Here is a 72,089-nt window from a genome sequence, read left to right as displayed (position 1 = left end):
TCCTTCAATGCGAATTCTAAAATCTCATTGAAGGATGAGACTCTTCGAATAACTTGTGCTGTTTCCTTCATAGACTAGTTTCCTTGAGTGGATTCCAATGCCGGTAAGTATTCAGAAGCTTAGGAGTTGTAGTTTTACGTCTTTAGCCTTCTCTGACAAAAAATGCTGATTCCTCACCTAAAGACAAATCACAAGATTCCGTAGAATGGAGTCATGGCAATTAAAGTGGTATTAAACTGTATTCAATCTACAGTGTAGATGTATTTGGGGCCCCTTCTACACAGCTGAATAAAATCCCACATTATCTGCTTTGAACTGGACTCGGATAACCCAGTTCAAAGCAGGGATTTTTTTTGCCTTGATATTCTGGGTTATATGGCTGTGTGGCAGGACCTTAAACATCCAACTATAAACAGATAATGTGAATTATCTGATTTGATAACCTGTATTATTTGGCAGTGTAGAAGGAGCCTGAGGGTCCTTCCACACAGCTATATAACCCAGAAAACCAAGGCAGAAAATCCCACAATATCTGCTTTGAACTGGGTTAACTGAGTCCACACTCAGATAATGTGGGACTTTCTGCCTTGATATTCTGGGATATAAGGTTGTATGGAAGGGCCCTGAGAAACACTGAACTAATATATATTTAGAGATATCAGAAGTTGTCAAGAGATCTGGAACAATGGATTGTTTGCTGCTAACACATTGCATTTTGAAAGCAACTAGTAAAGAAGAGAATGTATCAGTCTGGATAACCTGTGCCTTTTTTTCTTATAGTCTGATTTCTTTGGGTGGCTATTAGTAAGTATATAGAAGACATTTTATTCTCTGGTTGAGTTGTATGATCCCAGGGTTGACCACTGAACTTGAATTTTGACTGAATGGGGAAACAAGATTTCAGCCACTGGGTTGTAGTAATAGACTGGCAAACTTAGGCCTCTTCTACACTGCCATATAATCCAGATTATCAAAGAAGATAATCCATATTATCTGATTTGAACTGGATTATATGAGTCTACACTGCCATATAATCCAGTTCAAAGCAGATAATCTGGATTTTATATGGCAGTGTAGAAGGGGCCTCATACTACATTTCCCAGAAACTCAAGACAATAATCAAAATATCATGTTACTGGAGGTCCTTCCACACAGCCCTATATCCCAGAATATCAAAGCAGAAAATTCCACATTATCTGAGTGTGGACTCAGGGTCCTTCCACACAGCCATATAATCCAGAATATCAAGGTAAAGAATCCCACAATATCTCCTTTTAACTGGAATTTCTGTGTCTGTCTACAATGCCATATATTCCAGTTCAAAGCAGATAATGTCGGATTTTATTCAGCTGTGTGGAAGGGGCCTTAGACAACCCAGTTCATAGCAGATATTGTGGGATGTCTGCCTTGATATCCAGGGATATAGGACTGTGTGGAAGGGCCCTGAGGAACTGTGAAAATTGTAGCACAAGAAATTGACTTTTCCAACCTCCTCTCCTAAATTAGAACATTAGAAACATTACTAACATATTGCTTCCTCTGGGATACAATGATGCATAGCATCAGTTCACTACTCATTCAAGTATTCATTCACTAACTGTTTCGCAACCATTATCAACCAGATTTAAATTTGCAATGTCGATATTTCCAAAGAACTGGAATATTTTAAAATCAAAAACTAGGCAATGATTTGTTGAAGAGTTTTACCTTGCTAGTTAAATCCACCTTAGACAATTTGGGAATGTGGACATATTTGGAAACCAGAATTCTTTGGAAGAATTCCAACTCAAAGTATTCAAAATGTTTAAATTATGCATCTCATGATATTTGATATCTGAGTTGCTGAAATATATTAGTAGATAGCTTGAAATAGCGGTGTGAGCTCCTGCTTTTAGACCCAGCTTCTGCCAACCTAGAAGTTCAAAAACATGCAAATGTGAGTAGATCAATAGGTACCACTCCGGCGGGAAGGTAATGGCATCCATGCAGTCATGCTGGCCACATGACCTTGGAGGTGTCTATAGACAACACCAGCTCTTCAGTTTAGAAAGGGAGATGAGCACCACCCCACCAGAGTTGGACACGACTGGACTTAATGTCAGGGGAAAACCTTTTTTTATCTAGCTTGAGTGTCTATTTGTAATTGTGTAAATGTGAGTAATGTACTAAGTAATGCTTAGTAATCCTGAGAGGTAGTTTTGGGACTACTGAATGAACCCTAATTTTTTGCTCTTGATTTCTTATTTTTCAAAGGACTTTTTGGGTGTTGGAAATGAACGGGTAAGGATTGCTGGGGGAACAAAATATAACATTCACATAGCTTTCTCCGTTCTTATGGCAAACTTATTGGCGCCCTATGAAGTGGTTGGGTGTGTTTGTCTGCTTGGTTTTTCCCAGGTGTGAGAGTTATACTCCCCCTTTCTGGGCATACAGTATCAAGTATTTCTCACCATGAATATGCTTCTTAACGCTAGTGGAAAATGCAGTTCATTAGGATCAGGAGGAGAAATGTGATCCCCACTCTTGAAAATACTTTACTTACTTAGGTGATCCCTCGTAGCCCAACGATGATAGTCTTCCAAGTATAGTGTCATGGCAGTAGGTCCATAGGTGGCTGTGGAGCCCTATTCTTGATCCACATGTTCTCCTGCAGTGAAGATATCGGTTTCCAAGTGGAAGGCTTCCGGGACGGTCATGGTTGGCTTAATGCACCTTACTCTTGGCACTTTTCTCCCTCCACTTGAGCCTCTTTGAATTCCAAAGCAACCTTTTGGGATATGGCCGAAACTAAACAGTCAGCCCTCTACATTTTCTGAGGTTAATGGCAAAAGAACCCCATTGAAAGTGAAAAACAAAGAATTATAAAACCTATAAAAACATTTATCTAGGAATTTCTAGTTCTTCCAGGATGAATCTGTGGTCAACTTCCATTGAAAGCTGAGCACAAAGTCATACTGGAGAACCTAGACATTCTTAAGAGATGTTCTGTCTAGTCTTCTAGTATGCCTGGAAGAGGTTGACCACAGAGTCACACTGGAGGACCTATAGAAGCCTAATGTTTTAATCAAAAGTCAAAACCACAAATGTGGAGGGGCAACTGTATTATTTATTTACTCTATATATATCCCGTCTTTCCCTACCCTGAAGGGCACTCAAGGCAGCTTTACATATGGCAACTATTTGATGCCTTTAGACAATGGACAATTAAATACATTTAATTTACATTTTAAAATTAGAGTTAAAATGCACATTAAAGCACATAAACATTGTAATCACTATTAAAATCACTCCCTCCACAATCGTAATCCGGGGCTGTTCCAAGCATCATTGCACATATTTTACTGCATTGTAGTTACTCCCCAGAGCCATGTTTTCACTTTCCTTTTGAAGGCCAGGAGATTGGGAGCTGCCCTAATATCACTGGGAAGGGAGTTCCACAGCTGAGGGGCCACCACTGAGAAGGCTCTGTCTCTCGTTCCCACCAGATGCACCTGCAGGCCAGGGCCTCCCTGACAATCTTAAGGTCCTAGGTGTTTCATAGGAGGAGATACATTCGGACAGGAAAGCTGGGCCAGAACCCTTTAGGGCTTTACTAAAGCCAGCACTTTGAATTGTGCTTGTAAGCAAACTGGCAGCCAGTAGAGCTGGCGCAACAGGGGGGTTGTATGCTCCCTGTACGCCACTCCAATGATTAACCTGGATGCTGTCCATTGGACTATTTGAAGCTTCTGAATAGTCTTCAAAGGCAACCCCAAGTAGAGCACATTGCAGTAGTTGATTCGGGATATAACCGGAACGTAGACTACATGAATCCTGTCCACAAACAAGTGTTGTTGTAATAGGATAAAAAACCAAAAGTATCAGAGAAACTTGAAGAGTTGCATGCTTCATTTCCCATGACTTTTTAAAGGAAATAAAAAAATGTATACAAATAAGCAAGATCAATGACTTGATTTCCCTCTTCTTTTCTCTAGGGTAGACCTCGCGACTATCCTCCACCACCTCCTCCTCCTCCTAGATTTACTGGCTTTGGCTCTCCTGGCATCGTGAGTATGGTTGTATTTTATCTGCCATTTTGAATTATTTAAGCTGAACTGCCTGACCTCAGTGTTTTGAAGATGACAGAATATGTACATATCATGTTTAAAATTCACAAATGCCTTATTGTTATTGTCATCTTCATAATTGTCCTAGTCTTTTCCCAGTTTGCAACAAACACAATTGAAAAGCAATGGCAACATACAGGTGGCAATGAACACCCCGATTCCAACCACTTTTCCCATGTCCATCTTAAATAACATGGGGGGTAGAACCAGCACCCAAGGGATTTCACAGGCCAACAGCCAAAGAGTTGAATGGGAGTTGGGCAATACCTTTCCAGGAAGCCATGATACCTTACCATCTTAAAACCAAATCTTCTATGTCCCAACCTAGCAAGGTGCTCAGGAAAGATCCTGTGGTCAATGCTACTAAAAGCTGCTGAAAGGTCCAGCAGAAGCAACGAAGAGACCCTCCTTCATCCCCCATATATTTACATAAGAGCCCACTATTTATTATACTTGGGAAAAATATTCACTGTGATTTGTTTTTCTGTTTTAAAAAAAGATTTCCCAACACTTGGAAAAACTAATTCAGAAGGAATAACACAGAGATGGGAATTTAGCACAGTATTCACCCATACTTAGTGTTCTATAAAATCATTATGTAGCTCCCGGTGGCGCAATGGGTTAAATCCTTGTGCTGGCAGGACTGCTGACAGAAAGGTTGACGGTTCAAATCCAGGGAGCGGGGTAAGCTCCTGTCTGTTAGCTCCAGCTTCTCATGCGGGAACATGAGAAAAGCCTCCCACAGGATGGTAAAACATCCAGGTGTCCACAAGCAACATCCTTATAGATGGCCAATTCTTACACCAGAAGCGACTTGCATTTTCTCAAGTCGCTCCTGACATGAAATAAAACATTATGTACAGAAATACACAGTGTGAAGTTTATGCAAGACATGCCAATTTTGCAAAAACAATATTTTTCTGAATCTATTTTTACATGCATAAAAATGGGCCAGAACACATACACAAGCTTTCTGGTGTATATGGTCATTTTTTACAGAAAAAAATATGTGCGTTACCGGAAAGTGGGGGTATTTTGTGCACAGAAATTGTGTTCTTTGCAGAAAATGACCAATTTGAATGAAAAGGCCACTACAGAGACAAACCTTTCTATGCAAAAAACCCCAAAACAATGAGTTGTGTGTGAATACTCTGGTACTGTTCCATTATCCAGGTGGAGGCCAAAAGGGGTGCTAGACAGAGGGTAGTCAATTTTAGAGGAGGAAATTGAAGGAGGGAACCCCCCCCCCATTTTTGTGGGTTATTCCCCCTCTCCACTTTCCTTTTCATAAATGAGAGTTGTTTCCACAACGGTGACGTGGGTGGGGAGAATAACAGGAAAACAGGGGGAAATGGTTTTATTCCATCAACTCCCTTTCCCCCCATAAAATGGACTATCCTTCTCTGTCTAGTGCCTCCCTTGTGGCCTCTGCCCAGATAATGGAACAGTGCCAACACTCTCAACATTTTTGCACAAAACTCACACATGGTTCTGAAAATATTGGAGCTGTTTTGTGCATGAAAAACCCGGGCGGGGTTATAATTCCACAAACAAAATTCACACTTTTAAAAATATATACATTTATAAAATCATTATGTAGCTCCCGGTGGTGCAATGGGTTGAATCCTTGTGCTGGCATGACTGCTGACTGAAATTGTAACACAACAGTTTCAATTCCCACCAAAATAAGCAGGAGGATTATTTTCTTTCACATATTAATCTTTTTGGAGACAAGTCTTCTAGATTTACATACTACATAACATTTGTATTCTATTTCTTATGGCCTGATCTCTAGACTTATTCATAATATAATTCTTGACCTGGTTCCATCTTTTTTCAACTTCTTGCATCCTATTTTCATTACATTTTGAATCATTTAATTTTACATCCATAATTTCAAATTCCATTTGGTCCACCATATACTGATACCATTTATTTACTGTCACTTTGATTTGTGTTTCCATCCCAATACTATCACTGCTTGTGTGCACTCAATTATTGCTTCCTTTATTTCCTGTAATTTCCCATTCCCTCTCTTTGTACTAAGACCGCCATTTCTTTTGTTATAACCCAATCAGTCCCTAATATTTGGTTTGACACATTTTGTATTGTCTGCCAGAAATATTGTACAAGTACAAAAAATATTCACACTCAAATTTTTTTTCTTCCAAATCTTTTTGGAGGTCCAAATAGTGGGCAAAATGTGTGCATGGAAAAAGATCTACAGAAAAATATGTCTTGTTGCCTTATAAAGCACACTGGGAATGTTGTTATTAACAGAATATATCCAGACACAGGCTTGCCTTCAGTGGTGCTTCACTTGTTTTTAAATGGAAACTGAGGGCCCTTCCATACAGTCCTATATCCCAGAATATCAAGACAGAAAGTCCCACACTATCTGCTTTGAATTGGGTTATCTGAGTCCACACTGCCATATATCCCAGTTCAAAGCAGATAATGTGGGATTTTCTGCCTTGATATTCTGGGTTATATGGCTATGGAAGGGCCCTAAGAGGAACAATGTTTTTTTCTATCTTTCTGTAGATTGATCCTGGCTTTGCTCCCTACCCTCGCCCTGGTGGTTTCAATGGCCACGTGAGTATAGCAACTTTGATTTGTCTGCTTCCATCATCTCTATGCCTCTAATGATAGATATAGCTAAAGAAACTGGTTGTTGTATGCTGTCAAGTGGTTTCCGACTTATGATGACCATAGGAAGTGTCTTGGAAAGGTTTTTTGACAGGATATTTGCCTTTACTTTCCTCTGAGGCTGAGTCAATCTAAGGCACCTTCTACAATGCTCTATATCTCAGGATCTGATCCCAGACCATCTTCTTTAAACTGGATTATATGAGTCTCCACTTCCAGATAATCTGGGATCAGATTCTGGGATATAGGGGCAAGGTGGAAGGGACCTTAATTGTCTGAAGTCACCAGTGCATTTCTTGGATGAGTGACAATTTAAATCCTGGTCTCTTCCACACAGCTATATAACTCAGAATATCAAGGCAGAAAATCCCACAATATCTGCTTTGAAGTTAATTATCTGAGTCCACACTGCCATATATTCCAGTTCAAAGCAGAAAATGTGGGATTTTATTAAGCTGTGTGGAAGGGGCCAGAGTCGAACTCTCAAACCATGTTGGTTCCCAGCTAAGAGTGCTTCCAGACAGCTCTAAATCACGGGTTTTAAATGGGGGCAAAAAATCTCGGGACTTCAGAAGAGATTCACATACAGACATGTTGGTTCTGGGATTTCTGCCTCCATTGTACAGACTTGATGCTTTGTTGCAAGACTTAGAGGCTGCCAAGATAGATGTCACAGGACTTCGGCCACAAACGTTGGTTTTTTTAAAAACCCTCAAAATATGGATGTGCGAATATGCAGAGAATAACTGCAGCAAATCACTGCAAAAATTCAATTCTTTGTCCTGGCCAGATGTTTTATGATGTATCTGCCACACAAATAAAATTTTGCCTTCTACTTAAGTGTCACCTTTTTTTGAGGAACCAACCGATCAGGAACAGATGTCTAAAACCCAGGAACAAACCCAGTTTAAAAAATCCTGTGATTTCCGATAGAAGGGACATACAGACATGCAAAGATTTGCATATTTGGCTCAAAACTGCAATATTCCTGCAACCTGGAAATCTCGGTTTTTGCCTGTTGTAGCTATTGCTTCTGCATTTGCAGGGAATGGCATCTGGCCACCCTCTTGTTTGCTGGGATAAAGGTGCTGTCTGGACGGGTCCTAAGTGAACTACTATTGTGTTAAAAAAAACTTGTAAAGTGAAAAAATTTAATATAACTGATGCAACATTCCAGCCATATAGCCTTCCAACAATACCTGACTTCGCTCTTTAATGTCTTCAGGCAAAATCAGAAGACAAATCCCTGAAAGAGGGATTGCTTTATTTATTTATTTAATACTCTGTTGTTGTTTTTACCCCCCCAAAGAGGACTTAAATGTTCTTTTTGCATATACCTCTCCCTTATAATCTTGAAATATGCTTATCAGTTTCTGTTTCTTTTAGGGTTTTCCACAATATCCTAAATATGTGAGTATTCACTTTCTACTCAAAGAACTAGCCACTCGTATATCATTCTTTGAAAGGATTCCTTGTGTCTGATGCATCTCTCTACCTCATGACAAGATGATGGGATGCTCATATTCACTTTTTCTGGGGCCTTTCACACTGAACAATTACAACACTCTGATTCCACTTCAGCTGCCATTGTGGTATCTGATGGAATCCTGGGATTTGTAGTTTGACAAGCATCTAGATTTCTTTGATTGAAAACTCTAAATATCCCTCCTAAACTGCAAGGGCCCCTAGGAGGAGCAGCAAGTTAAACCACTGAGCTGCTGAATTTGTTGACTGAAAGGTTGGAGATTTGAATCCGGGGAGCGGGGTGAGCTCCCATTGTTAGGCCCAACTTCTGCCAACCTAACATGCAAATGTACTACTTATGTGGGAAGGTAATGGCACTTCATGCAGTCATGCTAGCCACTTGACCTAGGAGGCATCTATGGACAACGCCGGCTCTTTGGCTTATAAATGGAGATGAGCACCACCGCCCAGAGTCGGGCACGACTAGACAATGTCAAGAGGAAATCTTTACCTTTTTAAAACTGCAAATCCCAGGATTCCATATATTAATGCCTAGACAGTTGAAGTGAAATCAAAGCCCTGCCATTGTGTAGTGTGAAAGGGCCATCATGTAGTTTTGATTTTTCACTGAAACATGCCTTAATAAGCATTTTCTGATACGGAAGTAATTTCAGCCTTTTCTTTTGTAACTTCTGAAAGAATATAGTCAGGTGAATGTGAACTTCTTTCCCCAAAGCTTGGCAAATCCCATCTACCTTGAAATAAGATTAACCCACGTCTTCTGTTTTTTTAGCCATTTCCGGGATATCCTCCTCAGGTGAATTCAGAAAATGTATCCCCAGTAAGTATTTCTTTTACACAAACAGACTTATGCACTTCATACTGTAGTGAGCTTTGCCATTGTGGCCAAATTCTAATAGCTGTGTATTGTAGAGGAAGACTCCATTTGTCTCACTGACCTTGTTTGTATTAGCTCAGTAGACCGGGGTTGTACACCACTAGCTTTAGTTAACAAAAAGATATGAAGTCTGGGAAAATACTGGGTGAGTGCATTTTCCTACTAGCACTGGGAGTGGGTAGAAATGGGCCCCACTTGCGCAGTTTGATTTTTTTATTTGCTTTTGCACTACATAATCTTTGGGAGTCTATCTCCTATCAGCCTTGACTGTGGTGGTGCACATATTCAGGGGTGTCAAATTCATTTTAACCAAAGACCACATCCATTTGATGGTTGCCTCCAAAGAGCTGGTTGTAATTGTAAGATATATAAATGTTGCTCTGTCTTTGAAAACCTCAACACCAAATAAAATGATGTTGTGGGTTGGATTCATTATGTGGTCGGCCATGTAATCAGGCAATCAATTTTTATTATGGTTCAAACACCCAATTTGCTCATGGGAGAAAGTGCACAGCAGATTCATAAACTGATAAGACCACTTAAAAGCAGTACAAGTGCAATGCTAGATGCATATGAACAAGGGTAAAAATACTGCAAATATATACAAGGCAAATTTCAACTTAGGAAGTTGTCTTATCGTGGCTACTTCAGAGAGAAACTTAGCAACAGCCAAGGTCACATGGGGGAAACTGTCATCTAGTAAAAACTTTACATGGAAATGGGCTGATCTGATGGGTAGGTTGTTCAGCAGTGGGTTAATAATATGTAGCCGGGCCTGCTTGTAAAACAACAGGACAATAAGATGTGATATCTACATTCAACATCCTGGTTATTACATGGGCAAAGTCTTGCATTATATGGGACTCCCGCAAATCTACCTTGAAGCATTTTGGATGGGAACACATTGCACCTTGCCTTTGAGAATAGGCAGTGATATTTGGCCACAGTCAAGTTCTTAAAATAATTTGCTTCATGGAGAGGCTCAGCATAGTGTATACTCAGGGCGCTTGGGGAACAAGAAACATATGATCTAGAATGCAGCTTAGAGAAGGCAATGTCCCACAGTCTTGTTTAATAGATTTCAGTGCCATGTCGTAAACTAAATGAGATAAGAAGGATGAAGAAAGGCAAATAGAAGATGCTATTTAAGAATTAAACTTGAACTAGTTGCTAGTGTTATCATCCTGGTTGGCCATGTGTTTGACACATGTGACCTATAGGATCACTGTTTGGAATTCCTTTGCTGACTGAGGGATATTAATGCATATTAACTTTATTCTTGTATCCTGCCTCCATCTCCCCGAAGGGACTCAGGGCGACTTACATGTGGACCAAGCCCAAAATAAACAAAGGTTACAAAGTAACACAATTAAAAGCAGTAAAACCAATAAAATATAAACATCATAAACATGAACCACACAGCAAAAAACCAATAGCCGAAAAAGTGGGCATCGAATAATCTGGTAGAATTTGTTTAGGGGCTTAGGGCGCTTCCACGTGGGCACTATATACTGAAGCAGGTGAGATGTCTTAGAAAAAGTCAAGGAGATGCACGCAGAATCTGTGAAAGAATTTCAGGAGATCTTTGACACAGCAAAATCAGTTGTGGAGTCTGTGGGTGGAGAAGTTAGGATTCCTCGCATCTGTTCAAGGCAGGCATGTAAAACCAACTTCACCAACACCAATGGAATGTTATAGGCTAAATGTGTACACCCCATTTCTGGATTTTTTTTCTGTAGTCAGCTCCAAGAAAGGTTTACAAGGCACAGGGAAGTAGTCTCTCCACATTAATTGCGGCCATTTAAAAATCCAACTTGAACAAGTGCACAGAACTTTACAATGAATGCCTTCAAGATATTGACACATTGATGGAAGAGCTTGACCTGTGGTGTAGAAAATCGAAAAAGATTACACCTGCAAAAAATCCATCAAGTGCATATCTTGTTTGAGATAAACAGGTTTTTTTTCCAAATGTGAAGAAACTTCTTCAGCTTTCTGCGACATTGCCAATGTCAACAGCTACAAATGAAGTCATTTTCATCTCTGAAAGATTTGAAAACGTACATAAGAAGCACAGTGGGACAAGAGAGATTGGCTGGGTTTGCACTCTTGAGTGTCCACCGAAGTTTATCAATGGAGCCTGATTTCTGTTGAAGTGTATTGACACAGTTTTCAAGTGTCTCCATCAGGTGGTGTGGTATTCTCTAGTAACCACTAAATTATTAGTTAAAAGTTATTTTCAGGTTTTTTTAAAAAAAGACTTGGAACTTTGTAGCTAAAATAGAAATTTGATTTAACTAAGTCTATATAAAAATATAGGATGAATCATAGAATTTAATTCAGGTTAGTGTTTGGCAGCAAAAGTACTCGTACTCTGTTCTGACACAGAACACTTGCTATGATATGAATAATTCTTTTTTTCTCCTGTAGCCCCCTCCAGAAAATCCAGGAAATGCTACCGCAGTGAGTATTCCTTTCACACAAACTGATTTGCATGTTTCATATGATCCTGGGATAGGGCTCATTCTTTTGCTTGTTTTCATTGTAGCTTCCTCCGGGAAATCCAGGAAACGAAACTCTAGTGAGTGCTCCTTTTATATAAGAGACTTGCATAGTTTTTAAGGACGTTGTAATATGAATAATTCATTGTTTTCCCCTCTGTAGTCTTCCCAGATAGAACCTACCCCTCAACCCTAAGAAGTAAGTAGTCATTTTGAGATCACTTCTATTGTCCAATGGCATCGAGAACCTCAATCTTTGCATTGTTTTGCACTTTCTCTGAACTGGTTGATTACTTTTTGTTTTTCCAGACATCACAAAGCTGAACATCTCATCCAGGAAAACACAGGTGAGTAAAGAAGAGGGTTGTTACCTCTGCATTAGCTGAGAATGCACATATCTGTCAAGGTCACCTCACACTTTCAGTATTTTAAAATAAAATTTAATTTCTTTCCATTTCAAATATGAAGAAATTTTAATTTTCTGCAACTGCTTATAAATGGAACCAAACCAAAAAATCTATTAATCTGACACATTCAGAAGATAAAGCTGTCCTACCTAGACTGGATCTGCTTCTTTCTATCTGGCATGGAAGCGACCTCTGCAGTGAGTTCTAGGATCTCATCACATAGAGGTCCTTTATGCGAGGAATCTGGAGGGCAATGAGGGGAATTCGTTGCCCGGCTCCCATCATTGGCCCCAGCACCTGCCTACCATCACATGGCAGAAAGGTACCTTTCCACCAAGGTCCTGCACTCTCCCGGAAGTAGCTGTACATCATGTGATTAGATTTGTCTGACTCTGTGCTGGCTGAGTCGCTGAAGTGTTCTATGAATGAGAAATTTCCAAATGTGATGAGGTCACAAGTCAGTTATCTGCCTCTAGATAAAGATTCCCCCTTTTTAAAACATCATAGCAGCACCCATGCTATTCATCCAATAAAAAATCAATTTGCACATGACAATAATATCATGGTATGTTGAGACATATATTCTTTACATTAGAATCACAATCCCTGTCAGGCAATACCATGTTGTATAATTCTGGGCTAAACTGGCATAATCATTCTATGCCTATATACTTAGAATAAAACTACACCATGTTTAGTGAGACTTATTCTCTAATTAAATATATGTATGAAGCAGTCAAGCAGTTTATCTTTTCCTTAATATCCATGTGGGGATATGACCTGATGCTTTTACAAGTACTATTAATCAGCCGCTGTGTTGAAATGTGGCATGAAAGCAAATAAATCTCGTCAATATTTTTGTACATTTTCGTTTTTCTAGATTTGCAACCTGAAGATGCTGAAAAATAATGACAACACCAGCTTCTATGATTTCCAGCCAGACATCACACATTTTTCTTACTAATCTAAACAATGGAGAGTCTGATGTAGTTCTTATTTTGATTTTGGGTGCCTTTACTGAATCTTATGGTAGAGGATTCCAGGGAGATATAAATTTTGAAGAAATAAAAATAAAAATACAGCAAAACATTGTCTCTTTCATTGTTTTCCAGTCCTAATTTCTTTCCACGCTGGACTGATGCATAGTGGTGGCCTTTCCATCAGGTCCAAAGTTGGCTGCAGCCACACAAATCATGCATGCTCTACAATAGTTTCAGACATTAGACATAGGTTCCTACTCAAGGCCAGCAAGTGATTAGTAATTTAATTTACAATCTTATCATAAAGTCCCATGGATTCACCCCACATTGCTGCAAATCCATGGGCTCCTGGTGGGGTGTGTGGAGAACCCGTTGCCCCAAGCCCGACATCACGCAAATTGGCTTACCCCTCATTCCATGTGGGGAAGTGTTGCTACCCGCCTTCCCTCCACTGCTAGTAAGGCAACACGGGAAGGCTCATATGTTGCCATGGTGGCAGCGTGCACTGCTTCCTCTCTTCTTTTGGAATGAAGCCTGGCCGAAAGTGCCTGTCCATCATCTAATAGGCTCCGTGCCGAAAGTGGAGTGGAAGTAGCATATGACAGGCAAATCGGCACATCTGATGAAGTGATTAATCTTACTATACCCTGAACCAAATATAATGACTTACTTGGGATACTAAAGACCTTGTGGAGTAGGGGAGAGAATCCTTTGCTGCTCTATCCTAGCTCGCAAAATGTCTTGGGTTAGTCTTAAAATGAGTGATATATTTCTTGAATTGGAAGGTAAAGATGCAGACCTAAGTATTTGAAGGCACCAGATCTTATCTCAGAAGCGGAATACCTTGCTAGCTGCAGGATGAGGGACTATCAAGGAATACCAGAAGTCCAAAAAAAGTACTGTAAATGAAATTTAAGAAGCTTGAACCCGTTTCATAGCTAAAAACACAGCAAAAGATCTTAAATATTTATTTTAAATTTTCAAACAAAAGCAAGGAAAGATTTTGGAGTCTTTGAGTTCTGGAGTTCCAGATAAGGGATGCTCAGCCTTTACAAAAAGGTCAGTCCTGGAGTTGGAGAAAGCCATTGTTGTGACTCCAAAGGCCCCTGTATATCCACTTAATTTTTTTTATTTTTTGACACCAATAAGGGCAAATTGTTTTCCACTTGTAACAAGACTATTATAGTTGTGAGTCAGAAGTTGTTAAACATCTGCTGCATCATTTACCACCAAAAACATTATCTTATAGCAACGATTTCAGTGCTCAATCTTGGGAAGGCCTACAACTATACCCGAATATGGAACATAATGCCACATCGACTGCCTAGCTGGTGGCAGGCAAAGAAACATGTAGCTCTGTTCCTGTTGCCAGATACACAGTAATCATGTCACCTTCAGTGCTCTGTGTCTGAGATCTAAAAATAAAAAAATGCCAGGTGCTCCTCTGTACATATCTGCTCTTCAAAATTGTGGTAATAGCTGTGTGGAGAGGAGACTGCTATGGCTGAAAGGGATTTGGAAGAGGAAGTAAGACAGATACTTTATATCATCCAACATTTAACAGATGAAATCTGGGACACGTGGCCAGACAATATCACAGTGTGGTCTAAATGGCAAACATGATTAATTTGGCTGGAACAGTTGGGTTTTCCCCTAAGACTCCTGAGAAGGTCAAGTTTCTGCCTGTTCTCTTATCTCCCCTGAGTTAAATTAGTGCAAATTATTTTTGCACTTTGAACTCTGCAGCAATTGGAGGAAGTTGGACAAGCCTTAACTATTAAATGCACCCCTGGTCAACACTGAAAAATAAGTTCAAGGAATGAATCCAGGAGCACACCCATGTTGTGGACCTGCATCATCAGAGATATTGTAATCCCATCTAGTACACGTTGATCTGCCTTTTGACACAACAGTAGCATACCTGTTATATGGATTAAATATCATTTTTCACTCCCATTCAGTCCATTACTGAATGTGAGGAAGAAACATCTTATTTTGTAATGGATGTTATACATGTACTACTAGAACCAGGCTCTAGGAATATTTTTTTTCAGAAATTTAATATATTTGTTAAATAACATAAGGGACAAAACTGAACCTGAGGGGCTCTAAAGGCCAATGGCTGAGTAGGATACCTTGAGCAGGGGCGGCTCAACCCATTACGCAAAGTAAGCATTTGCAGTATAGTTGATTTTTCCCAGGGGCACTCTTTAGGGGCTCTTGGGGGAAAATAGACCTTGACATATGCGAGTTGTAGATACTGAGATGTATAGTTCATCTACAATCAAAGAGCATTCTGAACTCCACCAATGAGGGAATTGAACCAAATATGGCACACAGAACTCCCACGATGAACAGAAAATATATATCAGTGATTGGTGGGGGGGGGGGGGCGCCAAAATACTGTTTGCTTACCATTGAAAATTACCTAGGACCGCCTCTGACCTTGAGCACCACCTTCTATACAGTAGAATCTCCATGTTGCAAACCAGAAAAGCAGCCCAGAAGGATACCATGGTTGATGGCATTGAAAGCCACTGAAGCTGGATCTACACTGCCCTATATCCCAAGATCTGATCCCAGATTATCTGCTTTGAACTGGATTATATGAGTCTATACTGACAGATAATCTGGGAAAAGAAGATAATCTGGGATCAGATCTTAGGATATATAAGGCAGTGTATATTCAGCCTGAGAGATCCAGTAGACCCAACAATCCTTTGTTCAGTTCCTGGTTAAAATCATTCACCAAAGTAACCAAAGCTGCCTCTCTCTCTGATAGCTAGGCTTGAAAACAAGACTAAAATAGGTCTAGCTAATTGATTAAAAAATTTAAAGCATACAGCTCTGCATCAGTATAGTATACCATTCAATCAAAGTGAAAAGGTTTGTGTTTTCCTTCTTCATAGCAAAATGGAGCAGTATTCTTTTTCTAGACTACAACTCTCATTTGTTAACAATGTGTTTTCAAATGTGCTGAAAACAAGTTTAGGAATGCCTATGGTGTATATATTCAGTACAGAGCTTGGGAAACTATTCTAAACACAGTCCAATCTGCTTAATATATCACTGGGTTCTAGTTCCTGTGATATCACTAAGAGCTATTCCTGGTCTCTGGTTGATCCTGAAGTAACAGCGATTGAGATGCTGCAAACTTAGCACCTCTGGTGTTCCTCTTTATTGTGATGTTGGCCTCAATTTATGATCACTCTATGAATTAAATAACTCCAGAGGTTGAGATCATCTTCTGCTCTGCTCAGGTTTTGCAAACTCACAATTATGGAGTCTTTGATTAAGTGCATCCACCTGTTTTGTTTACGACCTTCCTTTTTTGTCAAGCATTGTGTTTTTCAATAAATCATATTGTCTCACAATATCTCCCAAAATATGACAAACTCATGTTAGTCAATTTGCTTTCTAATGGGAGTTCAGTTTTGGTAATAATAATAATAATAATAATAATAATACATGTTATTTATATTCCGCCCTTCTCCCCTAGGGGATTCAGAGCGGATTACTGCATTTTACATAAATAGGCAAACATTCAGTGCTTTTACAGTTATATACAATGAGACACACAGACAGAGGCAGAGGCTTCTCCTTTTCATTTCCGACTTCTGGAGGTGATGCTCATCTCGGACTCTGCGAAATGCTTTCCTCCATTTTCAAGCTGAGGAGCCTGCATTCTCATCTCCTGATTGTGTGGCAAGCAAAATTGCTTGGAGCATCTCTTTGCCTTATACTATTGAAGTGGTATCTATTTACCTACTCACACATTACATGTTTTGAACTGCTAGGTTGGCAGGAACTGGAGCTGACAAACAGGAGCTCACCCCTTGTGGGTCGAACTGCAGTTCAGTCAACCTTCAGGTCAGCAGTTTGGCCCACAAGGGTTTAACCCATCATGCCGCCATGGCTCTTTGCTCCACCATGGTCATAATTTTTAGAAATTGGGTTCAGCACAATTCAACCTCCTTCAAGATACCTGAAGCTTGAAGGACAGAGCCTGAAACCTTGGATAGTTCCTTCTATTGGTTTCTGTGGAGTACAAATGTAGATTGGCAGTGCTGTTGCACTAATATTTTTTTTGTGGAGTTCCAATAAGTCACTCGTTGAAGAACAAACTATGTTGAAACAGAATGGTGGGTTGGAGTGGATAGGTCTTTGGCATGGTCTGGCTAGGCACTTCTCATGCTCAGAAAATGGCATAACCTGAGTACACAGAAGAAAAACATTTTTATCAGATTTAAATTTGATTTAGAAAGCAAAGCTAAGAGGAAACAAAAATGAGATATGATATGAGATAACATAAATGAATGAAAACAAATATCTGTAACAAAATAGTAGAGTTGCATAAACTGCTTGTGTAAAAGGTGACATGTTATCTTAAATAAATGACAATCTGTTGCCAAAGTGGAAAGATAAACAGAAATGAAAGACATTAAATAAACAAGATAGAATAATGCTACTTATTTAGTTTTAACAGCTTTTTGGAACATCAAAATCAGGGGTCTGTGCCAAATTGATTGCATCTAAGGAAACAAAACGTAGTGTATATGATCTTTAAAAAGTGACCTTTAAGGTAATTTAATTGTCAAAAATATTCCCCACCATATTGTATGCGCCAGATCACTTTAATAGCAGTGCTAACAACTTTGAAAATAATTACCCAATATTGACTTATGTTGTCAAACTTAAAATTAGTAGATGTGTTACCAAATGTACCACTTAAAACATAATGTCATAGCTGTTCTAGGAGATCACTAGTTAGCCTGAAAACCACTGGCAAGTATGGAGAAAATGTCATGCTAGATAATGCTTACCTGAAGTTTTAATGCAATGTTTGAAATGTTGATTCAATGTGTCTATGCTAATTGGAATAAACAATAAGACTTTCTGTATATATCTCAGATTTCAACATTAATGTCAAAAATACATAGCATGATCCCACATAGGATCTGCGCTACACCAGAACAGCAAAGACAAACATCACCCAAGTAAAATAAACATCAAATATTAAATAACCAGAAAAATAAAATAAGTGGTAAACACTAAACAAATCTGGGAATCTGCTATTGCAATATTCTTATCACGAAATAGGCCTAAAAGTTTAATTCCTTCCCACTCTTACTGCACTAGATCTTCTTTTTCTTCTTTTTTGACATTGATTTTGTCCTATGGTGAAATCTGGTTAGTGAATTTGAGCCAGCATGGTGTAGTGGTCTCGGTGTTGAAGACTTAGGACCCTCTAAACTAGATAAATATAGTGCGATGACTCCACATTATCCACCATGGCAGCATCCTATGGCATTCAGGGTTTTGTAGCTTGATAGGTGCTAGAACTTTCTGGCTAAAAAAAAATCTAAATAGCTCTCCTAAACTTTCAAATTCCAAGACTCCTTAGGATGAAACTATGACAATGAAACTGGAATTATTGCATTATAATTCTTCAGTGTGGAAGGGGCTTAGGGTTTCGATCGCTGCTTGTCACGGAGGCCCACTAGATGACTTTAGGCGAATCGACTCTAAGGTAATAGCAAACTTTATCTGAAAAAAATTTGTCAGGTAAACCCACAAAGAAGATTGCCACAGATTTTAGGTGAATTGAAAGCACACAACAACTTGAAGAGGAGTAATTGATTGACCACTGAACAGTTTGGTCTCAGAATTTGCATATCTGGCACCCCTCTGCACAGAATCACTATCTACACAAGGACTTCAGAAACCCTTTGGATTGAACTCTATATGGCTAAAGATGTATGCTTTTGAGGTCACATCTGGTAATTAACAACCATAAACCTGAGTCCCCCAAATTATGAAAATTGTAGGTTTGCCTTATGACCTTATGCCAGTCAATGCAGCTCCTTCTGAGAGGTTCTTTCCACCCAATTTAACCAATGATCTCAAAAGAAGTGACACTTGGATCAATTTGAAAGCATCATCTTCTTAGATAATGCCCAATATCAAAGAAGGAAATGCATTAAAAATGGTTCAGGTGTCAGGTGATAAGGTCCACTCATAGTGCCAGGTGATAATCGACATCATGTCCTGACATTAAGATCTGAATTGACTAGATAATTTGCTCCTGTTTACAAAAAATGGAAGATAACTTTTGCCAGGATCAGGAGGACAGATCAAAGGTCTGTTATCAGTTTATAAACAATGAAAAGTCAATTATTTACAGGGAAGAACAAAGGAGTCCATTAGCTTAGCAAGTTTATGGAAAGATAGTTCCAGCATATGGAAATGTCAAGAAAATATGATGATTCAGGCCATGGACGGTGTCAAGATTCTTCACATGCCCTTTGCTGTGTTGGCAGAGTCATGTGAACGCATGCAAATAGGCCAACAAAGGACAAGCATGGTGGATGGCTTGTGGGTTAGAGGTAAGGAACAAAAGATGTCCAAAATGGCCATCCTCCTTTTGCCACGTTTGCATTCATTGTGGCCCTATCAACAGAGTTAGTAGTAACTGGAAATGAAACTTTGAATAATCAGAAGTAATGGCCAGTCACTAACAAACACTACATTTTGATTTTGAGGGATTTGTGGTTGGATTGGGAAGAAAGAGAATTTATGCCCCAAAACAAACTCACATGAGATATTTTGGATTTTAAAAAGCATTTATACCTTATAGATGTTTAGTGTAGAGTAATTTTTGAACAGCTTTTAAAAAGCACTCTACAACCATATGCACATTTCACATTTCCTCATGGCATATGGTTGGCCAACAACTTACATAATCCTCAAAAAGTATTAAAATCTTCATTCACTATGCCAGCTTGGAGAAGTCCTCCATCTCAGAATAGCATACACACAAAATGTTGATAACTCACAGGCCAAGTTAATTTTTTTGTGATATTTTAACACTGCATTCAAGCACACACATGCATTCTTAAATCACTGTACAAAAGGTACTACCTAGTTAAAATACTACACATTATCATATGTGCATCAATGTAGCACCAGTGCTTACATGTCTCCATTAAGACAAAAGAAATAGATTGAAATGTTGTTTGTACTATAGCAGTGGTTCCCAACCTTTTTTTGACCAGGGACCACTTTGACCAGGGACTACTCTCCAACATTAGTACCAAAATGGTTATGAATCAGTTTTGGTCAACTTTAGATTTGGTTTGGTTCTTTGAGGTGCTGATTTAGAAAATTGCATTGGATAGACCACATAAACTCTAGTTTCTGATACAGAGCATATGCCATCCAGTAGTCACCATCTGCTCACCCATAGAAAACCATATTTGATAAGCCTTGGCACTATAAGAGGGTTTGTGAGACCGGTTGCTCTAGTTGCAATGGTGTAGTGATAGTGAGGCCACTGATAATATTTTAGTGTGGACCACTGGTGGTTCACGGATCACAGGTTGGGAACCACTGTACTATAGATACGGAATTTGTGTACACATCAGATCTTAAGCATTTTTGATTAATCAAAGCTATTCCTCACTCCTTTATTGTCAGTCCCATGGGGCCTGAAGAAGTGAATTGGAATGTGCAGACTGACCTCTCAGTAATCCCAGGAGTAACTGGGGGTCAGTCCCCACAGTGCCCATACTCCATTAGACCCAGATCTTTCAGGAAAACCCAGGAGTATTACATTAATTCAGAACAAATCAGGGTTTTCCTGCTTTGTCTGAAATTAATTCAGTTGTACCGGAGATGTTGTTTGGACACCTCCAGTAAAATCACAGGAGCTCCTGCGTTATGGGCCTTGTCTGGATGGGTCCTCTGACTTTAAATCCAGCACCAGGGAAGAGAGTGTTGTATTTAATCGAGCAGAATTCAGACATTTCACATTTTAAAAAATAATTTGAAGGGGTGAAGACAAACACCAATTTCAGTCATCCTTTTATAAAAAAGGACCATTCTAACAATTTGGAGTAAACATAAAGTTTATTTATTTATTTATCTACAGTATTTGTATACCACTTTTCTCACCCCGAGGGGGACTCAAAGCGGTTTATATTATAAGCTATATTAGGTTCTAAAGTTAAGTTATATTAGGTTCTAAAATTCCATAGTGGATTTCACCTCAAAAGGCACTTCACAAAGCAGACAAAAGAAAGTAAAAAGTGGGATAATATACAAACTCTTCACATTGTTTCAAAATGAACAACATAGATTTAAAACATAAATATTGTCAAATATTGAGTAGGAGGAATGGAGGAAATGTGATCTAAAAGAGTTTTGACCTTAAACAGTACAAATGGTACTTAACTCTGATTAAACTACCTAAGATGTACAATGAGCCTAAAAATATATCATTTATATTTTTCTTTTCTTTTATAAGTGGGTAAAGATGGTAAGAAATAGTTTACTTTTTCTTTCTTAGGGGAGAAAAAGTGGGTAGAGGCAATAAAATATGCCTAGAACATATTACGGGGCATCTAAACTGTAGAATGAATGCAGTTTGACATCACTTTAATTGCCATGGCTCATGGAATACTGAGAGTTGTAGTTTGGAAAGCCGCCACCACTATTGGGGGAAAATAGCTAAAGAGCTTATAAAAGTACAACTCAAGATGGTATAGCATTAAGCCATGGCAGTTCAAGTGGTGTCAAACTACATTCATTCTACAGTGTAGATCAGTGGTTTCCAACCTTTTTTTGACCAGGGACGACTTGACCAAGGACCACTTGAGCAGTGACCACTTTGATTAGGGACCACTCTCCAACATTAGTACCAAAAGAGTTATGAATCAATTTTTGGTCAATTTTAAATTCAGTTTGGTTATTTGGGGTGCTGATTCAGAAAATTGCATTTTTTTTGTCGTGTCAGGAGCAAGTCGCTTCTGGTGTGAGAGAACTGGCCGTCTGCAAGGACATTGCCCAGGGGACGCCTGGATGATTTGATGTTTTTATCATCCTTGTGGGAGGCTTCTCTCATGTCCCCACATGAGGAACTGGTAGAGGGAGCTCATCCGCCTCTCCTCGGATTCGAACCTTCAGTCCTGCCAGCACACGGGTTTAACCCACTGCGCCACCGGGAGCTCCTAGAAAATTGCATTGAATAGACCAAATCAGCTCTAGTTTCTGATACAGAACGTATGCCATCCAGTAGTTGCCATCTGCTTGCTCACAGAAAACCATATTTAATAATCTAGTGCTGATGTGGTAGTAGTAATTTTTCATGGGTAGTCAGTCTTTCCCCTCCCAACATCCCTATTACCTTGGCACTATAAGAGGGTTTTGCAAAACCATTCGCTCTGGTCGCTGTGTGGTTTTGAGGCAACGATTAAATAAAAAATAAAATAAAAATATAACTTTATTTATATACCACTCTATCTCCCCGAGGGGGACTCAGGGCGGTTTCCAAGTAACATCACCGAAACATAAAAAGTAAACAGCATAACATAAAATTAACAAAACAATATAAGCATACAATTATCACAATAACACATGTATATTAAAAATAATCCTGTAATAATGTAGTAATGGTGAGGTCGCGGATCATTTTTTCATTCTTGCGGACCACTGTTGGTCCATGAACTACAGAGTGAGACCCACTGGTTTACTATCCTTTAAAATCTGTACATATCTCTTGGCACATACCTAATGATGCCACGTTAACACGCAATTTAGGGAAACAAATGGCCTTTATTATTTAGCATCTTGGTGATTCTTGGCTTTGGGTATTGATGACAGCTTCCCATGTGTATGTTTATGATAAGTTGACCTTTGCTTACTGACGACAACGTGTTTGGTCCTCTTGACAAAGGAAGCATTGCATGTGGCCAATGAAGCTTGAAAATCCGAGATAGCTATACTATATAAATATAGCAACTGCAGTCTTCAATCTTCACCTCACTTCAGTGACTTTTCTCCTGGAAGCCACTGAAAGAGAGTCAAGATGAAGCTTCAGATCGTATCCACGGTTCTTCTCGTCTTTCTCCTTTGCCCAAGGGAAAGTGTGTCGGTAAGTCCAATTTCATTCTGTGGGAACCATATAGTATCTCGCCTAAATACTGAGCTAGATGCTTATGAGTTATAGAACTGTGTGTTTTTATGGCAGTCAAAACTTTCTTTGTGTGTTGTTAATAATTATTTTATACAAGCAACAAGAAATTAGGAATTACACTGAGGATACTTCCACACAGCTGAATAAAACCCCACATTTTCTGCTTTGAACTGGAATATATGGCAGTGTGGACTCAAATAACCCAGTTCACAGCAGGTATTGTGGGATTTTCTGCCTTGATATTCTGGTTTACATGGCTGTGTGGAAGGGTCTAGAGAAGATCACCTGATCTATGTATGCTTTTAACTATCTGCTTTCTACGTTATGATAAAAAAGATGGTGCAGACAGACAAATGTGGTCAGATACAGTCCACTGAGAAGTTAGTCCAATTAAATTGACAGGGACTGAGGCTAGATCAATATAATGCAGTTTCAGCATGCAGATTAATTGCATCAGACTGGATTATATGAATCTATACTGCCATATAATTCGATCTGATTATGCTGAAACTGCATTATACAGCAGTGTAGATCTAGCCTAACTCTTGAATCTGCAGGACTTGAGAGGGCCCTTCCAGACAAACCCTATATCCCAAGACCTGATCCCATCTTTTTTGCTTCAAACAGGATTATATGAGTCTGCACTGTCAGATAATCTGGGATAAACAGAAAACCTGGGATCAGATCCTAGAATATAGGGCCACTCTGGAAGGGCCCCAGACAGAGCCACTTGGTACACTTTCACAGACTGTCAGGCTTGCAAGCTTGCTGTCCTGGGAAAAACCAGATTATATGAGTCTATACTGCCATATAATCTGGATTTTATGTGGCCTGAGGCCCCTTATCAAGCAGTGCTCTGACTGAAAGCCTTCTATAGTCAGTGTAAACTCATATAATGCGGACTGAACTGGATTATACAGTATGAGCGTACACTGACATATAAGATGATTCAATGCAGTTAACCTGCATTCTGAAACTGGATTATATGGCAGTGTAGACTCCTATAGAATCATAGAATCATAGATCTGGAAGAGACCTCATGGGCCATCCAACCCCCTGCCAAGAAGCAGGAATATTGCATTCAAAGCACCCTGGACAGATGGCCACCCAGCCTCTGTTTAAAAGCCTTCAAAGAAGGAGCCTCCACCACACTCCGGGGCAGAGAGTTCCACTGCTGAACAGCTCTCACAGTCAGGAAGTTCTTCCTAATGTTCAGATGGAATCTCCTTTCTTGTAGTTTGAAGCCATTGCTCCATTGCATCCTAGTCTCCAAGGCAGCAGAAAATAAGCTCGCTCCCTCTTCCTTATGACTTCCTCTCACATATTTATTAAGCTTGGTTGATCATGTTCATTAGTTTCTAAAGTCATTAAGAATTCGTATTTAAATTAGCTTCGAACCAATATCGAGCCATTCAGGAATAGTGTGAGGAGTAATTAAGAATTGAAACAATTTACCCATTTTTTGTAATTATTTTTGAAAAATAATTACGAAAGATTTTTTTTTTACATGTTTTACAATCTCGCAGTTTCTCTTCCCTCCCCTCCCCCAGTAACAAGCTGCGCGTTTACCCCACTTCCGGTCCCTGGCCTCAGCTTAAGCCGATGAAATTCTTCTCTCTCTTCCCTCCTGCCGGCCACCTTTGCTCTGCTGCTTCCCTCCTCTTTCCTCATGCTTCTTCTTGCCTCATTCTGGGCTGCACTGGGCTTCCTTCCTTCCTTCCTTCCTTCCTTCTTTCCTTCCTTCCTTCCAGCTGGCAAATCTCACATTCCCCCCTCCCTCCTCTTTCTCCTGGCATCTTTCTTGCCCAAAATTTCTCATTACTTTATTTTTCATACCATCACTCTATGCCACAGCAATGCGTTGCCAGGTACAGCTAGTATAATATATAATAATATATATAATATAATATAATAACATTATAATAATATAATATATTATATTATAGTATTGTATATTATATTATATATTATATATTATATTACTATATTATATTATATTATATTATATTATTATTGTATATTATATAATATATTATAATATATTATATTATATATACTATATTATATTATTATAATATTATATTATTGTATATTATATTATATTATTATATTATTATCATAACAACAAAAATAGCTAGAAGTACTTAATTCAGTGTATCTATTGAGAACTTAAAGTCTGTAGCAAATTGCTGTACAAAAAACGTAATTTAGCAAATAATCCGGATTATCCTGAACGTTCAAGCAAACTGCTTCAAAATCACAGGGTTAGAAAACACAAGGAAACAAGGTTGAAGCAAGGAAAAGCGTTATCAAAAAACTGTCCCAAGCCCATAGCACGTCCAAAAGCAGAAGATTAAGTCAGAATGAGATGTCATTCCAAAAACAATCTGAAGTCAGAATGGAGTCAGCACTTACAGGAATCCAGTCTTTAAAACGCTTTAAAAAAGCTTGTCTTAACCCAGCTAATCATCTTCCTGGCCCAGAAGCTTAAAACTATTATTATTATATATTATATATTATATTATATATGTTATGTTATATTATATTATTATAATATTATTATATTATATTATTGTATATTATATTATATTATTATATATTATAATATAATATAATATATATAATATATTATAATATAATATCAATGTAATATAATATATTATAATATATTGTATTATAATATTATAATATTATAATTATAACAACAAAAATTGCTAGAAGCACTTAATTCAGTGTATCTATCAAGAACTCAGTGTAGAATTCAGTGTATCTATCAAGTGTATCTATCAAGAATTCAGTGTATCTATCAAGAAGTCTGTAGCAAGAAGTCTGAAGTCTGCTGTACAAGAAACGTAATTTAGCAAATAATCCGGATTATCCTGGTATATAATCTGGGATAACAGAACGTTCAAGCAAACTGCTTCAAAATCACTGGGTTAGAAAACACAAGGAAACAAGGTGGAAGCAAGGAAAAGCGTTATCAGTAAACTGTCCCAAGCCCATAGCATGTCCAGAAGCAGAAGATTAAGTCAGAATGAGATGTCCATCCAAAAACAATCCAAAGTCAGAATGGAGTCAGCACTTACAGGAATCCAGATTTTAAAACACTTTAAAATGGCTTGTGTTAACCCAGTTAATTGTCTTCCTGGCCCAGCAGCTTAAAACTATTATCATATGAGTCTACACTGACCATAGATGGGGCCTTGAGTCAGAGCACTGCTTGATAATAAAGAGTAAAGCTTTCCGCCATCTTGTCTTTACGGCCCCTTCCTGAATAAAATTCCACATTTTCTGCTTTGAACTGGAATATATGGCAGTGTGATCCCAGATAGCCCTGTTTAAAGCAGATACTGGGCCCTTCCACAAAGCCCTATATCCTAGAATATAAAGGCAGAAAATCCCACAATATCTGCTTTGAACTGTGTTATCTGAGTCCACACTCAGATAATATGGGATTTCCTGCCTTGATATTCTGGGATATAGGACTGTGTGGAAGGACCCATTGTGTGATTTTCTGCCTTGATATTATGGGTTATATGGCTGTGTGGCCCCAAAATACATTTCTCCTCAGAATGGTAAGAACAGCCCAATTTCTATATGTTTACAGAGGAAAAATGTCTCACTGAAAGGGAAAAGGGGATAATTTGGGATCTAGGATATAGCGGGAATAGGATGAAGAAATAACGTTTGCTTTTGTTGTTGTTTTTTAGGCACCTGCTCCATTAATTGTGAGTATTATAGCTGTTCGGGATATTGAGATAATTGTGAATTTTATTTTTTTCTCCAATCCAAAAGTGACAAGAAGGTTTGCTTCTGTAGTTACAGGCAATTCCCAATTTACAGACATTGAATTTACATATGATTGATTGTCATATACTCCAGAAAACCTACATTGTGTATAATCTATACTGGATATGTGTAACCCATGTTATTGGAGTAGCTACTCCAGATGATCTACTTGGAACTGGGTTATATAAATCGACATTGCCATATAATCCAGTTCAAATCAGATAATCTGGATTTTATATGGCAATGTAGAAGGGGCCAAAGTTAAGAATTGGGAAAAGACAGCAGGAAGTGAGGGCCCATTTACACTGTCTTATAAAATCGAAGTTTGTCCGTGCCTGATCTATGTTCCACTTACAGCCTACAACATGGCAAAGAATATTGTTGTGAATAAGATACCTTGAAGCTTGAAATTATAAAATCATTTATTGAAATCAATCAAATAAACATTTGCATTACACATAAAAATAAAAAATAACCAAAAATTCTAGTAAAATAAAAAAGATAATATCATTTAAAATACTCCTAAATGAGAAGGATGCACCTGGCATGCTGCTATCAATTTATTAATGCTCAGATATATTAATGTCAGCAGCATGAATTAATTTTTTAAGATACTTTAATACTTATTTCACTTGCACTATTATTAACTACTTGTTACACAATTCCGAAACAATCTAAATTAGCTTTCATACAAAGTGCTTATATATTCCCGTCGACGCATGCTGGACTTCCCAACAATGCGCAAAACGCTTTCCTGCCCACATTTGCTTACTAAGATCTGTTGGCAGACTTGACCACTGATTGCTTGCAATTAGTTGTTTATTTGAAAAATAATCGCTACAATTTTATTCTATGTTATGCAACAGATGAAACATGTGTGAACAGTGAAAATGTATTCTCTTCTTTAAGTTTCCATCACCCGCTTATTTTCAGTCAATGTCCCTGAACTGCACCTGGGGCTCCTACTGCCCCCCTCCCACAGATCGTTCTAGTCACACACTCCTCCTCCCAGGGACAATAGCACACACTTTGGGAATCAATGCACCGGAGTCTGGAGCTCTCTTGCCAAGAAGGGAAAAAAACCTTCTCTGACATCTTTGCATAGACAGGCAAAGAACTCTGGTCCTTTATACACTGTCCCTATATTCCAGGATCTAATCCCAGATTATCTGCTTATCCCAGATTATCTGGCAGTGAAGAGTCATATAATTCAGTTTAAAGCAGATCATCTGGGGCCAGATTCTGGGATATAGGTTAGTGTAGAAGGTGTATGTATCCTGTCATTCTTTCAAAACAGAACGTTTCAGCTAACAGTCTGATTGAGCCATTTTAATGGCTTTTTATTTTGTATGTGGAATAGTTTTAATAGTTTTTCAATAGCTTTTAATTTTTATTGTGTTTTCCCCTCTATTGTTCTTTTAATTTTTTTGGGAAAAACATGGGGTGTTAATGATCATCATCCTATTTCAAAAATGTTTTGCTTCTGCATGCAACAAAGAAATAAGCAATGATTTATATTCCTATCTGACACATTGATTTCCCGTTTTCTATTTCAGGAGGGCCTGGGTGTAAGTATTGCCATTCAGTTTTGTTTGTAAAGTTCTGAACATAGCCTCTTATATCAGATATTGTTAGCTCACAGTCATATCACTTGCAAGGGTTTTCAAATGTAGTTTTGTACCATATCATTTTAATATTATGAATAGTTCAATAGCTTTTCCTTCTTTTGAGGTTCCATTTCAGAATCAATCTTAAATGTTTTTGAGGAACACTAAGATTTTTTTCAATATCCCAATAATTCAGCACTACAACAAAAAACATTTCAGAGCTGTTACTGTAAGTTTTTCCAGTGCTGCTGTATTAGATATAGTGGAGGAAATGAGTCTCAAAATAAATCTATACTTCTAGAGCAGAGCTTTCCAAACATTTAATGTTGGTGACACAATTTTTAGACATTCATCATTTTGCAACTTAGTCGTTCAGTTTTATTAGCAAACTGGACATTAAACCGATCTGTTCTAAAAGATACGGACACATACATAAAATGTAATGGCAAAATGTATGGGATGCAGACTGACTGGTCCTTTTGGATGCTCTGCCTCTAACTCACATCACCCAACACAGTAATTTCTTCCTAGAATTGGTTCCCAAGCAAGACCACTGAGGAGAAGCACAGGCTAAGAGGGAAATATGTGCCAGCAGGTCCCAGTGCAGAACAAAACTGTGCAAGTGCCTATTTCAATAAAAGGTACTTGCTCATAGCAGTGGAGCTAATTTGGAAGTTGCTGGCACGTGGAGGGAAGGAAGGTTTCACCATAAAGAAGTAGCCACTGTTGTCCTCCCTGAGAGGGCGATGTTTCTCCTGTGTGATGGGGAAAGTGTTGTGTCTAGAGGGAGCTGCACATGGGGCAATAGATTTGCCCCACTGCCTCTCTCCTTTCACCGTGATGCCAAGCAAAAGTTTTTCCAGTGCTGCTGTATTAGATATAGTGGAGGAAAAGAGTTTCAAAATAAATCCATACTTCTAGAGCAGAGCTTTCCAACCATTTAATGTTAATGACACAATGTTTAGACATTCATCATTTCACTCCATAGTCATTCAGTTTTATTAGAAAACTGGACATTAAGCCAATCAGTACTAAAAGATACGGACACATACATAAAATGTAATAGAAAATGTATGGGATGCAGATTAACTGGTCCTTTTGGATGCTCTGCCTCTCGCTCACATTCACTCAACACAGTAATTTCTTCCTAGAATTGGTTTCCAAGCAAGACCTCTGAGGAGAAGCACAGGCTAAGAGGGAGTTATGTGCTAGCAGGCCCCAGAGTGGAACAAAAATGTACAAATGCCTATTATAATAAAACTTACTTGTTCATAGCTGTGGAGCTAATTTGGAAGTTGCTTGCACGTGGAGGGTAGGAAGGTTTCACCATAAAGGAGTAGCCACTGTTGTCCTCTCTGGGAGGGCAATCTTTTCTCTGGGTCATGGGGAAAGTGTTGCCTAGAGGGAGCTGCACATGGGGTGATAGATTTGCCCCACTGCCCTTCTCCTTTCGCTGTGATGCCAAGCAAAACGGAACATTTCACCTTGACTTTATTATGTGGCCCTAAGAGGCACTCCTCCGAAGCCACATGGAATTCAGTGAGGCTTTAGCCTCATTGAAAGCACAAATAATGCAGCTTAAGAATGCATCCATACTCTCCAATTAATCTAGTTTGATGCCAAATTATCTGCTATGGCTCAATTCTTCAGCATTGTGGGAGATATACTCTGTCCCTATATTCCAGGATCTGACCCCGGATTATCTGCTTATCCCAGATTATCTGGCAGTGGAGGGTCATATAATTTATTTATTTTATTTATTTATTTAACTTGTATACTGCTACTCCCAATTTGGCTCGGAGTGGTTTACAGAAGCAGATTAAAACAATACAATTTGCTTTAAAATAACAATATTCAATTCAGTTTAAAGCAGATTATTTGGGGCCAGATCCTTAGATATAGGGCAGTGTAGAAGGTGTATGTATTTTGTCCGTCTTTCAAAACAGAGAGTTTCAGCTAACAGTCCGATTGAGCCATTTTAATAGTTTTTTATGGTATAAGTGGAATTGTTTTAATAGCTTTTCAATAGCTTTTAATTTTTATTGTGTTTTCCCCTCTATTGTTCTTTTAAAATTTTTGGCAAAAACATGGGGTGTTAATGATCATCATCATATTTCAAAGATGTTTTGCTTCTGCAAGCAACAAAGAAATAAGCAATGATTTATATTCCTATCTGACACAATGATTTCCCGTTTTCTATTTTAGGGTACCCTGGGTGTAAGTATTGCCATTCAGTTTTGTTTGTAAAATTCTGAACATAGCCTCTTATATCAGATATTGTTAGCTCACAGTCATATCACTTGCAAGAGTTTTCAAATGTAGTTTTGTACCTTATCATTTTAATATTATGAATAGTTGAATAGTCGTTCAGTTTTATTAGCAAACTGGACATTAAACCGATCTGTTCTAAAAGATACGGACACATACATAAAATGTAATGGCAAAATGTATGGGATGCAGACTGACTGGTCCTTTTGGATGCTCTGCCTCTAACTCACATTCACCCAACATAGTAATTTCTTCCTAGAATTGGTTCCTAAGCAAGACCACTGAGGAGAAGCACAGGCTAAGAGGGAAATATGTGCCAGCAGGTCCCAGAGCAGAACAAAACTGTGCAAGTGCCTATTTCAATAAAAGTTACTTGCTCAAAGCAGTGGAGCTAATTTGGAAGTTGCTGGCACGTGGAGGGAAGGAAGGTTTCACCATAAAGAAGTAGCCACTGTTGTCCTCTCTCGAGGGCGATGTTTCTCCTGTCTGATGGGGAAAGTGTTGTGTCTAGAGGGAGCTGCACATGGGCTGATAGATTTGCCCCACTGCCTCTCTCCTTTCACCGTGATGCCAAGCAAAATGAGACGTTTCACTTTTCCTTTATCATGTGTCCCTAAGAGGCACTCCTCAGAAGCCACATGGAATACAATGAGGCTTTAGCCTCAATAAAAACACAAAAATGCAGTTTAAAGATGCATGTACACTCTCCAGTTATTGAAGTTTGATGCCAGATTATCTGCTGTGGCTCCGTGCTTCAGCATTGTGGGAGTTGTAGTTTTACAAAGTCTTCACCTTGCTTTGCTAAACAAAGAAAACTGATTTTCTCCTCGTTTTTTAAAATAAGGCTTTTTAAAATAAGGCTTTCTCTCACATTTCCAGAGAGAGGAAATTAGGATGAGACAGGAAGAGAAGAAGGAAAATGCCTTCTATTTATTTTCAGAGTTTGAGCTTTTTACAAAGAGAAAAAAAAGGGGGAAGTGGGGAGTGAGAAAGAGGCTCAAATCTCAAGTCAACCTGCTTCAATTCAATCAAATGCCATCCAAGAGATGGGTGAATGGGAGAAAAGGAGTAGAAGAAGGCGTCTTCTACACTGCCATATAAAATCCAGATTATCTGCTTTGAACTGGATTATATGGCAGTTTGAGAGTACTCTATCCCCAAGAAGGGAAATTCACTCCTGGAAGAGTTATCATGAGGAAAAAGGTGTCTCCACTGAAGCTTTATCACCAATTCTTGGTTTCACAACAAGGCACAAGGCCAAGTTTTAAAAATCCAATTATCATAGAGACGGAAAGTGAAATTAAATTTTCTGGCCCAGACAGCAAAACAAACACCACAGGGGTGTTAACAGGCTTCCCTATACTATCCAAAGATATATGTGTGTGTGTGTGTTTGGTTGGAGTTACACTTAAGAAATGTACCTGTTCCGACTGACAAAGAAATTCAATTTACAACCTCATCACACTTTAAATACAGTTTTTGCCTCCTGAAGAATCCAGTTCCAATTAGATAATCTGGATTATCCACTTTGATAATCTGGATTATATATCTCCAGTATAGATTATATTATGGGGTTTGTAGTTTAGTGAGGCCCAGGACCAGTCTGGCTAAACAGTTTAAAGGTCCCTTCCTGAACTACAAGCCCCAGAATTCTGCAGGAGGCAGAAACTGGATTTAAAGTAGATCCATGCTTGTGTGATGAGAGCCAATGTAATACTAAAATGTAGATCCAGCCAGGGGAGTTTCTTGCATGTTTAAGAAAATGTGATCTTCCACATGTGTCAACATCATGAGAAAATAACAAAGTTTATCTTTCTTTCTCTTCCTTTCTTCCTTTTCTTCTTATTTTCTACATTTAGGGTTTAATGGTAAGTACCGGAATTCCTTTATGTATGTATATATTTAGAGCCTGAGTCAATAGCAGAACATTTACAACAAAATACTATTTTTGACATGTGTCAGACATTATGAAAAAAAAAATAACAGGTTTCTTTTTTTTTCTCAGAAAAAAATATGCTCAAACTCTGTTTTCTTTAAGTGAAAAAACAGGAGGATGCAGTGGCAACTTTGCGTTCTTCTATGTATCTACATCAGGTATGAACAAACTTTGGCCCTCCACGTGTTTTGGACTTCAACTCCCACAATTCCGAACAGCCTACCAGCTGTTAGAAATTGTGGAACTTGATCCAAAACACCTGGAGGGTCAAAGTTTGCCCATACCTGATCTATATTCCACTTACAGCCTACAACATGGAAAAGAATGTTGTTGTGAATAAGATACCTTGACGCTTGAAATTATAAAATCATTTATTGAAATCAACCAAAGGAACATTTGCATTACACATATAATAAAAATAACCAAAAATTCTAGTAAAATAAAAATGACAAGAACATTGAACATACTCCTAAATGAGAAGGATGCACCTGGCACGCTGCTATAAATTTATTAATGTTCAGATCTATTTTTGTCAGCAGCATGAATTAATTTTTTGAGATACTTTAATACTTATTGCACTTGCACTATTATTAATTACTTGTCACACAATTCAGAAACAATCTGAATTAGATTTCATACAAAGTGCTTATATATATTCCTGTTGATGCATGCTGGACTTCCCAACAATGCACAAAAATGCTTTCCTGCCCACATTTGCTTGTTAAGATCTGTTGGCAGACTTGACCACTGATGTTATTCTATGTTATGCAACAGATGAAACATATGTGTACAGTAAAAAATTTATTCTATTCTTTAAGTTTCTATCACCCCCTTTTTTTCAGTCAATGCCCCTGAACTGCACCTGAGGTTCTTACTGCCCCTCTCCCACAGATCTTTCCAGTCACACACACCCCCTCCCGGGGGGGGGGGGGGGGGTTGTCACAAACTTTGGGAAACAATGCATAGTGTCTGGAGCTCTCTTGCCAAGGAGGGCAAAAAACACCTTCTCTGACGTCTTTCCATAGACAGGCAAAGAAGTCTGGTTCCTTATACACTGTCCCTATATTCCAGGATCTGATCCCAGATGATCTGGCAGTGGAGAGTCATATAATTCATTTTAAAGCAGATCATCTGGGACCAGATCCTGGGATATAGGGCAGTGTAGAAGGTGTATGTATTCTGTCAGTCTTTCAAAACAGAGCATTTCAGCTGACAGTCTGATTGAGCTATTGTAATAGCTTTTTATGTTTTAAGTGGAATTGTTTTAATAGCTTTTCAATAGCTTTTAATTTTTAATTGTGTTTTCCCCTCCATTGTTCTTTTAAAAATGTTGGCAAAAACATGGGGTGTTAATGATCATCATCATATTTCAAAAATGTTTTGCTTTTGCATGCAGCAAAGAAATAAGCAATGATTTATATTCCTATCTGACACAATGATTTCCCGTTTTCTATTTTAGGGGAGCATACCTCTAGTGGGTGTAAGTACTGCCATTCAGTTTTGTTTGTAAAACTCTGAACATAGCCTTTTATAATAGATATTGTCAGCTCACAGTCCAGAGAGTAGCAGCACTTTGCATATCACTTGCAAGGGTTTTCAAATTTAGTTTTGTACCATATCCGGGCCCAATTCAAGGTGCTGGTGTTGGCCTACAAAGCCCTAAACGGTTCCGGCCCAAAATACCTGTCTGACCGCATCTCGGCCTATGAGCCCACGAGGACTTTGAGATTGTCCGGGGAGGCCCTTCTCTCGATCCCGCCTGCCTCACAGGCACGCCTGGCGGGGACCAGGGACAGGGCCTTCTTGGTGGTGGCCCCCCGGCTGTGGAACACCCTCCCTGTGGACATCAGACTGGCGCCCTCCCTCATGACATTCCGCAAGAGACTAAAGACGTGGTTGTTTGAGAAGGCGTTTGAGTAAGTGCTGCAACAATTGGCAATGACGATTGGAATGGAACATGGATAACGAGATTTGGATTGTGATTCAATGATGAGACGTTGCGAATGATTTAGTGTAACTGTATTATTGATAGTGTCGTTGTTTACTGTTGATGTGATATTGCTTATGTTGTAAATTGTACCTGGTTTTATATGTTGTACACCGCTGTGAGTCGCCCTAGGGCTGAGAACGGTGGTCTACAAGTGCAGTAAATAAATAAATAAATAAATATCATTTTAATATTGTGAATAGTTCAATAGCTTTTCCTTCTTTTGAGGTTCCGTTTCAGAATCTATCTTAAATGTTTTTGAGGTACACTAAGATTTTTTGCAATATCCCAATAATTCAGCACTACAACAAAAAATGTTTGAGGGTTGTTACTGTAAGTTTTTCCAGTGCTGCTGTATTAGATATAGTGGAGGAAAAGAGTTTCAAAATAAATCCATACTTCTAGAGCAGAGCTTTCCAACCATTTAATGTTAATGACACAATGTTTAGACATTCATCATTTCACTCCATAGTCATTCAGTTTTATTAGAAAACTGGACATTAAGCCAATCAGTACTAAAAGATACGGACACATACATAAAATGTAATAGAAAATGTATGGGATGCAGATTAACTGGTCCTTTTGGATGCTCTGCCTCTCGCTCACATTCACTCAACACAGTAATTTCTTCCTAGAATTGGTTTCCAAGCAAGACCTCTGAGGAGAAGCACAGGCTAAGAGGGAGTTATGTGCTAGCAGGCCCCAGAGTGGAACAAAAATGTACAAATGCCTATTATAATAAAACTTACTTGTTCATAGCTGTGGAGCTAATTTGGAAGTTGCTTGCACGTGGAGGGTAGGAAGGTTTCACCATAAAGGAGTAGCCACTGTTGTCCTCTCTGGGAGGGCAATCTTTCCTCTGGGTCATGGGGAAAGTGTTGCCTAGAGGGAGCTGCACATGGGGTGATAGATTTGCCCCACTGCCCTTCTCCTTTCGCTGTGATGCCAAGCAAAACGGAACATTTCACCTTGACTTTATTATGTGGCCCTAAGAGGCACTCCTCCGAAGCCACATGGAATTCAGTGAGGCTTTAGCCTCATTGAAAGCACAAATAATGCAGCTTAAGAATGCATCCATACTCTCCAATTAATCTAGTTTGATGCCAAATTATCTGCTATGGCTCAATTCTTCAGCATTGTGGGAGTTATACTCTGTCCCTATATTCCAGGATCTGACCCCGGATTATCTGCTTATCCCAGATTATCTGGCAGTGGAGGATCATATAATTTATTTATTTTATTTATTTATTTAACTTGTATACCGCTACTCCCAATTTGGCTCGGAGTGGTTTACAGAAGCAGATTAAAACAATACAATTTGCTTTAAAATAACAATATTCAATTCAGTTTAAAGCAGATTATTTGGGGCCAGATCCTTAGATATAGGGCAGTGTAGAAGGTGTATGTATTTTGTCCATCTTTCAAAACAGAGAGTTTCAGCTAACAGTCCGATTGAGCCATTTTAATAGTTTTTTATGGTATAAGTGGAATTGTTTTAATAGCTTTTCAATAGCTTTTAATTTTCATTGTGTTTTCCCCTCTATTGTTCTTTTAAATTTTTTGGCAAAAACATGAGGTGTTAATGATCATCATCCTATTTCAAAAATGTTTTGCTTCTGCAAGCAACAAAGAAATAAGCAATGATTTATATTCCTATCTGACACAATGATTTCCCGTTTTCTATTTTAGGGTACCCTGAGTGTAAGTATTGCCATTCAGTTTTGTTTGTAAGGTTCTGAACATAGCCTCTTATATCAGATATTGTTAGCTCACAGTCATATCACTTGCAAGAGTTTTCAAATGTAGTTTTGTACCATATCATTTTAATATTATGAATAGTTGAATAGTCGTTCAGTTTTATTAGCAAACTGGACATTAAACCGATCTGTTCTAAAAGATACGGACACATACATAAAATGTAATAGAAAAATGTATGGGATGCAGACTGACTGGTCCTTTTGGATGCTCTGCCTCTAACTCACATTCACCCAACACAGTAATTTCTTCCTAGAATTGGTTCCCAAGCAAGACCACTGAGGAGAAGCACAGGCTAAGAGGGAAATATGTGCCAGCAGGTCCCAGAGCAGAACAAAACTGTGCAAGTGCCTATTTCAATAAAAGGTACTTGCTCAAAGCAGTGGAGCTAATTTGGAAGTTGCTGGCACGTGGAGGGAAGGAAGGTTTCACCATAAAGAAGTAGCCACTGTTGTCCTCTCTCGAGGGCGATGTTTCTCCTGTCTGATGGGGAAAGTGTTGTGTCTAGAGGGAGCTGCACATGGGCTGATAGATTTGCCCCACTGCCTCTCTCCTTTCACCGTGATGTCAAGCAAAATGAGACGTTTCACTTTTCCTTTATCATGTGTCCCTAAGAGGCACTCCTCAGAAGCCACATGGAATACAATGAGGTTTTAGCCTCAATAAAAGCACAAAAATGCAGTTTAAAGATGCATGTACACTTATTGAAGTTTGATGCCAGATTATCTGCTGTGGCTCCGTGCTTCAGCATTGTGGGAGTTGTAGTTTTACAAAGTCTTCACCTTGCTTTGCTAAACAAAGAAAACTGATTTTCTCCTCGTTTTTTAAAATAAGGCTTTTTAAAATAAGGCTTTCTCTCACATTTCCAGAGAGAGGAAATTAGGATGAGACAGGAAGAGAAGAAGGAAAATGCCTTCTATTTATTTTCAGAGTTTGAGCTTTTTACAAAGAGAAAAAAAGGGGGAAGTGGGGAGTGAGAAAGAGGCTCAAATCTCAAGTCAACCTGCCTCAATTCAATCAAATGCCATCCAAGAGATGGGTGAATGGGAGAAAAGGAGTAGAAGAAGGCGTCTTCTACACTGCCATATAAAATCCAGATTATCTGCTTTGAACTGGATTATATGGCAGTTTGAGAGTACTCTATCCCCAAGAAGGGAAATTCACTCCTGGAAGAGTTATCATGAGGAAAAAGGTGTCTCCACTGAAGCTTTATCACCAATTCTTGGTTTCACAACAAGGCACAAGGCCAAGTTTTAAAAATCCAATTATCATAGAGATGGAAAGTGAAATTAAATTTTCTGGCCCAGACAGCAAAACAAACACCACAGGGGTGTTAACAGGCTTCCCTATACTATCCAAAGATATGTGTGTGTGTGTGTGTTTGGTTGGAGTTACACTTAAGAAATGTACCTGTTCCGACTGACAAAGAAATTCAATTTACAACCTCATCACACTTTAAATACAGTTTTTGCCTCCTGAAGAATCCAGTTCCAATTAGATAATCTGGATTATCCACTTTGATAATCTGGATTATATATCTCCAGTATAGATTATATTATGGGGTTTGTAGTTTAGTGAGGCCCAGGACCAGTCTGGCTAAACAGTTTAAAGGTCCCTTCCTGAACTACAAGCCCCAGAATTCTGCAGGAGGCAGAAACTGGATTTAAAGTAGATCCATGCTTGTGTGATGAGAGCCAATGTAATACTAAAATGTAGATCCAGCCAGGGGAGTTTCTTGCATGTTTAAGAAAATGTGATCTTCCACATGTGTCAACATCATGAGAAAATAACAAAGTTTATCTTTCTTTCTCTTCCTTTCTTCCTTTTCTTCTTATTTTCTACATTTAGGGTTTAATGGTAAGTACCGGAATTCCTTTATGTATGTATATATTTAGAGCCTGAGTCAATAGCAGAACATTTACAACAAAATACTATTTTTGACATGTGTCAGACATTATGAAAAAAAAAATAACAGGTTTCTTTTTTTTTCTCAGAAAAAAATATGCTCAAACTCTGTTTTCTTTAAGTGAAAAAACAGGAGGATGCAGTGGCAACTTTGCGTTCTTTTATGTATCTACATCAGGTATGAACAAACTTTGGCCCTCCACGTGTTTTGGACTTCAACTCCCACAATTCCGAACAGCCTACCAGCTGTTAGAAATTGTGGAACTTGATCCAAAACACCTGGAGGGTCAAAGTTTGCCCATACCTGATCTATATTCCACTTACAGTCTACAACATGGTAAAAAAATGTTGTTGTGAATAAGATACCTTGATGCTTGAAATTATAAAATCATTTATTGAAATCAACCAAAGGAACATTTGCATTACACATATAATAAAAATAACCAAAAATTCTAGTAAAATAAAAATGACAAGAACATTGAACATACTCCTAAATGAGAAGGATGCACCTGGCACGCTGCTATAAATTTATTAATGTTCAGATCTATTTTTGTCAGCAGCATGAATTAATTTTTTTAAGATACTTTAATACTTATTGCACTTGCACTATTATTAATTACTTTGTCACACAATTCAGAAACAATCTGAATTAGATTTCATACAAAGTGCTTATATATATTCCTGTTGATGCATGCTGGACTTCCCAACAATGCACAAAAATGCTTTCCTGCCCACATTTGCTTGTTAAGATCTGTTGGCAGACTTGACCACTGATGTTATTCTATGTTATGCAACAGATGAAACATATGTGTACAGTAAAAATGTTATTCTATTCTTTAAGTTTCTATCACCCCCTTTTTTTCAGTCAATGCCCCTGAACTGCACCTGAGGTTCTTACTGCCCCTCTCCCACAGATCTTTCCAGTCACACACACCCCCTCCGGGGGGGGGGGGGGGGTTGTCACAAACTTTGGGAAACAATGCATAGTGTCTGGAGCTCTCTTGCCAAGGAGGGCAAAAAACACCTTCTCTGACGTCTTTCCATAGACAGGCAAAGAAGTCTGGTTCCTTATACACTGTCCCTATATTCCAGGATCTGATCCCAGATGATCTGGCAGTGGAGAGTCATATAATTCATTTTAAAGCAGATCATCTGGGACCAGATCCTGGGATATAGGGCAGTGTAGAAGGTGTATGTATTCTGTCAGTCTTTCAAAACAGAGCATTTCAGCTGACAGTCTGATTGAGCCATTTTAATAGCTGTTTATAATTTAAGTGGAATTGTTTTAATAGCTTTTCAATAGCTTTTAATTTTTAATTGTGTTTTCCCCTCTATTCTTTAAAATTTTTGGCAAAAACATGGGGTGTTAATGATCATCATCATATTTCAAAAATGTTTTGCTTCTGCATGCAACAAATAAATAATCAATGATTTATATTTCTATCTGACACAATGGTTTCCTGTTTTCTATTTTAGAAGGGCCTACCTATAGTGGGTGTAAGTACTGCCATTCGGTTTTGTTTGTAAAATTCTGAACATAGCCTCTTATATCAGATATTATCAGCTCACAGTCCAGAGAGTAGTAGTCTCTTTGCATATCACTTGCAAGGGTTTTCAAATGTAGTTTTGTGCCATATTATTTTAATATTATGAATAGTTCAGTAGCTTTTATTTCTTTTAAGGTTCCTTTTCAGAATCTATCTTAAATGTTTTGAGGAACACTAAGATTTTTTTCAATATTCCAATAATTCAGCACTACAACAAAAATATTTGAGAGTTGTTACTGTAAGTTTTTCCAGTGCTGCTGTATTAGATATAGTGGAGGAAATCAGTCTAAAAATAAATCCATACTTCTAGAGCAGAGCATTTAATGTTGGTGACACAATTTTTAGACATTCATCATTTTGCAACTTAGTCGTTCAGTTTTATTAGCAAACTGGATATTAAACAAATCTGTTCTAAAAGATATGGACACATACATAAAATGTAATAGGAAAATGTATGGGATGCAGACTGGCTGGTCCTTTTGGATGCTCTGCCTCTCACTCACATTCACCCAACACAGTAATTTCTTCCTAGTGGAGCTAATTTGGAAGCTGCTGCCACATGGAGGGAAGAAAGGTTTTACTATAAAGGAGTAGCTAGCTACTGTTGTCCTCTGTGGGAGGGCGATGTTTCCTCTGTGTGATGCGGAAAGTGTTGCTAGAGGGAGCTGCACATGGGACGATAGATTTGCCCCGCTGCCCCTCTCCTTTCGCCATGATGCCAAGCAAAATGGGACATTTCGCCTTGTCTTTATTATGTGGCCCTAAGAGGCACCTCCTCAAAAGCCACATGGAATTCAATGAACCTTAGCTTTTATGTAAGAAAGCACAAAAATGCAGCTTAAGGATGCATCTACAGTTAATGAAATTTGAGGCCAGATTATCCGCTATGGCTCAGTGCTTCAGCATTATTGGAGTTGTAGTTTTACAAAGTCTTCACCTTTATTTGCTAAACAAAGAAAACTGATTTTCGCCTCCTTGCTTTTTAAAATAAGGCTTTCTCTCACATTTCCAGAGAGAAGAAATTAGGAGGAGGCAGGAAGAGAAGAAAGAAAATGCCTTCTATTTATTTTCAGGGTTTGAGGAAAAAAGGGAAAAGTGGAGAGTGAGAAAGAGGCTCAAATCTCAAATCAACCTGCCTCAATTCAATCAAGTGCCATCCAGGAGATGGGTGAATGGGAAAAAAGAATAAAAGAAGGCCTCTTCTGCACTGCCATATAAAATCCAGATTATCTGCTTTGAACTAGATTATATGCCAGTGTAGACTCAGACAATCCAGTTCAAAACAGATAAAGAGGATTATATGGCTTAATAATATGGATTACATGGCAGTGTAGAAGGGGTCTTACTGACAACAAGGTAGAGTTTCTTGCATCTCTCTCTCTCTCTCTAAATACACATAGTAGAGCCTCACTTATCCAACCTTCGCTTATCCAACGTTCTGTATTATTCAACACAGTCCAGGATGGGAGAAAGAAAGAATCCTTGTTTGTTTTGGTGCTAAATTCGTAAATACAGTAATTACTACATAACGTTACCGTTATTGAACTGCTTTACTTAATTTGTAAAATCATAACGTAATCATAAGGAAATGCCTATGTTTAATAGGCATTTCCTTAAACCTTTCTTATTATCCAACAATTTCACTTATCCAATGTTCTGCCAGCCCGTTTATGTTGGATAAGAGAGACTCTACTGTATAAATATATACCAGAAGCAAATTGAGAATATACTGCCAGTCACTTCTGGTGTGAGAGAATCGGCCATCTACAGAGACATTGCCCAGGGGACATATGGATATGTTACCATCCTGTGGGAGGTTTCTCTCATGTCCCCGCATGGGAAACTGGGGATGACAGACAGGAGCTCACCCTGTCTCGGATTCAAACTGTTGACCTTCAGAGCTTCAGGTCAGTAGTTAGGCTGGCACAAGGGTTTAACCCATTGCACCAAAGTGCAAATATATGATATGTTACATGTGTCGAATCTCACAGAAAATGATATTTCCCGTTTAGCATTTTATTCAGCAGAATGCAATCTTTGACATATTTCAAACATTATGTGAAAATAACAGGTTTCCTCTAATTTGTTTTTTTTAATTAAAAAAACCCAAAACATTTAGGGTCTGATGGGAGGCGGCCAACCTGTGAGTACTAATTTATGTATTTCCTGGATTATCTTCCCCATAGTCTGGTAATTAGGTGTAACAGCTCTAGGTCTCTCCAGCTCTGGAATTCACACATCTATATATAAAAAATGCTCATGTCGTAATGAGTGGCTTAAAAACAAAAGAACCGCTGGGCCAATACCCACCAAATTTGGCAACAAAACTCCTCACCATACAAGGTGTGACCATCAATAATAAAAAACAAAAAAAACCTTACAAATCCTAAGGGCGGTGGGTGGGGTGCGTGTGCGCTCGCACACACAGGAGAGCTCCACGTGACGGAGCCTGTGCCGGCAACGGCCTGGAGTCAGCCTTGGCTCTCTCCATCCTCCTTCTCTCCCTTCCTTCTCTCTTCCCCCATTTTCTCCCTTTATGCCTTCCCTGCCTCCTCTCCTCCCTCCCTCTTTCCCTCATCCTTCCCCTCTTTCCTTCTCTCTTTCCTCTTTCCTTTCCTCCCTCCCTTCTATCATTCCCCCTTCCCTTCTTCCTCCATCTTCAGCTCTCCCCTTGGGTGCCACCATCAAGGGGCTCCGGTAAGCCCCGCCTCTAATAGAGCAGAGTGTGCTGGGGATGACAGAAGGAAGGAAGGAAGGAAGGAAGGAAGAAAGGAAGGAAGGAAGGAAGAAAGGAAGGAAGGAAGGGGTGAGCCCAGTTCAGTTCCAGGTGAGCTGGACATCCAAGCAGCTCCCAAGATAAAATTTTCCCCAATTTCCACCAGAATTCACCTTTGGGCATATTGAGGATTCCTCCCAAGTTTGGTCCCGATCCATCTTTGTTTGGGTTCACAGTGCTCTCCGGATGAACAATTTCTCCTCCTCCTCATTTTCTCATCCACACCAACGCCCCCTTCCCTCCCTCCACCCTTTCCTTCTTTTCTGTACTTCCTTTCCTTCTCCTTTAATTCTTTCCCTTCCCTCCCTCCCTTCCCTCCTTCCTCCCTCCCTTTCCTTTTCTCCATTACTCCTTCCTCCCTTTCTCCCTTCCCTTCCTCCTTTTCTTTCCTTCCCTTTTCTCCTCCACCCCCCTCACCAGCTTCATCCTTCTTTATTAAATCTACATCTTAGATGCACTCAAAGTCACCCCTTCCACGCTGCCATGTAAAATACAGATTATCTACTTAGGACTGGATTCTATGGCAGTGTAGACACACACACATACAGAGATATGGATGGATACATGATCACTGGTTGGTGGTATATATCTATATTCTGTCTGTCTATCTCTCTATCTCTATGTATATACATATATATAATTACAATACTATATATATTACTATTATATATACTGCTATATAATACATAAATATTATATATATTACTGTTATATCTATTACTATATAATATGTTACTACTATATGTTAGTATATTAAATAGACTCCTAGAATAGAGTTAGAAGGGACTCTACCAGACAGAAGAGAAGTAGGGAGGGAAGGAAGGAGAGAAGGAAGGAAAGAAAGAGGTACCTAAGGAAGGAAGGAAGGAAGGAAGGAAGGAAGGAAGGAGATAAAGTAGAAAGGAAAGGAAAGGCAGGAAAGAGGCAAAGAAGGAAGGAAGGGAAAAGGAAATAAAAAGTGAAAGAAGCAAGAAAACAGTGAAGGAAGACATGAGACAAAGGAAGAAGTAGAGAAAGGGGGAGGGAAGGAAGAAAAGAGAGGAGGAAGGATGAAACCAAAGAGTGAAATAAGGAATGAAAGAAAGAGGTAGAGAAGGAAGAAAGGAGAGAAAGGGGAAGGGGAAGAAAAAGGGGGGAAGGAATAGGTAGGTACCTCTCTTTCATAATAGTCCAGATATCTACCTCTGCTTCGAAAATTCTTACTATAGGCCACAGCAACGCGTGGCAGGGTACAGCTAGTACAGTATATTGCTTCTTGGCTTCAAAGATCACTTTTAGGTATAGTGGGCAAAAAAGAATAGAAATATTTCTTCCATAGGCTGACAAAGAACATATTGCGGCAGGCTTTTAAAAATTATTTTATTATTATTTATTTATTTATTTCTATCTTGCTTTTCTCCCAGATTGGGACTCAAAGCAACAAACAACATGTAAAGAAAAACATTACATAGCATAATCATCAAACCACAACATATCTGATAAAAATTATAAAACCCGCAACACATGTAATAAATAACTAGCAAAGGCATAGTTTAAATATTTGAAAGGTTTCAACCCCATCTAATATCCATTCCTTTAGGCTGTGGTCAAAATCCATTGCTGGAGGTCAGCTATATAATTCTCACATTGCACACATAGCTCTGGTGTTTGCCATGCTACTATTCTCCTTCAGGGAAGGCCTGCTTACACAGGAAGGTTTTAACTTGGTTCCTACATGAAAGCAAGGGGGGGGGGGGAGGTCTGTTGTAACCTCCTTAGGAATGGCAAGCACCAAAAAGGTCCTCTCTTTCATTCCCACCAATCACACTTGAGATGATGTCGGGACATAGAGCAGGGTGTCTCCTTAAGACCTCAGGACTTGTGCGGGTTCATAGGAGGAGAATCAGTCAGCTAAGGAGGTGGGGCCCAAACAGTTTAGGGTTTTATAGGCTAACACATTTGCACAATTAAAACTTGTGCGCCAGCTGCGCCCGTACCTTGGGAAGTCTGACTTGGCCACGGTAGTCCATGCTCTGGTTACATCCCATATAGATTACTGCAATGTGCTCTATGTGGGGTTGCCTTTGAAGATGGCCCGGAAGCTTCAAATGGTCCAGCGTGAGGCAGCCAGGTTCCTAACAGGAGCGGCGCTCAGGGAGCACACAACTCCTCTGCTGCATCAGCTCCACTGGCTGCCAGTTTGCTACTGGGCTCAATTCAAAGTGCTGGCTTTAGCCTATAAAGCCCTAAACGGTTCCGGCCCAGCCTATCTATCTGAACGCATCTCTTCCTACGAACCCTCCAGGAACTTAAGATCGTCTGAGGAGGCCCTGCTATCGAGTCCGCCTGCTTCGCAAGCATGTCTGGCGGGGACGAGAGACAGGACCTTCTCTGTGGTGGCCCTTCGGCTGTGGAACTCCCTACCTAGGGATATTAGATCAGCCCCCTCCCTCCTGACTTTCTGAAAACGAGTAAAATTTGGCTCTTTGAGCAAGCATTCGGAAACCTGGAATAAATAGACAAACTAGAGCTGGAAAATGACCCGGGAACGACCAAGACAATGGAATGGATGAGGATTGAACGAGAGGACATAGTTCTTTTTAAATTGTTATTATGCACTGTCTTTATGTTTAAATGCACTTTAATGTTTTTGCTTTATTAATGTATGTATTTTTATGGCATCGAATTGTGCCCTGAGTCGCCTTCGGGCTGATATGGGCGGGATAGAAATAATGTAAATAAATAAATAAATAAATAATAACGCCAGCACTTTGTATTGCGCCTAGAAACAAACTGGTAGCCAGTGCAGTTGTTTTAACAGGGGCCACCCAGCTGCTGAAAGCAATCTGGCAGCTGATCTTAGAATCAGTTGAAATAGAAAGATTTTTAAAAACAGGCCAAGGAAGCTGTTTTGATTGCCTTTTATAGTTAAAATTGAATTGTTCAAATAGTTTTTCATCCTTTAATGGTTTTATCTGTCAAACTTTTTATCCTTTAATGGTTTTATCTGTCAAAGTGTAGTTTTCTAACATTTTAATACTCTGAAGAGTTTGATTCTATTTGAGTTTTTAATTTTAGTATATTTTGCTACTTGTATTGCTCTTTTTCAAATTTTGGGAGAAACATGGAATGTTCATAATTACTATTACAAAAAAGATTTACCGGTACTACTGAATGCAACAATAATTACCACCACCACAACAAAATCAATTATTTATATTCCTGCATGACAAAATGATTTCTTGCTTTCTGTTTGTAAAATTCTGACCAAACGCTGGGAGTTCATGGTCAAAGCAACAGTATCCTTCCTATCACTTCCAGGTGGGATTTCTACTATTCTGGGACCCATTCACATGATACACTAAAACAATCTTAGTTTGGTCCTTTGGAATTCTTGGATTGACTTTTTATGGGGGGATTGAGGTTTCTCAGCCAGAGTGCTCCAGTGCCAAACTATAAATTAAAAAACTGCAGGATTCCAAAGGATGATGGCATAGCTGTAGAATAATAGCACTATGATTTCGTTGTGTGATCTCTCATCCTGAACAATCCATTATGAAGCTTTAAATCTGGTGTTCAGGATCAGAATGTTTTCACATGTTTACATTTTATCAAACTGTCAGCTGATTTTCAGGCTGTGTGTGAATATTTTCATGGAAACAGTTGTGCTCTCATACTTCTATTGCTGCTTCCATTGTAAATGATAAGCAATTATTTCTATTTCTGTGTGACAAAATGATGTCTTGCTTACTGTTTTAGGATAGAATGTAAAAACTGCTTTATATGGTCAGTGTAGACTCATGTAATTCAATTCAATGCAGTTAAACTCCATTATATGAGTTTGCACTGACCATGTAATGCAGTTTGGAACTGCATTATATGGTAATGTAGATGAGTCCTTTGGGCCCTTCTAGAATGGCCAAAATGCAACTCAAACTGGCATTAAAATGCCAGTTCATCCTGCATTTTTTGGCTACACCTCATTGGCGGGGTATGGCCATAAACACCTGCTGTGCTGATATGCTGTCAGCATGGATAGACATGGCCAGTGGCACCTTTCCCTTCCCGTACCCTGTTTTGCCTCCAAAGTTAAGGAAAAGCTGCAAAATCTTTCTAGGTATCCTTACCAATCAGAATAAAATGGTCAGTGTCTGGAGCCTGCATTGTTAAAAGGTGTATCTAATGGGTCTAAGGCATTCATTATCTCATACAGTCAAGTACTGAGCATAATACTAAAGATAATTCTTGAAACCTTGTGAACAGGAGATGACATACTTCAATGGAGTAAGGTTTTTTTTAACTTATTTACTATTTACAAAAAGAAAATAACAAGTTTCTTTTCTTTTTTTAAAACATCTAGAGTGGCAGTATGACTGTGAGTATTGACATTGCTTTATGTGTTTCTTATTTATTTATTTATTTATTTATGTGTTTCCTATTTATGTGTTTTCTATTTAATCAACTACCAAGCTTGCAAATTCTGTGTTTTGTCTGTCTGTTTGTTTGTTTTTGTTAAAAATGTAATACAAATGTCTGGTTGCTGATGACACGATAAATGAATGTGTTTCCTGGATTATTTTCCCCAGAATCTGGCACTTAGTGTGTAACAGATCCATGTCTCCCCAGCACCAGGAATTCAAAAATATAATGCCCCTCAGCATGGAGAGATTTGGATAGATCTTACCTTTAGCAGGGGAGGGGGGAAGGAAGGAAGAATAGGAATGTTTCTTTTTTAACATATAGAGAGGGTTTTCTCTCTATATGTATTACATCCAAAATATAACTAATGAAAAAAGGGCTGACTTTTTTATTTGTTGTAAGAAGGAGCAGAGGAAAAATTGAATTTCTTATTAGTCAGAATAAAAGGGTGAGTGTCTAAGGCCCCTTCCACATAGCTGAATAAAATCCAGATTATCTGCATTGAACTGGATTATATGGCAGTGTAGACTCATATACATCAGTTCAAAGAAGATAATGTGGGTTATCTGCCTTAATAGTTTGGATTATATGGCAGCGTAGAAAGGGCCTGAGTCTGCAGGGTTAGAATCTGTTTCTGATGGGTCTGAGGCTTCAGTTCTCTCACTTAGTTTAGTATTTAGCATGATACCCAAGAGAAAACAATTATTGATATGATGATGGATAATTTTGAAAACACTGTGAATAGGAGATGTTGTGTATATTGAATGGACTAGGTTCCTTCCTGAACAATAAAAAAGATATCTACTTATAATACAAATATTTGCTAAGTATGGCATTGCACTGAATATACTAGGCAGACTTTTATGCAGAAAACCTTTATCTCAAACCAACTTCTCTTTTTCTAAACTTAAAAAAGCCACAATGCTGTTGATGATATTCACACACTTAATTTGCTGGAAGGTTTCTATGTAAATTTTCTGGTTGTTTCAGAAGGTAGCTTCCCCTGGAGTCTGGACATTCTTTTTTAGGGAGTCAATATGACTCCATCTGTGACGTCCTTTCATAGGCAGGCAAAGAACCTTCTTATCTGATAGGCTTTTGAAACGGAAAGTATAGAAAGAAAATGCTGAGGGAGCTGTTTAAGTTTTTTATCTTTTAAAGCATATTTTTGAATAATTTTAATATTGTGAAACATTTAATTCCATTTATTCCATACTTTTCTGAGGTTTTTACCTGTATTGTTTAAAATTTTGGGAGAATATAATATAAATATAAATAATTGCTTATGTCTTTGTTGCAAGCAGAGCAAAACATTTTTTAAATATAATCATAACTGACATACTAAATTTCTCCCAAAATTTTAAACATGAATGTAAGTATTGCCAATAAGTTCTGCCTCTAAAATTCAAACCTCGGAGTAATTTCCTGCATGACCAAATAATTTATTGCTCTTCATTTTAGGTCATGGTGCCTGAGACTAGCGTAAGTATTGCTAATCAATTATCTCAGTAAAATTCTGTCCATGAAGTAATTTTTTCTTAAACTGAATAATTAAGCCATTAAAAGTAAAAGGGTTTCAATTTGAAATATATGGAGTATCTGCATGATGATTCTGCATAAGGTATCTAAGCCAATGTGGGGCAACATCAGCCTGTGGGCGTCTACATAATGCAAGCAGGCTGATATACCGTAGTTTAATTCAAGATAAGCCTCTTAATGCAGCTGCACCTGGGGTTAAAAAAAGCACAGGGAAAGTCTACATTCTGCAGGAGGATTCAGGCTTTCCTCTGGATTGGGGCAGTATAAACACACAGGGTGTCCTGACAGCTAACCTGAACTCTTTGTGCTGTCCCTCCTGCCCTCTGTCCCCCAAATTCTCATTCAGTCCATACCTGATCTCCAACAGCTCTACTTCCTCTTCCCTCTCCATATGAGGCAGTTTTGGAGAAGCAGGAAAGGGCTTCCTTCTCCTAAACTGCATTGCTTCTCACATGGAGCTGGAACAGGAGTAAAGATGCCAGAGTTCATGTAAGATCCCCCTTTTCCCTTTTAGTGCAGGAAAACCAGTGCAGGAAGTGTGGTCTATACTTTTTAAAAGAAAGTACTATCAAGCTTTTCCGATAGTACTTTAGGGTTAAATTGGTTTCTTTTAATAGGTTTTTGTCTTTTAAAATATATTTAGGAATCATTTTAATATTGTGAAGTGTTTAATTTTATATACTGGTATACTACACATTTCTGAAGTTTTTGCCTATATTTCTTTTAAATTTCGGGAGAAATTTGGTATGTCAGTAATGATCATTATATTTCATGAATATTTGCTCTGCTTGCGACAAAGAGATAAGCAATTATTTGTATTCTGCATGACGTTTTTTCCTTGCTCCTCATGTGCCTAGCATGAGTGTAAGTATTGCCAATCAGTTCTGTCTCTAAAATTCAGATCTTGGAGTAATTTCTCCTAACGCTGATGAATAAAACAATTAAAAAAAAAACAGAATTAAATCTGAATTATACAGGGTATATCAAGTATGGAACTCAGAACAAATGCATTTCCCATGTAGTATAATAAGGTTGTTTATTTTTGCTTTAGAAAATGTGATGAAATAATTATCTTTTCCTCCTCCTTTTTCTCAAGGCATTCTCAAAGTAGAGTTAGGACCTCTTGACATGATGATTTTTGATCCTTTTTTTCTTTTGGATGGGGCCTGCCGAGCATCATCAGATGGCAGTGGCTTGGCCCCTCTCACATTCCTCCTGAAAGAGTAGGAGAAATGTCACAAGATGGTTTTTCTGCCACCATGAGGAGGAAAGTGTTTTTCGGGCAGCTCTGATAGAGCTACCTGCATTTTGTTGCCCTTTCTTCCATATGATGGAGGAAAGGGCAACACGACAACGCGTGGTACCACCCTTTCACCCATATCATGGGGACAGGGTGCCTTTACCCATGTCCACAATATGATGGGGGAGGGGGAGAGGGCAAGCAGGGTACCACAATTGAGAAGGTAGATTTTCTGCTCCATTGTGGTCCTTCTAAGAACCTGATCCTTTTACTACAATGACCAACACACATTTTTGTGCCTTAGATGTTAGACCTGTTTCTTGGTATATTTGATCTGCTGATTCCAAAAATGGCACCCGTTTTCTCCTATCAGCTCTAGATTTTAAGATACAGAGCATATGCCATATACCACTCTTATTCTGCTTGCCAAGGATAACCATATCAAAGAAATTACAGCTGAGGCAGTTTATTCAATGCAATTTTCTGAATCAGTGTCCAAGGTAGCCCCAAGAATAGGCCTAAAAACCAAAACACCAAGAAAAAAATAGCTATTTGAGAAACTCAGTCTGCCCATGGAAGATGAATAGGCTGTCTCATACCATTTTTTTCAAGTTTCAGTCTGCAATATATAGGGTTTCTCAGCAATATAATATTTTTCTATATTCCTGTAGCATCGAATAGAAATATTTTAAAAGTAACATTACAGCAAGTTTAGTAAGAAAACAATTCAATAATAGGACAAGGGAGTAATAGTGTGAGAATGGAGGGGAAACCCATCCCCTAACTTCACTTCAGTGCAGTCATGCTTCTGAAGTAGGAGAAGGGACCCATTGCAGAAGGGAAGTCATGGGAATGTTTTTGGATTGGCAACTGTTAATGGTTTTCTCCCATTCATAATAAGCAGTGGAAGGCGCACAGTATCATGTGATAAGTCAAATCTTTGGCAATGGTTCTGCTTCAATGCCAGTTTCTCTCTCTTGTGCAATAACGTCAAAAATACCTTCTCTTCCTGATGTTTCTTTTCAGAATATCATATGCTTTGGTAATAATATGTTCCAATGATTCGGCATCAGCACTAAGAGTATTTATGGTTGGCTATTGTATTCCAGTCTAGTGTTTGATACTGGGGATGTAGGTTCAAAATAAATCCATACTTTTGGAATCTATTTGCTAGGTATGGTCTTGCATCAAAACTACTACGTAGATTTTTATGCAGAAGAACTTTATTTCAAAGGAACATAGACTTTTCTAAACATTTTTAATCAAAATAAACAGCCACAATGCTATTGATGAGATACACAGACATAGTTTGCTGGTAGATGTCTGTGTCAGTCTTCTGGTTGCAGGAGGTGGCTGTCCATGGTATCTGGTATCTGGAGCTCCTTTTCAATATCCTTCCACGCTATTAGAAGGCAGGCTAAAACTATTTTTTTCTGGCAGGCTTTTAAAATGATTGTATAAGTATTGTTTTATAATTTTGGGAAAAATTTGTTATATCAGTAATGATCATTATATTTCAAAAATGGTGTGCTCTCTTGCAACAAAGAGATAAGGAATTATTTATATTCCTGCATGACCAAATTATTGTTTTGCTATCTGTTTTAGATTGGTATGCCTAACCTTGATGTAAGCATTGTCAGTCAGTTCTGTCAATAAAATTCTTACATTGCAATAATTTTTTGTAAATCTGAAAAATTAAACAATTGAAAGAAGAAAAAAGGGTTTAAATTTGAAATATATGGATTATCTCAGGGTGATTCTACATATGACATTTAAGCCAGTGTGAGGCAGCATCAACATGCAGGTGTCGTCATAATGCATGCAAGCTGATACAATTTAATTTAAAGAAAGCCTCTTAATGTGCTTGCATCCCTGTCTTTTAAAGCACATTTTTGAAGTTTTTACCTGTATTGATTTTAAATTTTGTGAGAAATTTAGTATGTCAATGATGATCATTATATTTTAGAAATGGTTTGCTCTGCTTTCAATGAAGAGATAAGCAATTATTTACATTCCTGCATGACAAAATTATTTTTTGCTTTCTGTTTTAGGTTGCAATGCCTAACATGGACGTAAGTATTGCCAGTCAGTTCTGCCAGTAAAATTCTTACCTCGGAGTAATTTCCTCTAAAGCTGATGAATTAAACCAGTGGTTCTTAAAGTGTGCTCCACAGAACTCTTGGGCTTTGTGAAGTACACTGAGGGCTTCCATGCTTCTCTACTCCTCTACCCTTCTCCATCCAAGCTTTCTCTCCTCTTTCCTGCCACTCCACTTGCCTCACCCTCTGCCAAAAGCCTTTCCCCTACCTCCCTCTCTGCCAAAAGCCTTTTCCCATCTCCCTCTCTGTCAAAAGTTTTACCTAACCTCCCTCTTTGCCAAATGCCTTCTGCCGAACATTCATGAGAAAAGCCTTTTCTCCTTCCTCCCTTGTCACCAAAAGCATTTTCCTGCCTACTTCACTGCCAAAAGTCTTTCCCCCACCTCCCTTGCTGCCAAAAGTCCTTTTCCTCACTTCCATCACCACCAAATGCTCCCCCTCCTTCCCTTGCCACCAAAAGGCTTTTTTCCTCAGCTTCCTCAGTGCCCAGACCTCCCCCCCCCCCGCCCGCACCAGCCTTCCTTGCTTCCAAAATCCTATTTCCCTCCCACCGCTCAGGGGGTGCTTTAATTGTGCTTTTCCTACATAGGCAGTTAAGACCATTTTATTCTGATAGGCTTTTGAAACTGAAGGCTTTAAAGAACATCCAGGGAGCTGTTTTTATAGCCCTTTATGGTTAAAACTGATTTTATGTAGTGTTTCAACTTTTAATGCTTTTTCTCTTAAAGTATTGATTGAATTTTCACTTTTTATAGACAACATTTTAAAAAAAAACCTACAGGAGCTATCTCCTTGAATTTCCTGTACAATTGCAAAAGATAGCAGGGGATCATTATTCCAACTTTTAGAAATATTCATACATCTACTGATTTTAGGGATTTGTTTTTAGCTTTGAGAAAGTTTTTAGCCATCTTGAGTCCCCCTTCGAGGGTAGAGAAGAGACGGGATAGAAATACCAGAAATAAATAAATACAACGTGGTTTTTTAAAGTTACAACAGCTATGTTATTGAAAGTCTCTCATTTTAAACCAATAGAACTTCCATGTAGGGATTTCTTCCCAGCGTAGCACAGAGATTTGCTCACCAAAAGTATCAGTCAGCCTTCCTTGTTGCAGATCTAACAATTTATTGGAACTTTGGCTAGCTGTTGTATGGAGGGCAAATCTCTCTTCTATCTTGATTGGGACTTTTTGATGCTTTTTGAGGCTAAGCAGAATTCTAAGAAATGTAGTTTAGGGCAGGGCCTTTTGAATTCTCTGCCATAGAGCTCTTCGCCTTCCCAAACTACATTACCCAGAAGTGTGTGCTTTCTCACTCTCTTTCCCAGCAAACTCTGCTTTCTCCCTACTAATTCCCTCTCCTAATGGTGAGAGACAATTGATTTAAAGAGAACAGACAGCCTTATTGGCTTGGCTTTGCTTCCTTGTGCTAAAAATGAAACTGGCTTCTGAAATTTACAAAATTCAAATGAAAAAGCATTGGGTAAGTTTCGATTCGTAAGTTTTAGGTGTGGGCCATGCTGGTGCTTTGGATATAGTACCATAACTACAAATTTAGTGAATTTGATATGACTTATGACGACTAAGAGTCAAATTGCACATCCCTACCAGATACAGTAGAGGGATTTGCATAGCGCTATTCAACAGAATGCAAATCTGTCATATATCACTGGAAAATAACAGGCTTCATGTTTCTTTTAAACATTTAGAATATTGAGTGAGATATGAGTGTGATTATTGAATTCACTTTGTGTATTTTCACCATTATTTTCCCCAGAATCTGGTATTTAGTGTGTAACATGTCCACATCTCCTTGAAAGCTGTAATTTAGACACATAGTGTTCCTTGGCATGCCGAAATCACTTTAGTCCTTATTATTAGAATAAAAGAGAAAGAAGAAAGGGAATGGGTTGTTTTAAACATGGAATCAGTGACTTTTGCCTGTATCCTCCATGTCTAAATTACATCCCAAGTCCCACTAGTGAAAACAGGCTGACATTTCTATTTGTTATAAGAAGGAACAGAGAGAGAAATTGGGATTCCTTACCAGTCAGAATATAAGAGCGAGTGTCTGAGTTTGCAGGGTTAAAAGCAATTTCTAATGGGTTTAAGGCTTAAGTTCTCTGTTATACAAGACAGAGCAATTTTTGATATGGCGATGAATAATTCTGAACAGGAGATGACATGCATTTTGGATGGATCAAGCTCTTTTCTTGAACAATAAAAAGAAATGGCTACTTATAATACAACTATTCACTAGTGCCATTCAAAAGTACTAGGTAGATTTTTATGCAGACTTATTTCAAAGCAACGTCTATTTTCCTAAACATTTTTAATGAAAATAAGTAGCCACAATGTCATTGATGATAGTCACAGACCCTTCCACACAGCCGTATAACCCAGAATATCAAGGAAGATAATGCACAATCTCTGCTTTGAACTGGGTTATCTGAGTCCACACTGCCCTATATTCCAATTTAATGTGGATTTTATATAGCTGAGTGAAAGGGGTCTGGGTCAATCTTCTGGTTGTTGCCAATGGTGGCTGCCCCTGGGGTCTGTAGCTCCTTTCCAATGTCCTTCCATAGCCAGACAAAGACCGTTTTATTCTGATAGGATTTTGAAACTGAAGGTTTTGAAGAAAATCTTGGGAGCTGTTTTTTAGCCCTTTATGGCTCACTTATTTAGAATGAAAGGGAAAGACTTGATTTTAAGTAGTGTTTCAGCTTTTAATTGCTTTTTCTCTTAAAGTATTGACTTGACACATTTTAACATTCTGGAGCATTTCATTCAATTTATTCTACACTTTTCTTCTTTTTTCCCTGTATTGTTTTATAATTTTGGGAGAAATTGGTTATATCAGTAATTATAATATTTCCAAAATGATTTGCTCTGTTTGCAACAAAGAGATGAGGAATTATTTATATTCCTGCATGACCAAGTGATTTTTTGCTTTTTCTTATAGCTCGACATGCCTAACTTGGGAGTAAGTAATTTCTTCAGAAAGTGTGATGAAATTATTATTTCCCCTCCCTCTTCTTCCTCATCTTCTGTTTCTTCTCTGTGTGCCCTTCCACACAGCCATATAATCCAGAATATAAAGACAGATAATGCGCAATATCTGCTTTGAACTGGATTATCTGAGTCCACATTACCATATATTCCAGTCCAAAGTGGATTTTATATAGCTGTGTGGAAGGGGCCTATGTCATCTTCTTTGAAATTTAAGGCAGGATTAGAGAGTACTGTTAATCCCTACTTGCAAAATGATTTATATGTCATTGTATTTGTTATTAGAGTCACTGATACCAACAATACTCCAGTTAGTGGTAAGGTGTTATTCTGAATAGACATAGTGAGTCTACTCAGCAATCTCTGTGTACCCTTCTTTGATTTGGAAGGTAGTTTTTCCACTCCATTCTCATCCCAGAAACATATCTATTTATTATTTGATGAGCTTAGTGAAAAAACATAATGTTCCCATGGAGGAGGAATAGTGCTGACTCATATCGTTTTTCTAGGTTTCATTATAGAAGTGTCAAATTGCATTTAATGCTATAGTTTAGAATCAGCAGGGATAGAAGCTCTTGCATACCTCTGTTCAGCAGAATTCAATCTTAGACGTATCTCAAGCATTATGAGAAAACAACACATTTCCTTAAATAGGGTATGCTTGGAAACGCAACTGTGATTATTAAAATTGCTTCACATGTTTCTTTGATTATCTTCTCCACAGTCTCATAGTTAGTGTAACTGATCCAAATATCTTCACCATCTGCAAACTGTGGAGATATGATGGCCCCTGACTTGCAAATGTCACTTCAGATAGGCCTTACCTTTACAATTAAAGGGAAGAAAGAACAGAAATATTTCTAGCCATATCTAGCCAGGTCTTACTGGTGATCCCTTTTCCTCCTCCTAAGGTTGCTTTTCAAGACCTATCTTGGATTTGGGGGCTAAGGGATAATTTGTGATAATAATTCAGTATCATAACCAGAAGGATTTAGAGTTTATCATTGATCTGACTGTGATTTTACATTTCTGTTTAATAAGAAGGGGATGAGAATGGACATCCCATGGGTTCCCATTTTGAGACAACTAAAAAGGGCACAGAGGGAAAGCTGTTTTCTCATTCTATCAAAGCAATTAAAAAAGCAGAGATTTGTGAGTAAAGGAGCTTGAAAGAGCTTTTGATGAGACTTAGGCGGGATTTACACTGCCCTATATCCTGCAATCTGATCCTAGATTATCTGCTTTGAACTGGATTATATGAGTCTACACTGCCAGATAATCTGGGATCAGATCCTGGGAAATAGGGCAGTATAGTTCAAGCTCCAGCCTCATATTCTTTTGCTCTCTACCTAGTAAAAAATCAATTAGAAAAAGACAGATATATATCTATATATACCTATATCTTTATATACATACATACATACACACACACATACATAAAAGTCATCATTACAAATATTCTCATTTAATTTTATGTTAATTTCCTATTATCTGAATTATTCCTGATGAATATGCATAGTGTGCTGTTCTGTACTGATATAACAGCATTACCGTTACAGAGTTTTTATGTAAAGGTTACAAATGCTTGTTCAAATTGCTGTACATTAGAAAAAAACTGTACCTTAGGAAATTTTTGCCCAGAGGTTTTGTTTTCTCCATTTTGCAGAATGCTAAATTAAAGGCCAATTAATTTCCAATATTTGAAGGCTTTTTTAAAACTCAAAATTTTACTATAATATTAATGTCTTTGAATATTGCTGTATTAGAAAGAGGAGGAAATGGGGTCAAAAGCCACTCTAAGAGCTGTGGCAGTTAAAGTGGCATTAAACCACATTAGTACTATAATGTAGAGCCAACCAGAATAGAATCTCTTGCATACTTCTGTTCAACAAAATGCAATCTTTGACATATGTAAAACATTATGAGAAAATAACAGGTTTCCTTTTTCTTTTAAATATTCAGCGTCTGGCTACTAGTGTGATGGTGAGTATAGCATCCTTTTTTTTTGCATTTTCTAGATTATCTTCTCTATAATTTGGCAGACTTGTGTGTAATAGCTCCACGTCTCCTCAACATTTGGAATTTAGACACATACTGCCTCTTGGATAGTCCTTACACTTAGAAATAAATTTTAAAAGGGATTGTTAATGACGGAAAGGAAGCATATTGGCAGCTGGATGTGCACAGTGTTGTGTGATAAGAAAGGTCCTGCTTCAATGCCAGTTTGTGTCTTTCATGTGATAAACCCCCAAATCTTGACAGGTTTAACAAATAGTAATGTCATTGAGTATTGCTGTATTAGATATTGTGGGAAATGTGTTCAAAATTACTCAATACTTCTAGTGTCAGGAGCGACTTGAGAATCTGCAAGTCGCTTCTGGTGTGAGAGAATTGGCCGTCTGCAAGAATGTTGCCCAGGGGACGCCAGGATGTTTTGAGGTTTATCGTCCTTGTGGGAGGCTTCTCTCATGTCCCTGCATGAGGAGCTGGAGCTGATAAAGGGAGCTCATCCACGCTCTCCCCAGATTCGAACCTGCGACCTGTCGGTCTTCAATCCTGCCGGCACAGGGGTTTAATCCACTGCGCCACCGGGGGCTCCTCTTCTAGAGACTGAGGGCTCACAGACAGGCCCAAAACGGTTTTTTTACTGTAGGTGTCCAAATGATGTCCCTGCTAAAAATGAATGAATTTGAAATCATAATCATTATTCCAAATTAATTTAATACCTCATTAGATCCAGGCCTTCCTGAAAGGGCCAGGTATAATGGGGTATTGGACCTGTGGGGGCTCACTTCTGGGTAGTCCTGGGACTACCTGGGGGTAGGTCTTCATTTGCCATCCCAAACCTTTTGGACTCCTGGAGCCCAAAGGTCTGGGATAGCACCCAACCAGGCCTGTAACGAGGGGGGGGGGGGTTAGGGGTTCAACCCCCCCCCCGAAATTTTTCAGGTAAAAAAAAACCCCTGGTTTACTCATGAATTTTAACTGGTTAACCAAATCCCCATGCTAAGTCTATGAGACACAAAAAATTAAAGAGTCCCTCCAGAACTGCAAGCACTATCTCAAGCAAATATTGACAATTTATTCACACTGTCATTACTTGCAGCAATAGCCGATGTAGCGAAGCAACCAAGTTGCCGGGGGGGGGGGGGGTGGGTGTTGAAAGCTCTCATTAAGGAGGCCAGACTTGGTGGAGGTGGTTCACAGGAGCGGAGCTGCAGGCTATTGAAGGCTGCTCTACCCCCTGCTGTGCTCTTTGCTTCAGCGTGAGCTAGGAGGCAGGTTTCAACTCCCCCACCCCACATCTTCAAACACCCCCCCCCCCAAGATTTTCAACTCTCCCCACCCTACTCTTGAAAGCCCGAGTTTTGAGAGGGCAGTGGGGACTTAAAGCCATGCCAAAGAGGAGAGCAGGCTTGTCGTGTCTGGAAGTGCCCTGAGTCATTTTCAGAACAAGGGGTGCATCTACATTGCAGTAATAATACAGCCACTTTAACAACAGTGTCTCAAACTATAGATTCATGGGACTGGTAGTTATGCAAGGTCTTTACACTTCTCTGCCGAAGAGTACTGTTGCCTTACCAAACTACAAATCCCAGGATTCCTTAGCATTGAGCCATGGCAGTTAAAGTGGTGTGAACCTGCATTAATAGGGCAGTTTAGAGCTACCCAAGTAAAACTATGTGCAGAAACGGACAGAGCCAAAGTGCTCGCCCTCTGCCCTAAATAATTTACAAACCTGAACATTTTCTTACACTGTTTCCCTTCAATTAGCCAAATTCCTCATGTCTCCTTAGTGTCATATCTAAAGCTGGATCTACACTGACTTTAACCCAGAATCTGATACCAGATTATCTGCTTATCCCAGATTATCAGGCAGTGTAGACCCATATAATCCAGTTCAAAGCAGATAATGTGGATTATTTGCTTTGATAATCTGGTTTATATGACAGCCTTAGTGTTAATGTATTCTGGGGCAAGGAACTGTGATCTTATTTATTTAGCAGTTTTTATACTGGTCTTCCCACCTCCGTTCGAGGGACTCAGGCCAGTTTCCAACATCAATATTACAGACAGTCATTAAAACATCATATTCTAAATCACACTAAAACATTAAAATAGCAAAATACAATCATATAATTACAGTGGTCAGTCGTCGTCAAAAATCATTATTCGTCGTCATCCATCCATGTCACAGAATCATGGCTCATTCGTCGAATGCCAATCCCCAAAGCCAAGTTTTCACCTGTTTCCTGAACATTAAAATAGAAGGGGCAGTTCTGATCTCCAGTGGAAGGGAGTTCCAGAGTCGAGGGGCCACCACCGAGAAGGCCCTGTCTCTCGTCCCCACCAGCCGCGCCTGTGAGGCCGGTGGGATCGAGAGCAGGGCCCCTCCAGACGATCTTAGCAATCTTGATGGTTCATAGGGGAGGATACGTTCGGACAGGTAAATTGGGCCGGAGTCGTTTAGGGCATTATAGGTTAACACCAGCACTTTGAATTGTGCTCGGAAGCTGACTGGCAGCCAATGGAGCTGGCGCAACAGAGGAGTAGTATGCTCCCCGTACCCCGCTCCCGTTAGTAGTCTGGCTGCCGCACGTTGAACTAATTGAAGCTTCCGGGTAGTCTTCAGAGGCAACCCCACGTAGAGAGCATTGCAGTAATCTAAACGGGATGTAACCAAAGCGTGGACCACCGTGGCCAAGTCAGACTTCCCAAGGTACAGGCACAGCTGGCGCACAAGTTTTAATTGTGCAAAAGCTCCCCTGACCACTGCTGAAACCTGGGGCTCCAGGCTCAGCGATGAATCCAGGATCACTCCCAGGCTCACTCCCTGGCTGCAAACTGTATAGCTAACTATACAGGGGGAGTGTAACCCCGTCTTCTTAACAGCTTCTTGAATATTGTGCACATTTGATGGTGCTATGCCTAAATAAGTGATTATCAAAATACCCAGGCGGACCCGTTGCCTTTAGGATTGTTCAGCATCAGTCCAGAGGTATAACATCTTTGAGAAGATTATTTTGTGCAAATTAAGTCCAGTTTGGGGATAATGGATGCTGTATTTGTAGCAATGTATTTAAAATTCACAAGAAAATAATGTTTTTCATTTCTTTTAAAATTTAGGATAGTGCTGTTAGGTTGCCTGTAAGTATTGAAACCTGACTGTTAATTTCTTAAAGTAGCTTCCTTGTCATTTAGGAGTGAAGCACTGTGGTGTAGCGGTTTGATTGTTGGACCGAAACATAGGAAGGCTAGAGTTCAAATTCCCATTCTGCCATGGAAACCCACTAGATGACTTTGAGCAGGTCATATTCTCTCAGCCTCAGAAGAGATAAAAGAGAAATCTCCTCTGAACAAATCTTGTCAAGGAAGCCTCACCATAAATAAGGAATGATCTGACTTCACACAAGATCCCACAGGCCTCTCCAGCCTCAGCAATAATAACATATAATATATTGAGACCTAAAAATGTCACTGTGGGTCATTTTTATCTTTAGAAGAGTATGAATATTGTTTTAATTTAATCAGCTAGGTCCATTAAATCTGAAGTGTAGGAAGAACATGTTCATCCTAAACTGTATCCACAGTGCAGAATTATAGCAGTTTGACATCACATGATCTGCCATGATTCAATTCTATGCAATTCTGGGCTTTGTATTTTCAGAGATATTTACCCGTCTCTGTCAGAAAGCTCTAACATCACAACAAACTACAGGATACCATAGGGTTGAGCAATGACAGTTAAAGTAGTGTCAAACTGCTATAATTCGCCAGTGGATAGGCATTTAGAGGCACCATTAGCAGAATGCCTCTAGAACATGTCTCTATAGCCAGAAAAAACCCACAAGAACCTAGTGATTCCAGCCATGAAAGCCTTCGACAATACATTAGCAGAATATTGGTGAACTAATCTTTTTTTCTCCGAGGGCTTGTTTCATCCTTTGGTGTGACATCTTCAATGTTAAAGCTACTCCAGTTAGTGATGCCAAACTGATGGCTTATTGTTTTAATGAATCAGCTGTACAAATACATGTTGTTAGGTCTTCACTGTGATATAATGCAGTTTGGAACTGCAGTGCATGGTCAATGTGGACCCATATTTATTTGCATTGAACTGCATGATATGGGTCTACACTGACCACATAATGCAGTTTCAAATTGCATTATATCACAGTGTGGATCCAGTCCATGCACACATCTGAAACAGTACACTAATTAAATCCATAAGCTTTCAGTTGGTCATTCTTAAGCCACCACCATTAATTTCAATGGTTCTCCTCTGAGTATAGTGAATTTTTTGAACTTCATTGAATATCACATTGGCTTCTTATGTGTTAAATCATGTACTGTACTTGGTTTATCCTCTTTTCTTCATTTTAACTTCTTGGTTGCTCTGATAAACCAAGCGAACTTGATAAATCCTGGCATGCAAAGATCATTTTGAATAGTCCTTCCCTTTAGAAATCAAGGGAAGGAAGAAGGTGAGTTTTTCTTTTTAAAGGTGGAAACAGGCATTCTTTGTATCCTATGTCATAAATCTCAGCCCAAAATAGATAGTTTCTATTTCCTTTCCTGTTCGAGGAGCTCAGTGAAAAATAATGTGCACATGGAGGAGGAATAGGCTGTCCAATATCATTTCTGCAAATTTCAATCAGAAATATATAAAGTATTTCAGATACAGAATATTTTCTCTATTACTGCTTAGTTAAGTAGAAATAATGTTTTTAATATTTCTTTTAAAATTCAGGCTACTGCTTTTAGTCTTGCTTCTGTAAGTATTGAAACCTGATGGTGAATTTCCTACATTAGTTTCTCTATCATTTAGGAGTGACTCGGAGTCCTTCCACACAGCCATATAACCCAGTATATTGTCAGATAATCCACAATATCTGTTTTGAACAGGATTATCTGAGTCCACACTGTCATATAACCCAGTTCAATGTGGATTTTATTTATATAGCTGTGTGGAAGGTGCCTCAGGCCCCTTCTGTACTGCCATATAAAGTTCAGATTATCTGCTTTTAACTGGATTATTTGGCTGTGTAGACTCATTTTATCCAGTTTAAAGTGGATAATGTAGATTATCTGATTTAATAACCTGGATTATATGGCAGTGTAAGTGTAGGGGCAAAGAAACCAAAATATTTCCTAAAAAGGCAGAAGCCCCCTTTCTAATAGGGAGGCCAAGGATGGACACCACGAAAGTTGAATCTTTTAAACTGCAAAAAACTATTTATTGTGTGGCCATACAATAACGACAAACAAGCATACAGGGATGCAATCAAAGGGTTTGTCGCAACCTCCAATGGGGCTGCAGAGCATTTATAGTAAATGGAATATACATTTTCATTGGTTCCCAAAGACCAATCATTTCATTGGTCTAAGTTAGCTATACAGTTGTTCATTAGTTGTTTATGATTTTGACTGACATTATAGCACACGTGGGATCCTAACAATGGCACAACTATAACATAACTATAGTCCATTGTTCTCTGACCATGACTGTATCTTATCTGTTAGTCTGTTACAAACATGGCTTCAGAGCGACTGGGAAACTTGGGGGTTCTAACTAGCCAACAGCTAGCTGGTTTTGTCCGGATATACTGTTATCCTTGAATAGTAACTTCTTTTTTGGAGCACTGATTCCTCAAACAATCAGCATTCTCTGTGAACATAGGCCTACTGCAGAAATAGGCCAATATGGCAGTAATTCATGACATATAGGCACTGGGAACATCTCTGAAAATTCCCTTTTTAAAACCACATCCCCTCCATAAGGACCCTTCCACACTGCCCCTATATCCCATGATCTGATTTCCCTTTAGAAATAAATTGAAGAAGGGAAGAAATGAAGGACCTCATCACACGAGAGCATTGATCCACTTTAAATCCAGTTTCTGCCTCCTGTAGAATTCTGGGCTTGTAGTTCAGGAGGGGATTTTAAATAGCTCAGCCAGACAGGCCCTGGGCCTCACTAAACTACAACCCCCAGAATTCTGCAGGAGTCAGAAACTGGATTTAAAGTGGATCCAACAGTGCTCTCTTAAGATGAGGCTGTTAATCACAGAAAGGAGGCATATTGGCAGCTGGATGTACACAGTGTTGTGCAATAACAAAGCAAGGTTTTAAAAATCCACACCAGCATACTTTTAAGTCATGTCTGGAAGCTCCCTGAGTCAATAGCAGAGCAAGGGGTGCATCTACATTGCAGAAATAATACAGCCACTTTAACAACAATGGCTCGATCTACAGATTCATGGGAGTGGTACTTCTGCAAGGTCTTTAAACTTTTCCACCAAAGAGTTATGTTGCCTCACCAAGCTACAATCTCCGGAATCCTTTGCATTGAGCCATGGCAGTTAAAATGGTGTCAAACTGCATTGACAACCTCATCACTCTAAACCAGTGTTTTTCAAATGGTGCTCGTCCAGCTTTCAGAAATCCCAGCCAGCTTACCAGCTGTTAGAAATTGTGGGATCTAATGTCCACGGCATCTGGAGGAGCACAGTTTGAGAAACTCTGCACTAGACCTCTCTGGCCTAGCAGTTTAAAGACCCCTCCCTAAACTACAGACTCCAGAATTCTATAGGAGGTGGAAACTGGATTTAAAGTGGATCCACACTCTAGTGTGATGAGATCCAATTTAATACTAACACGTAGAGCCAGCCAGGGAATTTTCATGCACATGTGTCAAAAATATGACTACTTGCTTCTTGAGCATTGAGCTCAACGGAATTATATTGGGGATCTCAGCTGTAGAACAGAGAGGAAATGTATGTATCCTGTGGTTAAATGACTTGATTTGGAAAGTGTGGTGAAATATTTCTTTCTTTTTCTCCTCCTTTGAAATGTAGGGCTTGGGAGAAGGAAGAACTGATGTGAGTATTCTTAATCCATACTGGCACAATGGTTTATAACCCCTTTTATTTGTTATTGGTGTAATTAGTATCCAAGTTAACATTGCCCTCATTAACCCCAACAGACATAATGGATTTATTCAGCAGTCTGAGGCTCCTTCTACACTGCCATATATAATCCATATGATATGATTTGAACTGGATTATAGGGCAGTGTCATATAATTCAGGCCCCTTCTACACTGTCATGTAATGCAGATTATCAAAGTAGATAATCCACATTATTTCCTTTGAACTGGATTATATGAGTCTGCACTACCAGGTTCGATTCCGGGGAGCGGCGTGAGCTTCCGCTGTCAGCCCTAGCTTCTGCCAACCTAGCAGTTTGAAAACATGCAAATGTGAGTAGATCAATAGGTACCGCTCTGGCGGGAAGGTAACGGCGCTCCATGCAGTCATGCTGGCCACATGACCTTGTAGGTGTCTACGGACAACGCTGGCTCTTTGGCTTAGCAATGTAGATGAGCACCACACCCCAGAGTCAGACATGACTGGACTTAATGTCAGGGGACAACCTTTACCTTTTACCAGATAATTCACTTCAAAGCAGATAATCTGGATTTCATATGGCAGTGTAGATGGGGCCTATGTGCCCATTTTTCCTTGGAAGGCAGCTTTTCTACATTATGGTCTTTCTAAAAACCAGACCCATTTACTCTCTGAGGAACTCAGGCCCCATCTACACTGACATAAAAAGCCAGATTATTTGCTTTGTACCTGATTATGTAGCAGTGTAGACTCATATAATCCAATTCAAATAAAATAACCTGGATTATATGGCAGTTTAGATCCAGTGTCAGTAAATATCAGGATTCTGGGATGGGTGTTCAGTCCCTTCTTTGCCTTTGCTTTAAGAATGCTTGAGTGAAGCCCCGTCTCCACTGCCATATAATTCAGATTATCAAAGCAGATAATTCACATTATCTGCTTTGAACTGGATTATATTTGTTTACACTGCTATATAATCCAGTTCAAAGCAGATAATCTGGATTTTATATGGCAGCGTAGAAGGGGCCTGAGTAATGCAAATGAACTGTAAGAAAAACTGGATGTTTGGAAAACTAAGGGAAAGGGGACGCCTCATTTTATGGGCCTATTCTTGGCTTCAGATATTTTCTGGCCCACCCCTAGATAAAATTAGGATGATAATGGCTGGGATTACAAAATGTACTCAGAAGAGGCATAACTGTTCATTTCTTTCTTTTAGATGTCCTATCAAATGGTGGTGAGTTGCTTGTTTTTATTTGTTTGTGTGTTATTCCATCTATTTCCCAGCATTATATTGAAGATGGCTTGCTGTCATGAAATTAAAACATGATTGAAAGCTATTCAAGAGGCAGTTAAAAGACAATTAAACTACAAGACTGTTAAAAGCCACAAGTAAAAAAAGAAAGCTGTCCTCATCTGCTCAGAAAGCATCTTCTAGAGGCCTTTATAGTGGTTGCAGCAAACCTTGGCTCCTCCTACACTGCCAAATAAAATCCAGGTTATCTGCTTTGAACTGGATTGTATGGCAGTGTAGACTTATATAATTGTTTATATAGTTCCTGAATTATCCATGGCTATAGATCTACACTACCTTGTATCCCAGGATCTGATATCAGATTATCTGTTTTGAACTGAATTATATGAGTCTACACTGCCAGATAATCTAAGATAAACGGGGAATCTGGAATCTGGAATCAGATCCTGCAATACAGGACAGTGTAGATCCAGCCTAAGAGAAGTCTGGGAATAAACCGGATGAGTCTCTGTTCTCAGTTCTCTGCTTTTGCTTCAAGAAAGTTACTAATGTCTTGTTTTCTTTCCTCTCTTCTATGTTGTTAATCAGCCTCCACAAAGAGTGAGTATTGCGAATAGATTGATAAGAAAATCTTGCTGTAGTGGAAAAGCAAGAAGAAAAAGAGTTCTCCCTAGCTGGGTAGTTCCTCCTGTCTGTTTTTTCTTGAATTCAGATCATTTCAAGCCCCAGTCTATTTGCAGCTGGGGGAATGGCTGGGAATGGCATTGGGGCTGTATGTACACTGCTATATAATATAATTATCAGACGATAATCCTCTGCTTTGACCTGCATTATATGAGTCTACATTGCCATATAATCCAGTTCAAGTCAGATAATCTGGATTATATGGCAGTATAGATCCATCCTAAGAATAGAGATAACTGCTCATTTCTTTGTCTGTGCCAATCACAAGAGACATTTAAACATTTTCTGAAAGATAACAGTTAATTTCAAGAAATCTCTGTCTTAACCTGCTGACTCCAAAAGCTCCTCTGGGAACAGGTGACAGAATGTCTGTTTTGAACTATTATACATAAAATGGGGAAATACACCAAAGCCCTGGAATCCTGGGAAGTGTCTGAAATGTATTGTCTGTCTCTCCTTCAAGAAGGAGAATAATGTCTTGTATCTTTATTCTCTATTTTAGGACAGTACAATGACAGTGAGTATTGCTACCGAATTGACATGAGAAAGATCTTTGAGTTGAAGGAATGTGGTTGTATCTACACTGCTATATAATCCAGTTCAATGAAACTGCATTCTGAAACTGTATCATGTGGCAGTGTAGATCCAGTCTGGGTATCTCACTGTGAATATAAAATGGGCAAATATGTTGCAATCTTGGGAGGTGTCTGAAATGCATTGTCTGCCTCTACTTTGAGCTCCTCTCTGCCTCTGTGCTTGATCAGTGAATCAAGGATTAGTTGGAATTGCACACTTTTATCTTCTAGACTGAATGCTGACTGTTGCTTCTAGTTTACTCACAAGTATTGCTAATCATTTAGAATGATCAACATGTCAGTGTATAATTCCAGGACACTTACCATCCTTCATAGCTTCCCCATAGATTTCAGAGTCTTTCTTTTCTGATGAGAGTGCAAAGCCACGTGTTTGAAAATGGAAACATGCCTTCATAACACATTTGACAAAACACAAACTGATTTTACATTGTGGAGTTTTATAGTTTTAGATTTGAGCCTGGAAATCAGTCCACCCAAGGGGGATCTGGTTTCAGTGGGTTCCCACGAAGAATGAATCCTTGAGTAAATACAAAAAAATATGTTTTGTATTCAGCATTGTTGCTTTAGTTGTGATTTTACCATTGCCATGATTGGAACCCATCTCCAAATCACAGTATGGATAAACAAGTGAGGGAATGGGTGTCCATCTTGAACTGAGAATGATACATAAAATACATACATACATTTTCACCTCTGTGGTTGATTAGTGAACCAGAGAAATGTAGAAAGGCTGCTTCCTGGACAGGCTCCTTTTGTCTGCCTTTTCTTGGATTCAGATCATTTCTTTTCCTGCTCCAGACCATTTGCAACTAGAATTGGGGGAGGGATAATTGAGACTAGAAAACTGAATTAGAAGAGAAATAACTTTTCATTTCTCTCTTTTAGTATACATACACTTATACAACGCCTGTGAGTATTTGTTTCTTTTTATTTGTTTGTGTATTATCCCATCTGTTTCCTAGCATAGGATTGAAGATAGTTTACATTTTAGAGTGATCTGATGTGATGTAATGGTTTAAGTATCCAACTAAGATATTGGGAAACCAGAGTTTGAATCCCCACTCAACCATGTGCCTATCCCCCAACAGTGTTACTAAAGGCATTCTCTAATTGGAGGAATAGATCACACTTCCAAAGACTTAAATACACCTTCCTAAATCTCAACAGGAAAAATAAATGGTACAAAATAAAACAATATTTATTGGCTGATAGCGAAGGCCAGCCTTAATGCAAGCTTGCGGTGCTGACTGGGCCTGAAAATTATGCTGTCTGTTCATCACTCTCTGCCTGGAGTGATGATATCCAGAGCGATGAGGTGATTGATGTGAAAGAGAGCAGAAAGGAAAGAAGAAATAACTCCTCCTTTCCCACCTCCCTTCACCAATTGACCAATTCACTCATAGATCAAGATACCCACCTCACTTCACTAATTGACAAAAGACTTGTAACTCAGGATACCATCATTCCAGGTGCGAAGTTACAAACAGCACCATTTTCATATGTGCTGGGCAACAAAAACTCCAGGAGCCCTCGGTGGTGCAGTGGGTTATACCCCTGTGCCGGCAGGACTGAAGACCGACAGGTCGCAGGTTCAAATCCGGGGAGAGGTGGATGAGCTCCCTCTATCAGCTCCGGGCGTCCCCTCGGCAACGTCCTTGCAGACGGCCAATTCTCTCACACAAGAAGCGACTTGCTGTTTCTCAAGTCGCTCCTGACACGACCAAAAAACCCCCCAAAAACTCTAGATCAAGGGAATCAAAGTAATTGTCATCTACAGTCTTTGAGCTCCCCAAGCCTAGGGAATATGGAATGTCGGTGTGTCCTGCAGTGCCCACTTCCTAAATAGGAAGAGGCTCAGTTGATACACGTGCTTGAATTTGTGGTTTACTCCAGAGTTTGGGGGAAAATTCTGAGTATCCCACAATTTCTGTTAATGCATCTCAAAGCAGCATTTTTCCACATCAGTCCATGGGTTGTGCTACCACCATGGCACAAATTTGGACCCCCCTTGCACTAAACATGCCAGTGAAAATGCACGCTAGGTTGTGTATCTGGATGCACATTCAGCGAGCACGGTGAATGGATTAATAAGGGAAAAATGCTGAAGAAAACCAAGAAGAGAAAGGGTGCTCCCTGGGTGTCCAATTCTTTTTGTCTGCCTTTTCTTGGATTTGGAGGTTTTCTTTTCCTGACTCAACCTCCTCCCAGCTAGAAATAAGAGGAGAATGGCTGAGATTTTGAAATGGAATAAGAAGAGAAATAATTGCTAATTTCTTTCTTTTAGGAGGGAGAAGTTATTCAACTGCCAGTAAGTATTTATCCATATTTACTCAAGTCTAATGCGCCACCAATTTAATGCACACCTCAATTTCCAAAACCCTGAAACCAAAAAAAGCGTTTGCTGATGAATGTCATGTGCAACAGCAAAAGATGCACTCTCTGTAATTTGGCCATTTCAGTTGCTGCCTGCTTAGAGTTCTTAAAAAAATTGTGTTGGAACACCAAAGTTTTAGCAATGGAAAAGCAACCTTGGGTGCATCTATGCTGTGAAATGAATCCACTTTAACTTGCCTTGGTTTGATGCTATGGAATCATGGGGGCTGTACTTTGATACAACCTTGAGCCGTCTCTGCCAAAGAATGTGGATGCCTCAATAAACTACAAATCCCAGGATTACATAGCATTGAGCTGTGACAATTAAATTACAGATAGCATCCCTCAAACAGAATTTCCAGTTACTTCTGAAGCAGCTTCCCCAATTGCTTTGGCTCAGAACTAAGATTACCTTATTATGCGAATTTAATGTGCACCCTAATTTTGGCAAAGTAATTTAACCAAAAAGGTGAGCATTAGATTCGAGTAAATACAGTATTTGTTTTTTGTTTTGTTTGTGTATTATCCTATTTGTTTCTTAGCATAGGGTTAAAAATTGTTTATTACCATTAAATCAAAGCAGAATTAAAAGCAATTAATACAAAGGTTAAAAGAGAATTAAACTAGAAGACTGTTAAAAACCTTTTTAAAAGCATCTCCATCATCTGCTCTGGAAGTTCTTTCCAGAGGGTTTGAGAGTGGTTGCATACTGTGTGCACCATCATCTTTCAGTAGAGACTGGGAACACTAGAAAGGGAGAATGTTAATGAGTTTGATGTACTTAATCACTTAATTCTAGGCAGAATAATTTCTTACGGAAATCCTTTAATGGATTTCCGCTGAGGGATTGCAGTGTTGACCTCCTTCACTCTCACTGTGTATATCATGATTCTCAAGTTTTCATTAAGTTAGGTCTTCCACAAAGGATGACAGAAACTGTATTTTGACATACATTACCCCAGTGGCACAGTGGGTTAAACCACTGAGCTGCTGAACTTGCTGATCAAAAGGTTGCAGGTTTGAATGGGAGCGGTGTGAGCTCCCCATGTTAGGCCCAGCTTCTGCCAGCCTAGCAGTTCGAAAACATGCAAATGTGAGTAGATCAATAGGTACCACTCTGGCAGGAAGGTAACGGCGCTCCATGCAGTCATGCTGGCCACATGACCTTGGAGGTGTCTTTGGACAACTCCAGCTCTTCGGCTTAGAAATGAAGATGAGTGCCACACCCCAGAGTCAAAAACAACTGGACTTAATGTCAGGGGGAATACTTTACCTTTACCGTACCCATACATGCTTTTAAAAATCACAAAAAGAAATCACTTTCCTCCGAAACGCCAGCAGGGAGGGGGCCGATCTGATATCTGTAGGCAGGGCATTCCACAGCCAAGGGGCCAACACTGAGAAGGCCCTGTCTCTCGTCCCCGCCAGGTGGGACAGAGAGCAGGGCCTCCCCAGATGATCTTAGTGTCCTAGTCAGTTCATAGGAGGAGATGCGTTCGGAGAGGTAAGTAGGGCCAGAACCGTTTAGGGCTTTATAGGCTAACACCAGCACTTTCAATTGTGCCCGGTAGCAAACTGGCAGCCAGTGGAGTTGGTGCAACAGAGGAGTCGTATGCTCCCTGAGTGCCGCTCCTGTTAGCAACCTGGCTGCCGAACGCTGGACCATTTGAAGCTTCTGAGCAGTCTTCAAAGGCAACCCCACGTAGAGAGCGTTGCAGTAGTCTATACGGGATATCTAAATAAATCTTGCCAAGAAATATTCAATGTAAATCAGGAATGACTTGAAGGCACACATGCATGTAATGTGGAATATCCAGTTCCGAGCACAATTCAAAGTGCTGGTTTTGACTTACAAAACCCTATATGGTTCCGGCCCAGCGTATCTGTCTGAACGCATCTCCCTTTACGTCTCATCTCGGAGTCTGAGATCCTCTGGGAAGGCCCTGCTCTTGACCCCGCCTCTGTCACAAGTGAGATTGGCGGGGACGAGGAGCAGGGCCTTCTCAGTGTTGGCCCTTCACTTATGGAATTCACTCCCCGGGAAGATCAGATCAGCAACATCCCTCCTTTCCTTCAGAAAGAAATTAAAAACATGGATGTGGGACCAGGCGTTCGGGCAATCTGGCAGATGAATAAGGGACTGTGACGATGGATAGGAACTGGACAAGGTTGAACGAAATATGAACTCTGAGTGGCGAACGCTGCGTCTGGGATTGGCTATTGATTGTGTGATATATTGTTGTTTTAATTGTTTTTAATTGTTGACCATTTAATTGCTGGTTTATATGTTATTGTATTTGTGCAGGCACCAAGATGTGCCTTTTTGTAAGCCGCCCCGAGTCCCCCCTCAGGGGTTGAGAAGGGCGGGGTAGAAGTATACGAAATAGCCTCTGAAATAGAACATCTTTAGACCTGGAGAGGTCAGTTTGGGTCATTTTTACCTTTAGACATTAATGCATTCCCTGAAATCTGAAGGCTAGGAAGATCATGTTCAATGTAGATGAGCTATTAGTAGAATGTTGGTCCACTCATCTTTTTCAGTGAAGGCTTGTTCCATACTTTGAACTGAAGTCTTCAATATTAATGCTACTTCAATATTAATGCTACTTTACCTGAAGCTTTATTGTTTTAATTACTGTTATACAATACACATATGTAAGTACACACCTAAACCAGCACACTCCTTCAATCCATGAGCTTTCAGTTGGGCATTCCTAATCCATGATCATTAATACCAATGGCTCTGAGTACAGTGAACACTTTAATCTAATTGGACAGATTGGTAGTAGAATATTAACTTCTTTTGTGTTAAATCATCTATTTGATTTATACTCTCTTTTCCAAACACCCAGTCTATTTTTGAAATAGTTCCTAAATCTGGAAATCTTGCACTGAAAATACTAGTGAGATCTTTTTTTTTTTTTGCAGAAGATATGTATGTCAGAGCCACATTTACCTTTCTAAACACTAGCAATTATTTTTGTTGTTTGTTGGAGATGGTGGCCATTCCCTGCCTTTTGATTCAAGACCCTTTTGAACTAGGAAGTACTAATTGACTATTTTTATATTTCAGTCTGGAACCAGCATGCCTGGCGGCATGGTGAGTGTTGGAAATGCAAATGGGCAGAAGACTTTCTTATGGAAGTCCTCCTTTTGGCTTATTTAATCTTTGATTTCATTTCATTTTGTTCATCTATTTAATCTTATGTTTTTCATTTGATGTGAAACTCAAAACAATTGAAGTGTTGAAAGAGTGGTGGTGGTAATCATACAGAGAACTGATCACTAATTTTGTGGACTGTGGCTGATTCAAGATTTAGAAATAGGTAGAACAGTCTTATCAGTATTTACAATATTCAAGTTAGCAATGCCTAAGTCAATGCACTCATCCCAGGGTTGATTCATTGTAATGAATACCTGATCATTCCCAGAATGGTT

The sequence above is a fragment of the Anolis sagrei genome, chromosome X (genome assembly GCF_037176765.1).
Source record: "Anolis sagrei isolate rAnoSag1 chromosome X, rAnoSag1.mat, whole genome shotgun sequence".
In the NCBI taxonomy this organism is placed as follows: domain Eukaryota; kingdom Metazoa; phylum Chordata; class Lepidosauria; order Squamata; family Dactyloidae; genus Anolis; species Anolis sagrei.
This window is presented reverse-complemented; position numbering follows the sequence as displayed.